General features: G+C 37.5%; 1 long non-coding RNA gene and 1 pseudogene across 1 annotated transcript; one reads left to right on the top strand and one right to left on the bottom strand.

The window, feature by feature from the left end:
• Window positions 1-20,152: 20,152 nt before the first annotated feature.
• LOC149250622 (uncharacterized) lies at window positions 20,153-38,680 on the bottom strand. Its single transcript, XR_016265954.1, has 3 exons — window positions 38,636-38,680; window positions 38,327-38,526; window positions 20,153-20,577 (listed from the first exon to the last, which is right to left on the bottom strand). It is a non-coding gene; the product is annotated as an uncharacterized LOC149250622 (long non-coding RNA).
• Window positions 37,168-37,748, top strand: LOC149250623 (rac-like GTP-binding protein RAC2 pseudogene; annotated as a pseudogene).
• Window positions 38,681-72,089: the final 33,409 nt, after the last annotated feature.

Consider the following 72,089-nt stretch of genomic DNA (forward strand, 5'->3'; position numbering starts at 1 on the left):
TTAATGCATGATTTGAAAACACCATTAAATACATAAGCATGAATAACTGTTAAAAAATTTTGCAGCATATTAGAACAACAAACCATAAGGAAAAAACTGATGCAAGAGATTATTAACAGAGTTCAGCTATCTCAAAGCCTAGATCTCTAGGCCCTGGTCTTCAACGAGGAGACCTTTATATTAGAAATTCAAAGCCAAATAAAATACATCAAAACTACATCAACAAGATCCCTGGCTGGTCTAGTTGTGTTCTGCTCGACCTCAAAAATCTGATGCAACTGATGCCTCAGAAAAAGACCTCTTACAACTCTCGAAATAAACCTGCAAAGTTCTGCCTCCAAATCTCCAAAGCTGCACTAAAAGTCTTCTATGCTGCACAAAATGTCACAACTCCTCCATCTTTTTCATAGATTTACATTACATGTATATGTAGTGTTAGTGACTAACCACATATCGCAAACATAACAATGTATATAAATAACATATCGCATTGTTATAACCAACTCCATATATAACATATTCGTTATAAATCAAACCCATATAAAATAATACATATAGTTTTCGATGCAATCAAAACTATACACATTGCATAACATTCTTGGCGGTGGTGATATAACATTAGAAATTGTAGCATGTGAACACGGTGATGTCAAACTATGCCTTATCCCTTTGCGGTCACGGTGGAGCGGTGAATCCCGTAGCTTGTCGTTGAACTGTATTTTCGATGAATCTTGTGCCATGTGACACCTAACGTGGTGGAACCGTGGCATATAATCGTTACAACCATATAGCATGTGATAATTCTGGCGGTTTCGGAGTATGAATGTTACCATTATATATTGTTAACCATAAACTCCGCACCATATAAATACGTTCAACCATAATGGTTTGTAATATATGTTTTGGATTATTTTTCATTGCCTTAGTTTTAATCGTAGGTTTATAACCCATTTAATATGCGTTTCAACATTTTGAAATATGTGCTCACCATTTATTTGCACCACTACATATTTAATATATATAGTTTTGAAACTTTAATAACATTAACCCCCACTTGGGTTTGAATTTTTGAATTGAATTTGGAATAGAGGGGAGAGGATGGCGAGGGTTTCTACGGACGAGTGCCGAGATGATGCAGGCTCGAACAATATCGGAGAGAGGGCTCGCATGAAGCAGTCAGTCTGGAAGCCGAATGGCGAGGAGGATCCGTGGGAGCAGCGTGCAACGAAGGCTGCGACGAAGTCCGTCACAGCGATGGTAGGAGCAAGGAAGGCCCACAGATTCAGGCTCAGCACCGTGGCCCTTCGTGAGATCCGAAAGCACCAGAAAAATTCTGAGCTATCCCCCTTCCAGCGTCTGGTGAGGGTGACTGCCCAGGATCTCAAGATCAATCTGGGGTTTCTAAATGCTGCCGTCTTCATGCAATCGAAGGAGAGGAGCATCCGAGGGATAGATCGAAGTTTTCTCGCAGCAGGGCGATTAGATCTTGGACCTCGGGCAGTGCTAAAGCCCAGATCCGGAAACAAATCTATCTTTTGTGCCGCAGACTCCTCTTGCCATGGATCAGATGCAGATGGTTTTCTCAAGGGAAGGCAGATCCACAGCTATTTTCATAAGATCAAGGTTCTACACAGATCTAATGCAGATCTGGATGGGCCGGATTCGGAAAGTACCAAAGCCATTTCAGTGGGAAGGGAAGACCACAAAACTGGCCCCTGGACGCAGATCGTCAACTATGATGAGATAACCCCCAAGCGTTTTCAAATTTTTATTAGAACACCCACGGGGAATACAAAACTGACTTGGGTTTATGCTACAGACAGCGTAATAGATCTGAAAAACCACATTGCCGATCAGATCGGCTACCCCGTTGACAAGCAACACTTATTAGCAGGGGGCAGATCGCTACAGGATTCCAGATCCATAAAAGACTACAAAGTCAAACCAGGATCCACAATCATTCTCAATATGAGACTAAGAGGAGGTGCAGCAACAAGCAAATCAACAGAAGGAGGAAGCGGATCCAAATCAAATCACAACCCTGATCTACACCAGCAGCACAGAAGTGAAGGAACATCTTACAAGAATATTCTACAAGGAGGGAAAGCTTCTCCAGCAACTCCAAAGCAAGTTGGATCAGAACCAAGTCCATACATAGTGGAGCAAATGCAGCAAACTCCAGAACTAACAATCGATGCAGCAGAAGCAGAAAAGGTATGTTGTAGCTATGAGAAGCTAGCCATCATATGCCGTTTTAACGGATTTTGGCCCAAACCCTTGGATCTGTTTCACTGGATATTCACAAAATGGTCTATGGACTGTGAGATCCACCTTTGTTCCAAAGGGTTTTTTATAGTAAAATTCCAATCATCAGAAGTTAGAGATCTTGTGATTCAGGAAGGACCTTGGTTCTGGGGATCTTCGGGCCTCTTTATAACTCCATGGTTCCCGGAATTTGATGCAAATACTTTCGTTGTATCTAAAATGCCTGTATGGGTACGTCTTCATAATCTCCCTATCCATTTCTGGGACCAAAAAATACTTGCAAGCATAGGGAACGCCATAGGCAGATACATCAAAATGGATACACAAAGAATAGATGAAAGAATTTTTACTTTTGCACGCATATGTGTAGAAGTAGATCTCAGTAAAGGATTACCGGGAAACATTAAACTAAAACACAAAGATCGCAGCTGGATGCAGTCATTAGATTATGAAAATACAGCTTTCAGGTGCAGAAAATGTCGGCAAACCGGACATCTCCAAAACGCATGTCCTGAATACAAAAAGAACAGTCGCAAAAAGAAGAAAACCGGCAATCAACAAAAGGGATGGAAAATTATACATTCAGATTCGGACGAGGAGGAAGAATATGAAGAGGAAGAACCAGTTCCAAATGAAACAGAAACTCAGAAGACTTCTACACAAGAGCCCATGGAATCACAATCCGGAAAGAATTCAAATCCAATGGAAATAAGTGGAACCAAAAGGCAGCATTCACCAGACACCTCTGATTCAGACAAGGAAAACCCCCGACCCGCCGATGAAAATCCACTTCAAATTGTTCCCATTATTCCGGCCCAAGGAGAATGGCGAAAGGTCGAGAAGAAAAAGGGGAGGAAGTCATGATCCCCCCAAATGTCAGCACTTTTGTTTTCTCCTTGTGGTCTTTTTCACTTACAGTTTTGTCTTTATTTTTCTTTTTTCTGTGTTAATCACTTTTGGCAGACACTGGCCGAAATTTCCTCATATGAGGAGGCCGTGTACCTTCTGTGTTAAGCACTCGAGCCCAATGGGCAACTTATGGAAATGCTTCAATGCATCTGCTAGTGTAACTTTTCATTTTTTAAATAAAAGGTTACCGATTTTTCCACTGGAAAAAAAAACATTAACCCCCACTTTTATATGTTATGTGTGCATTTTAATGTATGGTTTTTGTTTTTAAAAATGACATTTTAATATATACCTGTCATCACCATGTATATAATAAGAAATCACCTTTTTAATCCATTCAACCCATTATTTCACTTTGCAATCAAACTAAAGACATTACCACTGTAATGAAGTTGGAGATCTGCCACTGAGCTGAACTTGTACTTTTGCCATGTGTCGAGTAGTAAAACACTATTTCGTCACAAACATCCACAAGCAATTCCTCATTCATCTGGAGTCCAAGTGCACCCGTTCAAGTTGTGTTGGAGTTGTTTCTACGAGCTCTACGTGATGGCGTTGCTTCCACTCGAATCCAATAACTTTGAATTTTAGGCTTTTTCTAGATCCTTGATCATCCATTAATCAATTTCGGATCAAGATAACTCCAGGGGGGTTCATTTTTTGTTTGTTTTTAACGATTCCGAGAAAGAGATAAAACAAAAAACTTGTTGAATTAGTAAAAAATGAACTGATGCAAATAAAACTTGTTTTTGGAATCTTTTCAAGTTTTATGAGTTTTTTTTGTTAAAGTGTATTTGAGAGTTTATTTGTGATAAATGTGCAGATGTGGGACCAAAAAGGCCTCCTGGCATGTCGCCAATAACACAGCGAGTAGCACATAAGATAGAAGATGCTCCATATGAGGAAAGAGCAAACCCTACGGTAGAGATGGAACGAAATCTAGAAGTGATTACCCAAGGGATTCTAGAATATGTGACTATAGATGACGTGCCACTGTAATACCTGAGGCACACAGTAGGAGTGTCTGCGAGACTGCGTCCACTGTTGGACTAAGTGATCAGAGCGGTCTCATGCTATCACAAGCATCATCTAGATGAATAGCCTTTTCTAGTCGTGTTTTTCGCACTATTGTAAGCTTTGAAAGCCATGTTTCCCAGAACACTTATTTTTTTATGTTTTGATGAACAAACTTTGACAGATGCAATATATATATATACATATGCATGTTTCTATCTTCTACTTATGTGTTCATGTATCATGATGATGTGATTAGTTTTATAAGTTACGCAAATGTCTATCAAGAACATAATTTTCTAATGCATCTGTTAGTGTATTCAAATTCTGTGGAATGTGCCGATATGTGATATAATAAAAAATTCTTTCCGGTAATCGAACACGTAGATACATACGCAAAAATTGTGGATTTCCTACTGAGTAATGACCATTCAATTATATCACAATGAGTTGTGAATCTAACTTAACAATTAAATTTCTAATGCCAAGAGCAATTGCTTCGAATAATGGTTCAATAACTACACTATACTCGAAAATATTATTAGTTGTTCATCCTAGGAAAATACCTTTTAAATCAATCAACTTGCCATCAGGGGTGAAGAGTGCCCAAGCTGTGCGGGATAAGTTTCGTGCTACGACAAGCACCATTAGCAAAACCAACATAATGGTTTCATGAAATCTACAAATCGAGTGAAACACAAGGTAAGCAAAGGAAACATGTCTGCAAAGAAAAATAATCACACCAAAAAATCAAAATTGCACACCAATGAATTCATTCACTAATGTAGAAAAGTATATTTACATGGACGATCACACCTAAAATGTTCAAATGGAACCCATTTTTGGACTCGATTACTTCATTAACAGAGAATGAAACCAAAGTTTCACTGTTGCATGACATAAGAATCGACTCAACCAAAAAGTGGAAAAACAGTCATAAATGGATATGCCCCCATGCCCCCCAGGAGAGTGAGGATTACGAGTCATAGGATGAATATCACATTGCAATAATGGGAAAACAGTAAAAACTCGGTGAGAAAATATCATGAAAGGAGGCGAGAAAATATTAAAGTCGTGATGAGGAAAATATGCCCCCAGTTGAAAGATTTTGACAATTTCAAGCTAGACCAAAATGTCAATGGGCAAGATTGTAGTAATATTTCCCATATTACCTTCAGACAAAATTTAGTGCACCAAAACAGGTGTTTGAAGTGGATGCGTCAGGTTATGAGAAACAAAAGCCTCAAGACACAAGGGAATCTCACTTAGACTTGGAAGAAACGAGGAACGATGATGGGATCATTCCAAGGAGTTTCGTCAAGAGGCATAACTTTAACAATACTCTCATTGACGGGGAATATCTTGTTCAAGGGATTTGGAGAATCCCAAGAACCAAGCTAAGGAGATTGCGAATAAGTATCCAGGTGCATAATGAGAACATCATGACTTCCTGAAGTGGCCACTAAAGCCGAGACAATTTCTTGATAATCTTGTTATAAAGGACTTAGCGGCATAGCGTCACCAAATGAATCAACCTAATCTAGAGAGGGAACAATCCACGGGTCAATAGAGATAGAGATCATGTTGATCAAAGTGACATGCGGAGGTGGGAAATTTTTTCCCATTAAGGCAGAATCTTTGAAAATACCTGCCCCCACTCTCTCGTATGGAATGTCGATATTTCCCACATATGGGACGTTGCCATTTGAAGCACCAGAAGAGAAAAAGGACAATTGATCGACAGTAACAATTTTCCCTTCATGGGAAAATGGAGCACTTAGAACAAAGAGGAAACCACACAAAACATGGCATGGGTCCAACTTCGCCCAAGTAGAAGGTTGTAATTCAAATTTTCATCTACAACTTCTACTTCTAACTCGACAGTCTTCCCTTCCAAAGTGATGGGAAAACTTGTGAGAATACCATAAGGACGGGAGCCTTTGCCATCAAAGGCCTCCAATGTGTTTGAGGACTGGTTGAGAGATGGAGAACCAATGGATTTCCAACATGAAATAGACATGATGTAGGTGGAAGCACCTTCATCAATGACAGTCTGATGGATGTCTTTCCTTTTATAATGACTTGAATCAAAAATGCATTTTGATGAGGAAGACAAGGAACATGGTTTTAAAGATCGAAAGTAATCAAGTTCGAATTAGAAGGATTCATGCCTCCTCTAGAAGATAATAATTATTTTCGTTGTGTTGGACAAGTTTGGAGAACTTCCAAAGAAGACATTGTTGAAGGTGCTTGGGCTAAATCTTCAACAATACTATAATGTTGAGAAGCTCTAGCGTTCGGATTATAGGATGACTTACAAAGCACACCTTTGGGAGGCAGTCGGTTGACAAATTAATTATTAGGTATCTCGATATGGAGAGGACCAAAACTAGGTGGAGTGGAAGTGGAAGGTATATCAGTGGCTTCCTTTTCCACAGTTTGCTTTTGAGGGGTTTGATAATCTTTCGATCGAGTGGCTAGAGAGATAGGTAATGAACCCATCATCATGTAAACCCGAGAACCAGAAGAGGCAGAGGATTATGGTTGGTCTACCAATTGAGTCTGCTAAGATGGAAATGGCTCTTTCAAAATAGTCAAGGTCCCTTTTAGTAAACGACTAACTTCTGCACGTCAGGGACAATCCTTGGTGCAATGATCTTCCTCACAAATAAGGTAAGGATATTTCAGTTTTCGTTTGGAGGTATCATCAACAGATGACTTAGGAGGATATTGTTTTGGGGTATCAGATTTTGGCTTACCTTTACCCTTCTTCTTACCCTTCGAGGCTTTGTCTCTTGTGGTAGACTGGACGACATTGACCTTGGAGGTTTTACCAGGATTTCATGGGTTTTTCAAAGGATGACTAAAACCAATATTCGAAAAAGATTTTTTCTTTGAATAAGCTTTAGTAGAAATTTGAGATACTGATCCACTTATACCATCAACAAGTGGCACATCTGGAGAGTTCAAAGATGTGGGATCTAAAGATGGCCTTGGAGCATCAGGTAAAATTTCATATAGCATGCCAGATTGGGAATAAACCAAATCCTACTGGACACGGGCAATAACTTGATCATCGATAACACAACCTCTCATTGCTATATCCTCAACGATTTTGTTTACGAATGACTTGGTGAACCATTCGGTCAAAAACTCATCAGGGATTTCGAATTTGATGAGGTGACACTGACGTCTTCATTCATGGATATGATTGGAGATGTGGGTCGCGGTATCTTGTTTAAGAGAGGTGAGCAAGTGGGTACCATTTCATAGTGAACTGGTAACTGGAAGTGGGTGAGGAAGGCCAGGGCCAATGAATTGAAGTCTGCATAGGTACCTCGAGGCAACTCAATGTACCACTTTGTTGCAACACCTGTCAAGGTTCACTGAAAGAGGCGGAGATGAACATAATCGTCAATGTAGAAATTGGAAGAACACCATAAGTGATATGTCATCACATAGGCCTGAGGGTCCTCTTTAACATTTCCTTCAAATTTGGGGCAATAACTCGGAATTTTAGTGGGAACTGGAGGCCAATACAGCGAATGAAGAATTGGATCATTAGTAAGCCTTGAGACATCAAGCAGTTCCAACGTCACTAAAAATGGCAATTGTGGTTTAAAATGCATATAAGGCCTTTGATGAGGCCCAGTGTATGGGTTCCAACCTTGTTGGTAAGGATTTTACCCCCAAAGTGGAGCATTTTGTCCATAAGGGGCTTCATTTTCCCCCACTAAGGGGTACCTTGACCCTAAGGTGGATTTTGTCCAGGGCATGGTTGATATTGTCCTGCCATAGGTCGTTGATAACCATAAGGAAGATAAAAATTATGTGCGGCATATGGATTGTAAGGTTGTTGCACCTGCTGACCCTGGTAATAAAGCTGTTGGCCCTGCTGCTACAGGGGTTGACCTTGTGTCTCCAAGGTTTGACCTTGTTGATATACAGGTTGGGCTCGTTGCTGCAAGGGTTGACCTTGCTACTACAATGGTTGACCTTGCGAATACAAGGGTTGGTTGGGTTGTTGGACAAACTGCATTTGTTGTTGCAAAGGCTGTTGAAACTGCTGCAAAGTTTTCCCCTGCTACTGCAAAGGTTGCCCTTGTTGCTGTAAAGGTTTCCCTTGTTGTTGTAAAGGTTGCCCTTGTTGCAATAAAGGTTGTTGAATAGTTCCTTGAGGAATTCCTAGTTAGTATTGATAAGTCCCAATTGGGATTTGACCCTATGCACAGAGAATAGGATTTTGACCAGGTTGCAGATGAGAACCAGCTTGTGGAATATAAGGCGGATTTTGCAGTGCTTGTGAACCATATGGAATATAAGACTATTGGAGAGGTACCTGGGCCGTGTAAGGCTATTGATACTAGATATTACTTGCCCCAGATGGATCAACATGATTATGAATACCACTAGGATTAGGTTAATTCACTCTAACCATGTGAGGTTGTGATCCAATCACATGGGTTCCACCTGATACAAGAGGAGAATTTAAATTTTTCCCCCAGGCTATGAATGAGGTGGTGGTACATTTTGTCCACCTGAATGAGGGACTGAGGAAATTACATACGTATAAGCCGAAACTATCAGTTGCACCGGAATGGAAGGTTGAAACAATGGTAATGGTTGTGAGGGAATCATCGGTTGAATCAAAACTGAAGCAACGACAATTTGCATAGGAATCTGAGAGGTCATGTTAGGAATAAATGGACCAGAAGTAGGCATAGCATTTAATGACCAAATCGGATTTTGGTACAATGAAGAAGCACTAGGAGTTACTGAAACTAATTGAGTCAAGGTCGTATAACCATGTGGAATCATAGGCCCATTGTTTTTAGGAGGCGGTTGAGATGGAACTCTTTCTACATAAGGAAAACCTTCCGGGGGAAAGTTGTATTCGGATTCATTATCAACACTGGGAACGTGATTAGTGGAAACTTCAGGGGGACCTCGAGGCGAGGTTCGAATCTCACCTTCTGAAGCCATAGGTGGAAACAACTGGCGATGAGGAATCTGAGACAGGTGAGGAGATAACTCCAAAGGAACACCTCATTGATCGTATGGACTATAAGGATGTTGAGGAGATATCACAAACAGATCAAATAACAGATTCAAAGGATATAAAACAAACCTTTGTGGACTCTCATAGGTTTCTGGATCATACTCCTGAGATCACGATGAGTCTCGAGGTGGAAGATGAGAAGAAAGGGGTTGGATCCTTGGGACAATTCCAAGTTCAAAGCCTTGAGCTTCAAGTGACTGTGAAAGTTCAGGATGAACTCCTTGTGAAGACCCTTCAGTATCAGATGAAGAAGGGGAACTGTGAGGTGAACATGATGGTTTACCCACGATGATTTTCTCTCAAGAGAAGAAGGAGAAGAGATGATTTGTTGAGGGTTGATTAAAATTAAAATTTACAAGGAATTACTCAATGTGAGACCAAGAAGAAACTACATGGGTTCGACATGTTATCGTTGACAGTTAATTTTATGACACAGAACAAAAAATAAATCAAAAAGGGTAATGCTAAGCAAGAGGGTTTACCAAGTATCCGTGAACCGTTATATACACCTTAGCCGAAACCAAGGACTTGACATACGACGACCGATCTCCCCGAATGTTGTGTTCGTGTATCACATTTACAAGGCGAATGACTCGGTTACCTGTGGCTAAAAGATAGCAACCTAGTGGGGTCTCCCAATATATACTCAATGGTATGGGGATCACAAGTCCATGTTAGCACTATCTAATGCATAATCGTTCAATGAGAGCATCCCTATATACTTTCCATACTGAAGTGCCTCCTATATACCCGAAAGTACTGGAGAACCTTCGATATACTTTCGTACTGGGACGAGATTTCACCCCCATGGATACAATGCAGGCAGTTAAAGACAACTGCTATGTTTAAATACGTCAAAACACGTCTCTAGCCTAGACCTCTAGATATTTGTGTTAAGTTACAAATGCTCCTTATAGGTTGATTGAGGTAAATTTTATTTGTATATTTTATTACGTTTCAATTTGTTGGCTTAACGATGTCACCTGAATTCTTATGATGCAACTAAATGATAAAAATGAAATCTTTTCATTCGATGAAGGCTAAACTAATGAAGGAAGAGAGACAACCAAATAATTGATCAATTAAGCAAAATGCATCAAATCACAACTCTTTATCTTTCCAATGCAAATGTAAAAAAATGAAATCTAATCTTTCACTTTCACTAAGAAATGCAATGCTGACATGTAATCCTATGAGAAACAAAAAATCACTTTCCTTTCACTAAGATGCACTAATTTTTTGTTCTTTTCCTTTCACTTTGATTCAACAATGCAAACTAATCCAGTGGGCAAAGGAAAATTCAATCTAAAACAACTAAAATGAAACTTTGAATGCAAATCGTTTCAAAAATACTTAAATGAAGAAATATTTCACTTTTCTTTCCAAAAAAAAGAAATCAAAACAAGCATTCACTTTCAGTCCTACCAAAGCAAACACTTGTAATCTATGTTTGACAATGGAACAAAAGCGATTTTCAAAGTATTAATATGACTAAATACCAATTAGAAGTGAAAGTTTGAAGACATTTATAACCTGTAAACGACCTATAATTATCAAATATAAAATTTGAAATTACACCAAAGATTGATTTCTCATCATGTGAATCATGTAAATATGTTGTGACAACATAAAAATTTGTCTCTAAATTACTGATTTGCATGCCAAAAAGTAAAAATCAGTGAGTATATATGATGCAATTATGAATAATGAGCTACATGCCTGAATCCTACTAGTTATGGGTTCTAGAAAACTAATTGAGAGTGCTTCTCATTATTAGTTAATTCAAGATGTCAAAATACAATGATCAATAACAATGATTCTGAAATGTAACCACTAAACAGATGTTAAAAATGTAAGCACAAAGTTTGGTTAATATCCATTACACCAATAAAATATCCAATGGGAATTCAAACACTTCTAAATCCACACCAAGCACAAGTATCCAAAGATGCAATTTCATGGATACAAGGAAAGCACTCACTACCTCTCAATGATAACTATTTCCTCCCACAACTACTTCAACTAGAAAAGGGGTGTGAAGAAAAGAACCTCATAGCAAAAAGAACTACATCATACAAAAATACACTACATTCCCCCCACTACCTTTATAAAATAGATCTAGGAGAATAACAAAAAGATCTATGGAGAAAAGGATTAGAGTGGGAAATTTAAAGAATGTTTTTGCACTCCCATGTGAGGTGACCAAATGCATGCCTAAGCAAGAACAAGAAACATCTTAAGGAAAGGAAAAATGATAAGAAAATAATTCCCTTCATTCCCCTCTTGTTGCCTCATTGCCCCATGTTGCTCCTAGGAGGTTGTTGACCCCAAGTGCACTTTAATTATTAACATTATAATAGATCCAATTTAATTCAAGTGGTAATATGGTTACCATACTTAACAGGTGACTACCATACCTGCTTTGTTAGTTGTCTTTCATCCTGTGATGGCCTTGGTCATTCCTTGTGCAGTTGAAAAACTGATTTTAACATAATTTCCAGGGGTCCATATTAGGGTAATACAACGACATGACCCTTGTGCGCTCACAAGGCATGCAGAGCAACCTAATGATAAAAAAAGCAACATTAAATACATAAATCATATTAAGGATAAATTGACAAAGACCTGTTTGTACATATATCTACAAGACCCACCCAACCTTCCTTCCATGTGGCCCTGTATACAAGATCTGAGACATTGACAGGGAGATAATTTTGTGTTAGGTCCCTATAATACTAGTGATTCTCCCATTACTATTGTCATCGTAACCCTTATTATTATTTTTGCGCCCCTATTGTCCTCATATTGTTATTGGTGTGCCCCATAAAATCCCACTACTGTTATTGTTGTGCCCCTATATTATTATTGTTGTGTCAGCTTTGATTATATTGTGACTCCTTTAGAAAGGATGTTTTGTCATTTGTATCATCCAAGAATTGTTCATTTGTGTAGTGTAAAAGAGGTTTCCCCCTCGAAGAGGCTGATTTTTAATTCGTTGATCTATCTTTTCTTCTATTTTATTCGCTGGTTGCATAACATTTGGTATTAGAGGTTTGGATTCTAGGGTTTCGATGCTCCAAACAAGTCATCCTGGAATTTTCGCTATAACGTTTTTCTACGACATTTCAGAAGCTGAAATTAAAACCCATTTGAGCTGAAATCTGGATGAACCTTGGGTCTGAATTTTAGAACTTTTCGCACAATATTGTCGGAGATATGATCCAAGGAATTTAGGGTTTTAGCAGGCTCCCAAATTACATCACAAACAGGTGACCTTCAAAAAATCATCATAACCTTCTCTCTGAGCATCAAATTTAAATTTCGTAAGAATTTACAGAAAGAGGAGGGACTGCAGTTTTCTTTTTATTGTTTTCAGGTCTAAACGTTGAAACAATGACACGTGGCACTTCGTACAAGTTCGCTCTACTGAAAAAAGTATATAATCTGATCATCTTCGGAGATTGGGAATAACTCTTTCTTGGAGAATCCAATTTCGATATGACTGGTGGCGTTGGTAAGACAACACAAAGGGCTACCATAGGCCGCAATTTCAGACTTTGAAGATCCAAAATTTCAGAGATACAACAAATTCAATATCGATCTCCTACAAAGTAAAAAAATAGGTGTGTAGTTTTGTTTTTTAAATTTGCATAAGTTTGGTTTGGAAAATTAGTTTGAAGTGATTCAAAGGGCATAGTGAGGCATAATTAGCATTAATTGATGCCCTAAAGAAAGAAAATGGAAACACCTAGTAAAAAACCGGAAAGCTCTACCATGACTCATGAAGAAGAAGAAGAAATGCAACATGATATATCAAAATTACGAGATCAAATACAACAACTTTCACTCTCACAAAAACTAACAGAAGCTAAGATGGATGGATTAAAGAAAGGCATGGAAGGTAAGATGAATGGCACGGAAGCTAAAATGAATGGCATAGAATCTAAGATAAATGACGTGGAAGCTAAGATGGATGGCGAGGAAGCTAACATGGATGGTATAGAAGCAAATCTTAAGGGAAACACGGAAGATTTGAAGATAGATTTGACAAAGTTGCTACAAGAAATGCTTACTAATTGTGAAAGGCTAGTAAAGGAAACTCACGATGAGAACAAAATAAATGTTAATCATGATTTCATAGACTCTAACGTTGGATTGAAGACCCACCATGTTCCAAAGATCGAAATGAAGAAGTTTGATGGCAAGGATCCTGTAACATGGATATTACAAATGGAGCAATATTTCGATCTCCATAATGTGAAAAACACACAAAAGGTACGCATTGAAACTTTATATTTGGAACCAAATCAGTTTGTATGGTATCGATGGCTTTGCTCTGGTAAACAAATTGTCACTTGGGCATTTTTTACGAAAGAAATGATAGCACATTATGAGGATACAAAAAGAAACACCTTTTTTAAGAAATTGATAAATCTCAAACAAAAGGGGTCAATGATGGAGCACATTGAGGACTTCCAAAAATTGAATATAAGGGTAAGAGATATTCCAGAGGAGCATATGAATGATGCGTTTATATGGACTTTAAAGAATAATATCCAAAAGAAGGTTCGCCTTTGGGAACCTCATTCATTGGATAAGACATTCAGGTTGGCAAGAAAAATTGAAAGAAAAATTATGGCAACAAAGAAGCCTACCACTCACAACTATAAAGATGTAAGTGTTGTTGCTCCTAACCTTCCACAACCTACAAAGTTGACACCACAACAATTGAAAGAAAATAGAGCAAAAGGGCTTTGTTACAGTGGTGATAGCAAATACACTAAAGGTCATAAGTGTGCTGAGAATAAATTATTTTACATAAATTGTGAAGAGGATGAAGAAAAGGAACAAGAAACATCAAAAGAAGAGGATATAAACCAGGAACAAACCCTAGAGAAAGAAGAAATGAATCTAACCATATCTTGTAATGCATTGGTCGGAATTACCACTCCTCAAACTCTTAAGATAGAAGGACATATCAAGAAGAAAAAAGTAATAGTTTTGATTGATTCAGATAGTACCCATAATTTTATTCATTGTATGATAGCCAAGGAATTGAATTGCTTCCTATATCCAACAACAGAGTGTCAAGTGATGGTTGCAAATGGAGGAACCATAAATTTCTTTGGAAAGTGCCATAATATCAAGTTATCCATGGGAGAATATGTATTGAAGAGCCCACAACTTTCCATTCCAATGGGTGGTGCTAATGTTGTACTAGGAGTCCAATGGCTACAATCTTTGGGTACGATAACTTTTAATTTTCAAAAAATTTTCTTGAAATTTTTTTGGAAGGAAAGGAAGTTGAATTAAGGGGTATCACAGGGAAACCGGGAAAGATAATTAGCTCTAGCGGCATGACAAAGCTTCTAAAAAATAACAAAAAAGCGTAATTGCACAATTACGTTCGCTAGAGGTTCCCACATCGAAATCGTTTATTTCTCCAGATCTCCAAAAAGTCTTGGGCCTTCATTCCAAGGTATTTGAGACTCCCAAAGGCCTCCCACCTATTCGTGATCATGATCATGCTATTCATTTGATTCCAGGAAGTGTTCCTCCAAACATCAGGCCTTACAAATATCCATATTCCTGGAAGAGTGAAATTGAACATATGGTTGCAGAAATGCTAGAGTATGGTATAATTCAACCTAGTCAAAGTTCTTTCTCTGCTCCAATAGTATTGGTGCACAAGAAGGATGGATCATGGTGCATGTGTCCGGATTATAGGGAGCCCAACAAGCTCACTATTAAAATTAAATTTCCCATTCCTATCATTGATGAATTATTGGATGAATTGCATGGATCAATTTACTTCACCAAGTTGATCTTCGTTCAGGATATCATCAAATCAGAATGAAGACTGAAGACATTCTGAAAACAATATTTAGAACTCATGAGGGTCATTATGAATTTTTGGTCATGCCTTTTGGCCTAATCAATGCACCTTCTACATTTGAAGGTTTGATGAATTCCATTTTCAAAACCTTCCGTAGAAAATTTTTGTTAGTATTTTTTTGATGATATACTAATCTACAACAAGTCTTGGAAGGATCATGTTCAACATGTTGATAGGGTACTCAAACTATTGGAGGAGAAACAATTAAATGAAAAAAGTTCCAAATGTTTCTTCGGAGTACAAGAGGTCGAATATTTGGGTCATTTTGTATCTCATGAATGTATTAAGGTAGACCCTAGCAAAATTAAAGCCATTAAAGAATGGAAAATCCCCACATCCATAAAGCATCTGCGAGGATTTCTCAGGTTAACCAGGTATTATCGGAAGTTTTTTAAGAATTACGGGAGAATAGCAGCACCTTTAACAACATTATTGAAGAAAGATGCATTTGCATGGACTCTAGAAGCAACAAAGGCCTTTGAACATCTTAAAGAGGCAATGTGCCAAGCACCAGTGTTAGCTACGCCCAACTTCACAAAAACCTTTATTCTGGATTGTGATGCCTCAGAAAATGGAATTGGTGTTGATTTAATGCAAGAAGAAAGACCCATTGCTTCCTAAAGTCGTCCAATCAAAAGAAAGTATTTACACAAAGCTATTTATGAGAAGGAAACGTTGGCAATACTACATGCACTTAAGAAATGGTGAGCCTACCTAATGGGAAGACACTTCAAGGTAAAAACAGATCATGATAGTCTTAAATACTTTTTAGAATAAAGATTATCTTTAGAAGAGAAGCAAAAATGGGTCACAAAGATGTTGGGTTATGACTTTGAAATCATCTACAAAAAAAGGCAGCAAAATGTTGTTGTAGATGCACTCTCAAGAAAGGATGAGGATGTGGAAGCATTGTTTTGCGCCATTTCTATTATCCAACCAGATTGGATAAACGAAGCAAGGGATGAATGGAAGAATGAAGAAGAAGTGTGGGCACTCAATTAAAAGTTACAACAAGATCCTAATACATCTGATATATTTAGCTGGAAAAATGATTCGTTATGGTACAAAGATCGCTTATACCTCTGTAAGAATTCCCAACTCAAACAAAAGATTCTTATGGAATTGCACACCTCTCCCTTAAGAGGGGAACTCAGGATTTTTAAAAGCTTACCACAGGGTTAAGAAAGAATTCTTTTGGGATGGCCTTAAATCTGATATTCAAAAGTTGGTGGCAGAATGTTTGGTTTGCCAACAAAATAAAGTTGAAACAATTAAGACCCCAGGTCTATTACAACCTTTATTGATTCCAAGTCAACGTTGGGAGGAGGTTTGAATGGATTTTATCACAAGTTTACCCAAGTACGAAGGAAAGAGTGTCATCATGGTGGTACTACCCACCCACTATACTACCCGACCTGGTTGCCCTATACCACTTGAAAATGAATCCTTAGTGGGGACAACTATTAACCCCCTTCCTTCTATTCTAAGGACCGGATCAACCAATAACCGTGTATTGGCTAGCGGTAATTGGGACCTCCTTCCTGGGGAGAAACACTTGGCATTGAGTCCACCCGATAAAGAGAAGGTCTGTAGCAGTAAGTACTGACATGATTAATAAATCAAGTGATATAGGGCTATAAGGTCTAGGTCTATAGGTGGGTGGGTAGCAGGTACTTACATTCAAGGTAAGGTAGGTATCTCCTCTGGTGTCTGGCTGGGCATCTTCTCTTCAACCTCTCAATGCTGACTGAGATCCCATCCATTCATATCCTGGCAATGCTAGTTGTCTAGGCATCTCCTAGCAATGTCTGAAGGCCCATCCAAAGAGGCTCTATGTTGTCCTTACATCCAATCATCCAATGCTAGTAAGCGTAAAGTCAATACCAATTCAGTGCCTACCTAAGCTCGGCTCGCTCATTCATACAATATCTGGCTAGAGTCAGTCTTCTGGCCAAGTCTGTACACTTTTGTGCATTATCTCATCCATTTAAAGCCAATACAGTTGCTACTGCATTTATGGAAACAATTCAAAAACTACAAGGAAACCCAAAGATTATTGTACGCAACAGAGATCCCATTTTCACTGGAAATTTTTGGACATAATTATTTTCTTGTCTGGGTACTCAGTTAGCTCATAGCTCATCTTACCATTCTCGATCTAATGGGCAAACTGAGATAGTAAACAAATGTTTGGGTGGATATCTTCGTTGCTTTGTATCTGATAAACAGAGACAATGGGTCAAATGGTTGCCTCTAGCTGAATGGTGGTTTAACACTTCCTTTCATATTGCAGCAAAAATGACCCCATTTATGGTACTTTATGGATATCATCCATTGTCCATCACATCATATTTAAGAGGAAATTCTAAGGTTCAAGTAGTGGAATATCACATCGAGCATCAACAACAAGTTCTCCAACTCTTAAAGTATAACCTCACTTTAGCGCACAATAGAATGAAACAACAGGCATATCAACATCGTAGCGAAATAAGTTTTGATGTAGGTGACTCGATATTTCTACGGCTACAACCATATAAATAAATATCCCTCAAGCAAGCTAAAAGGGATAATAAATTATCACCAAAGTATTATGGTCCATACAAGGTGTTGCAAAAGATTAGTATTATGGAATACAAATTGGATCTTCCTGCAGCTTCCCGAGTGCACCCAATTTTCCATGTTTCATGCTTAAAGAAGGTTATAGGTGACAATCTCCCAGTTAAAACAATATTGCCAGAACTTGACGAGGAAGAGAAAATAATATTGGAACCTGATGTAGTCACAAAAACAAGAACTCGACAGCTATGAAATCGAACAATTTCAGAGTATCTCATCAAGTGGAAGAACTTACCCGTTGAAGATTCCACATGGAAGGATGAGAATTTTATACAGAAACATCCAAAACTACTAAAGCGTCGAGGACAACACCTTTTTTAAGGAGAGGGGCATGTTAGGTCCCTATAATACTAGTGATTCCCCCATTACTATTGTCATTGTAGCCCTTATTATTATTATTGTACGCCTATTGTCCCCATATTGTCATTAGTGTGCCCCATAGAAGCCCACTATTGTTATTGTTGTGCTCTTATATTATTATTGTTATGTCGGCTTTGATTATATTGTGACCCCTTAGACTCCTATATATAAAAAGGAGGTTTTGTCATTTGTATCATCCAAGAAATTTTCATTCTTGTAATTTAAAGGAGGTTGCCCCCTCAAATAGGTTGATTTTGAAGACGTTGATCTATCTTTTCTTCTATTTTATGTGTTGGTTGCATAACATTCTGAAACATATTATATACATAAATATTTGTCCCCAAGAAAAGCACCATCTGGGAAGATGAACCAGTTTCATTGATCCTACAATATGGTATAAGTATATTCTTAATGCCTCATTAAGGTGTGGCATTTTTAAAAATGTCTCCAACATGGGGGTTTAGAAACCACAAAATGCACTATGGGGAAGACAATTTATTAATAATGATCTTTGTGAATCAAAGAGCCTTTCCCCAAAGGATCCTTCCGCAGGACACAAGGATGTTCAAACAACCCTAATTGTATAATGACTTGTATATAATAAGTACCATATTGTCTCACCTCAAAAGGAAGGAAACATATTGTCTCAATTATTTTTCATGCACCCTTAGTTTGTCTCTATTATGAAGAAATATACTAGTATTTGAGTGGAAATAATAAAATCATAAAATGTTACATGACCATGATATTATCTATGTTAGAATTTGTGAAGAGTTTTCACTTTCATCACTCAATGGCAGTTCAATCTCTTAAGTCACATGTGAGCACACCCAAGTATGAGTTGTGCATGTAAATATTGTGATCATTTTTCACCTTCCCCAACATAAAAGTAGTTAAAATCTCTTGGGTGGAAAACGAATGAAAAAAATAAACCTAAATAAATATAAACCACTAAAATGAAACTAAAACACCTAAATCCCCTGGAATACCAAAGAATGTGTATAGGAAAAACATAAAAATTTAAGTAGGCCAACAGGCTTAAAAGAGAATAGACCAATCCAAAAATCATTGAGCATGATCGCTCACAAAAATCTTGATGAAGAAATGGAAAATTTCAAATGGTTGGCATGAGGAACTGGGATAAATGATAAAACCAGAGATTCCCTTCTTCTGATCCATCCTTCTGAGGGTCTAGTTTGTAGCCGCATAGCAAAATATGAAACACCAAATGAAAGAGGTTACCAACGCTTTAGATTTGATAATGACTTCGAAAATTGACAAGATCAACCAAACCGTGAGCCACCATGTCATTTTTCAAAGGGAACTCAAGAAGGGGGACTAACAATCTTGCAAAGTTGTTGGCATTAAAAGCTCTACTGAGAAAAGTGTTTGATAGAGGGATAAGAGAACTTCAGGTCTTTGGAGATTCTTCCTTGGTAGTGAAATGGATGCAATATTCCTAAGATGTAAAACATCGACTTGTTGGCAACTACAAATCACCTGAAGAAGATGTTTCACCAGGTTCGCTATAGCTCATGTCTTCCCAGAGATGAATGAGAAGGTTGATAGCTTGTCTAAGGAGAGTCTCCTTTTATAACATAGCAAGCTGCATTCCCTGGGGACAGTTAGGGACACTTCCAATAAAACTTAGTCATCCATACAATATCTTTGCTATCATATTTTCATATGTATAAATCATTGTATTTGTAAAGCAAGCACATATGTATGAACAATGATAAATTTTTGTTTTTGAGTTAATTTTCTTGATCAACCATGGGATGGAATAGTCAAAATTTTATTTACAAGTGTCATAATTCAATATTTAGCATGAGAATTGGAGAACATTTAGTTGAAAAAGGTGAAGATTTTTAGCTCTGGTGCTTCTGCCCATGAAGAAAGTATTTTTGTTCCAGCTTGGCAATTATGATGCAATATTTTTTTCCAAGTACTGTTCAAAGACCAAGTGAATCACTTAAACCTGAACCATTTTTCCAATTCTAATATTTCATCTTTACTTTGGGATGACTAGGTTATTTTATTTAGAGTTGCATCGGATCTCTTGAAAAGTGTTTAGTATAATGGTAAGACATGTTGCCATATTATAGAAGGCTACAAATAGCATTCTATAAGGACCAGTAATTTATGCGGCAGAGTCTATGTTGAAGAAACCATTAGATCGCTACAAGTCTGTGAAATAGAGCATGCAAATGACATATCAATAGATCAAGCTTCTAATCAACCCTTGAGGAATACTCACGTGATACTTCTCATCAAATATGGATAGAAAATGTAAAATTAATTTCCATACAAGAACACTACATAAAAAGAAGGATAAGAGATGATTGTGGAAATTGAGAAGCAGAGAAATACATAACTAGAGATAACAGGTTGCAAAGCAGCAGCACATGTAAGTCCTTTTGGAAGATATGTTATAGGCCTTGTAAAGTCTTTTGTATACCTAATTTTCATAAACAAAAAACTCCTCTTATAAGGATCTCACTTATAAGAAATGATTTTTAGGCACCAAAAATTTTCAATGGCAACCGATGAATCCATTTCATTTAGCTTTCAAAACATGAACAGGGCCTAAACTTATCCATAATATAAGACAACAACTGTAATATACAATAAAGAATATGAACTAAATAAGCCTGTCCTCAAAATGAATATAATAACACTTCTAATTTCCAAGGAATAAAAGTTAAAGGGCCATATCTAAACAATATGAACATTAAAATAATTGAACTCACACTACTTGGCACTATAACATGTGTCACCAAGCATGTGAAAAGCCCAGAATAAAAGAAATAGTTCATTATAAAGGAAACACTTCTACAGCCAAGAACTATCATCATCTACTATGAAACGTACGAGCCATAAATTTCCCATAAATTATGGGGATTTGTGGTGCTGGACATGATATTTCCAAAGGAAAACCATAGTTTTTGTTTCAAAGTTGCATTGGGGGAAGGTACCAACCTCTAGGTAGAGTTTAAGTGCATATACTTCATCGGAAACTATTAACAAGCCTAACTTGTTTTCCATCTCTACAACCTTGGCTAAATTCTCATGGCTGAAAACAACACTCCAAGGATTAATGGGATTGACACGAACCATTACTACTATGTTCTTTTCAGCTACTGTTTCAAGGTGTTCTAAACTAACTTCCCAATTCCTTTCTATAATTAAAATTATATTGCCTGGCTTCAATGCCATTGTATGCTAGCACTGCTTCATAAAGAGGATACCCTAGACTTGGAAACAAAATGTTTGCATCTTTACATCCCAAGACTACAATAGTTACACCCACAACTTGTCTACAACCACAAGTTAAGTAGACATCATCTACATCTAGCTAGTAAGGAAGGCCAGGAGATAGATACCCTGCCAGTGCCACTTTTCCTCACTCTAGACGCATTTTGTAATAGCCTGTTCTAAACAATCTTTGAATTTCTTGCACATATTTCATGGGGATCCACTCTTTGTGGATGTTGTTAACATTTTTTGAGCAACTCTTCCCTAAGAAGTTTATGACAATCAACATAGAGGTTTTCTACATTACTTGGCACTATAACATGTGCCACCAAGCATGTGAAAAGCCCGGAATAAAAGAAATAGCTCATTATAAAGGAAACATTTCTACTGCCAAGAGCTATCATCATCTACTATGAAACGTATGAGCTATAAATTTCCCATAAATTATGGGGATTTTTGGTTCTAGGCATGATATTTCCAAAGGAAAACCATAGTTTATGTTTCAAAGCTGCATTGGGGGAAGGTACCAACCTCTGGGTAGAGTTTAAGTGCATATACTTCATCAGAAACTATTAACAAGCCTAGCTTGTTTTTCACCTCTGCAACCTTGGCTAAATACTCATGGCTAAAAACAACACTCCAAGGATTATTGGGATTTACAAGAACCATTACTACTATGTTCTTGTTAGCCACTCTTTCAAGGTGTTCTAAACTAACTTCCCAATTCCTTTCTGTAATTAAAATTATATTGACTGGCTTCAAATGCCATTGTATGCCAGCAATGCTTCATAAATTGGATACCCTGGACTTGGCAAAAAAATGTTTTCATCTTTACAACCCAAGACTACAATAGTTACATCAACAGCGTTTCTACAACCACAAGTTAAGTAGACATCATCTACAGCTAGCTAGTAAGGAAGGTCGGGCGATAGATACCCTTCCACTGCCACTTTTCCTCATTCTATACCCATTTTGTAATAGTCTATTCTAGACAATATTTGAATTTCTTGCACATATTTCATGGGGATCCACTCATTGTGGATGTTGTTAACTTTTTTTTAAAAACTCTTCCCTAACAAGTGTATGACAGTAAGCATAGATGATTGCTACATTAGAAAAGGGTCCATTTTGGGCAATTTTCTTGGCAGCAGAGGAAAGCCTGGAGGTGAAGCTATTTGTCAAGGTATCCCCTTTATTATATTCACAAGTATGGGAACATAAAGAAGTATCAAGACCTTGAGTATGGAGTACCTACCTCTCTTTAAGGGCATTCATCATTTTTCATGTTAGAAAAAATGATAATTGGAAGCACTTTGGCGAAGGATCATAGAACCAATATTGCTCTCTAAGAGTATGTTTGGATTGTTATGTAGAAAAAACACTTGAATTGAAACATGGTTCAATTCATGTCTTTGGCTAGGGATAAACTGAATATGCTTTTGAAAGCCACGGGAGAAACTTCAACCCTTGCACTAGTCCAACTCCTTTGTACCAAATAAGAATAACTGAATACTGAAGGATAATATAATCTGAGAGCAAAGGAAATCAACAATATAATTTCTGGAGCAATAAGGACATATGCACAAAAATATATACTTTCCACATCTCCAATGGAAAAATAAATTCTACTCAAATCATTTCTTTTGGTAATCATCTTGTGATCAACCGTGTGATGGAATAGTCAAAACTTTATTTGCAAGTATGATAATTCAATATTTAGCATGAGGATTGGAGAACATTTAGCTGAAAAAGGTGAAGATTTTTAGCTCTGGAGCTATTACTCATGAAGAAAGTATTTTTGTTCCATCTTGGCAATTACAATGCAATCATTTTTTCCAAGTATTGTTCAAAGACCAAGTGAATCACTTAAACCTAAACAATTTTTCCAATTCTAATATTCTATCTTTACTTTGGGATGACTAGGTTATTTTATTTAGATTTGTGTCGGATCTCTTGACAAGTGTTTAGTAAAATGGTAAGACATGTTGCCATATTATAGAAGGCTACAAATAACATTCAATAAGGACCAGTAGTTTATGCAACAGAATCTATGTTGGGGAAATCATTAGATCACTACAAGTCTGTTAAATAGAGCATGCAACTTATATATCAAGAGATCAAGCTTGCAATCAGCCCTTGAGGAACACTCACATGACACTTCTCATCAAATTTGGATAGAAAATGAAAAATTAATTGCCAGACAAGAACACTACATAAAAATAAGGATAAGAGACAACTGTGGAAATTGAGAAGTGGAGCAATACATAACCATAGATAACAGGCTGAAGCTCAACAACACATGTAAGCCCTTTTGGAAGATATGTTTTAGGCCTTGTAAAGGCTCTTGTATACCTAATTTTCATAAACATAAAACTCCTCTTATAAGGATCTCACTTATAAGAAATTTTCTTCAGGCACCAAAAATTTTCAATGGCAACCAATGACTCCATTTCATTTACCTTTCAAAATATGAGCAGGGCCTAAACTTATCCATAATATAAGCCAACAACTATAATATATATAAATAATATCAACTAAACAAACATGTCCTCAAAATGAAGATGATAGCACTTCTAATTTCCAAGGAGTAAAAGTCCAAGGGCCATATCTAAACAATACAAACACTAAAATAACTGAACTCACACTATTTGGCACTATAACATGTGTCACCAAGCATGTGAAAAGACCATAATAAAAGAAATAGTTCATTATAAAGGAAACACTTCTACTGCCACAAACTATCATCATCTACTATGAAACATATGAGCCATAAATTTCCAATGAATTATGGGGATTTGTGTTGTTGGACATGATATTTCCAAAGGAAAACCATAGTTTCTATTTCAAAGCTGCACTAGGGGAAGGTACCAACCACTAGGTAGAGTTTAAGTGCATATACTTTATCAGAAACTATTAACAAGCCTAACTTGTTTTCCATCTATGCAACCTTGGCTAAATGCTTATGGCTAAAAACAACACTCGAAGTATTATTGAGATTGAAAAGAACCATTACTACTGTGTTCTTGTCAACTACTATTTCAAGGTGTTCTAAACTAACTTCCCAACTCCTTTATGTAATTAAAATTATATTGTATAATTGCTTGGCTTCAAGGCCATTGTATGCCAACATGCTTCATAAAGTGGATACCCTAGAATGGCAAACAATGTTTGCATCTTTACAGCCCATGATTACAATAGTTACATCCACAACTTGTCTACAACCACAAGTTAAGTAGACATCATCTAAAACTAGCTAGTAAGGAAGGCTAGGAGAGAGATACCATGCCACTACGACTTTTCCTCACTCTAGACCCATTTTGTAATAATCTGTTCTAGAAAATATTTGAATTTATTGCACATATTTCATGGGCATCCACTCTTTGTGGATGTTGTTAACTTTGTTTGAGCAGTTCTTCCCTAAGAACTGTATGACAGTCAACATAGAGGTTTGCCACATTAGAAAAGGGTCCATTCTGGACACTTTTCTTGGAAGCAGAGGGCAACCTAGAGGTGAAGTTATTTGTCAAGGTATCCCCTTTATTATATTGACAAGTATGAGAACATAAAGAAGTATCAAGAACTTGAGTATGGAGCACCTACCTCCTTTAGGGTATTCATCATTTTTCATGTTAGAAAAAATGATAATTGGGAGCACTTTAGCAAAGGATCATTAAACCAAAACAGCTCTCTGAGAGTATGAATGGATTGTTATGGAGCGAAAACACTTGAATTGCAACACATTACAATTGTTGTCTTTGGCTAGGGATCAACTGCATATGCTTTTGAAAGCCATTGGAGCAACTTCAACCCTTACACTAGTCCAACTCCTTTGTACCAAATAAGAATAACTGAACACAGAAGGAAAATATAATCTGAGAACAAAGGAAATCAACAATATAATTTCTGGAGTAATCTGGACATATGCACACAAAGATATACTTCCCACATATCCAATGGAAAATGAACTTCTACTCAAATCATTTCTTTTTGTAATCATCTCCAATGATGCCCCTATATGTGGAGAACCTAAATTCGACAGATTAGGAATGCTAGAATAATTTATAGAAGTTGGGCATGATTTTTGTAAGGATAATAAACAGATACCAGGCTTTCATAGTCTTGACAAATACAAGTAGAACCACAGTGTAAGCTATTATTATTAAGTTATAAAATCATTCTCCTAAAAAAAAGGATGTCCTTCAATCTAGCATTCTCTTTGGCATTGGAGAATGTGCCAATGGATCCTTTGTTTCCATGGGTTCTCATCTCCTTAGAGCTCCTAAAATTGTGTATGCTGACCATGACAAAGGGCTCCAACCTCCACACACTACTTGTCTTCATAGGGGTGCACTACAAATAAGGCTAACAAACTCCATCAAACTTGTAATAGATACACAACTCAAAGTGGGAGTGATGCCAAAAGATCCTTGTGTAGATATGTGCAAGGTAGATCAAGGGTTGTTAAGACAACTCCATTTTTTGCTAGGGTGTTTCCACAAAGTATGGGCTTATCTTCCAAACTCTTTAAACCACACAAAGATTTTACAAAACATGCCTTAATAATGGACATTGACCATTCCAAATGTTATGTCAGTTATTCAAATTTTCAGCCGCTCCAAATGTGTCACGTTGGGCTTCAAGGGTGAGACACCCCACTAAAATAGTGATAAAGTCATCTAGGTATGGTCTCTAATCTATAACTACCGGTTTATAGAGGTCCCAGTGGTCATATTCACTAGATTGAAGGGTAAAACCATCCATGAAACATAGATATATGTGCAAGGAAAGCCAACAATATCATGAGTAAAGGGAAGGACCCCATGAAATATAGCAAAATATCTTATGAGATATGGTACATACCTCAACACATGTCCCAGAGGTAGTGCTCCACTTAGGATGATGTTTCATCCCCTGACAAACCAAAATACGAGTGCAAAAGTCCTTAAAAAGGCTAGGCGTTGTTATCACTCCGTAATTTCCAAGGTTGCAAAAAAAGATCACAGAGGTAACTACCAACCATTTTGGAAGCTAGGATCTCTTCAAGTTGTTGCATTAGATTCTTTTTTACCAAAACTTTCTTAACTTCCAAATTTGTCTTTGTTCTGTCTTCAATCTAAAATTCTTCCAACTCATGTTTATTCTTTGAATTGAGGAATTTTATAATCTTATCTGCTTCTTTCAACCTATCACCTAATTCCTCCTTAGTCTATGCAATGGATTCCATTGCCTTCTGAATTAGTTCTTTTTTTTCAAAAATGATCTAGATGTTGGGCCACATTTCATTTATTGATTGTTGAATATCCTTCCATATCCTTTCTTTGGCTTCACCCAAAGTCTTTCCAATCTGATTCTGTTGCTCTAATCTCTATAACTGGGCAGTCAACCTATTTGACTTCTACACTTCTGCTGTGAGATAATCATCTAATTTTCTTTGTTGTTCCTGTAGAAGTTGTACATGTTCTCTCAAAATTTCAATCTCCTTGTCTCTTATTGTCATGTCTTCCATAGCTCTAACCATCTTTTCTGATGCATCTGTGGATCCAGTTGTAGGGACAGTTGATGAAGATGTTGTAGTTGGCATTGAGACTATGATGGGTATAGCCTCCAAAGGCTGTGCTGCCCCAGCTGCATTTTGCTCCTTTTCCTTGATTTTTTTATCCATATCTGCGTCCATCTCTTTAATCTATGCACTCTGTTCCACTAGTAGCTTCAACATTTCCTCTTTTTGTATCTTTGTTTCTCCTAATTCCTTTGCCTGAGGATCTTCAGTGGTAGGCAACTTCAACTGCTTCCTCAAGGATTCTATATCATTATTCTTCTTCTTAATGATCTCTTCAATAGCCTTTGAATTACTTGGATCAAAGCTTGCTTTAATCACCATCTCCTCTAAATATTTGATTCTATTATCTTTGGCCAAAGAGGAAATTTTTTCCAATTTGAGTTGTGATTGAACATTGTTCAAAGATAGCTACAGCTTGGAAGTAGTAATGGCAGTCTATGTGAAAGTTGAATACACCATCTCTCCTGTTTTCCTCTGCATGTCCATCTGGTCCAGGGGATGGACATCTTTTGCCTCAAATTCAAAGGTGGTTTTCTTGAAATCAGTTGCTGATTTAGGTTGAGGTACTTGGGCCTGCAAGAATGCCATGTGCATTCTCCCTTTCTCTATATCATAGGCTGAAATGAGCCTGTGTTGAATTAAGGAAGATTGCTTCCTGAATTGAGTATAAATGTTGTCATGGAGGGCTTCATTCCTTTGTTTGATTTCTTTGTACCTTTGAAATATGTCCAGCTTCCTCTGTTCTGTAAATGACCCTGTTGTATGAGGTGTTGTGGCTAGATTATCTTTAGTGGTTGAGGATGATGGAGAATCAGTGGTACTGATACCAACTTGTAAAGTATGAAGGCCAAAGAGTACAATAGTACCCAATGTTTCCTCCCTTGGTGTGAAATCTACCTTGGAGATTGTCTTTGTTTTCTTCGTGTAAATATTGAATTCCTTTGATGAGACTTCTGTTACTAGAGAAGAATTATCTTCTCTTTTCCTTTTCTCAGTTTTATCTCTAGGGGTAGGAGTCTCTGAAGCGGTCCTGGACAACACCTGCTCCTCAACCTCCTGCAATGTGTTCTCTACCCAATCCTATTGATTCATATATTTCCCAATTTATGGTCTTTGGGTATGTACATAAGGGGTTGTCTTCTGCTCCAGCCTTAGCCTAGAAATTACCCCAATAGGGTCATAAGACCATGTGAAGATGAGGGGAAAATTCATTTGTTTTAGAAGGAGGTCTGCTTCCTCTCATGTTGCTCTACTATTACAGATAAATGGCCCTATCTGTGTTTTGATTCTGAACTGTGACTTCTTCTTGGCTTCCACAAAGTGAATGTTATATGATTGGATTATTTGCCTAATGTATTCTAAGGAAAATATCCTCATAGGAAGGTATTTTGGTAGTTTATAGGGTGGCAACTCGGAGCCATAAACCCTGATCTCTATATAATTTTGGTATAAATACCAATCACCTATTTTCACCTACTCACTGAGATGCAACACCTTTTGAATGTCTTCACTGATCCTGGGAATTTGTTGGTTGCTCAACAAACAAGTTGCTGGATATATGAACTAGTCAATAAAGTCTTTAAACCTGTACTCCTGTGAATTCTTTCTAATAATTGAAGTCCAAAATATTATGGACCGAGGCTCGCCCTGCTGACTGAGTTTCTAGACTGCAAAAGGAAACCTATTTGTCTGGAAAAAAAGAACATATGCATGAGAATAGAAGAATATCTAAACATTCATTCAGTTAAAAACTGAAGGAATTGTTCATGTATGATATCAGCAAGAAAGAGACTATAGTCAAAGATGACTGAAGCTCCTTCTTTTGAATAAATTATGGATAGAAAACCTAAAAGAGGCTCATCTACCCATTCATCTGAGAAATATCCAAGTAGAAAAGACAAGACAGAGATGATATTTCTAGTCCTTTGGGGGAAATACAAGAGGGATAAGGGGGGTTTTCTTAGGCAATTGAGAATCTTCTGGGATAAAGACTTCAAAAATATTAGCTCTCTGGAGAAAAGTAAGCTTTAGGTAGATATTTTTAAGAGCTTCAATGGCGAAGGGGAGCAGGGATTCACTGTGTGGGATTTGTAGCATCTAGCTTACACTCTTAGGGGTAATGGTGAAAAGAATTTCACCACTAGGTGATAGAATGGCTCTTTTACTTGGGAGGTAAGAGGCTTGGAATTCCAGGAAAAAATCAAGGAAATAATAAGATTGGGGAAAAACGAAGAGGGGTAATCTGGATTGCCAAAGCCCAATTTCATCTGACTGTTCTAGATGGTTGTCTCGAAACCAACAGTGTAATTCAAAGAGGTCGAATTCACACTGTGTTTCGGCAATTTTGTAGTCTCTGTCAGCTAAGGGAATGTGGTCTAAATCCACAAAGGGAGAAAGCATAGGGTTTATCATAGTGGCATCAATTTTGGTTTTGGGGACCATTGTGATAACAAGATAAAATCTCAAAGGATGACAGTGCTAATTGCCCGAGAAAAACAACTTGCAGGTTATTACTCTATCAGCAATGGATTGTGGACGAGGGAAAGCAAATATCAGATTAATACTGCTGAGAGAATGTGAGAATAAGGAAAGGAAGTGATCGAGGGCGAGTGAAGGGATTTATAAGTTAGCAATGGAGCGGGGCCATTAGATGAAATGATTGTTTATGGGAGCAATTAATTTGCAACGGAAAGAAATGGCAACGAGAGGAAGTGGCAACAGGAATGTTGTAACGGTCAGTCAACGTGGAGCCGAGCGATAGGTGGAAAAGGGCGCGGGCCCGGGACTATTGGCGAGAGCAGGCGTAACACTGAGCTGTTTTCGGAGGTAGGTATGAGTGGTAAGTGGAAAGTGGGGGGGTGCGAAATAGTGTGAGAGAGACACGTAGTGGTGGGGCCCGGTGGGGAAACCGCTTTTTCGGACCCCCCCCCGCCCCCTGCCAATAAAGGGAGACATGGCAAGGGGGCCGAAAAGGTGCAGGAGTTGTCCGATGAATAAGACGATGTGATTGCGAGTGGTGAGATGTGCGCCGTTTAGATACCAATGACAAAATATCTTATCATGCGCATAATTTTCACAATAAGGTTTCGGAGTTTGGAAAAATCATACCAAATGTTGACAATTTAGCCATCTCTAAGTAACTTGAATTTCGTCAACTTCAATCTTATGCCTAAACTAACCTAACTAAAACCAACAGGGGTGCATTTAGGAGTGGAAACCCTTATTTATTTTTGCAATTTAAAGGACTAAACACCTATTCAAAATGTAAAACTATTCTAACATTTGTATTAATCCATATTAAACTGTTGGATTAATTTCTTCATCTAACTTACCTAACCTAATCTTAGCCAAGATTACAATGTTTGGATAAGTTATTCATTCTAACATAATTAACATAAATTGAAATTTGTTTGAACATGATTAAGCAGTATGTTTCAAACAAGAGGAAGTGTTGTGACATTTTGAACAAGCTGCACACAATTTCATGAATTTCTTTTTCACAAATTATTATACTATCGGTGGCACTTCAACTAGCATCACGTTCACATTTTTTTTTGTGGGGTTCTTTTATAATCATTTTTTATTCTATTTTTTATACCTTCTTTTCATATATATATATATATATAGAAATCATTTGTAAATGCAATATTATTTACATACTGAAATAAAAGGGAAAATATTGAATCACCTAGTGATCCTATAAATTATAGGACCCTAACAAGTGCTTTGAGATAGGTCCCCTCAATTATCCAGCTGCATAAAAATATGTAGAAAATGGAGGGCAGTCCATAAAAGGGTGTGTCATGATTTTCATGTGTCAAAAACATGCAAAATAATGCCCAAAGTGCTAGATAACTCATCACCTAAGCCAACATGTGACACACATATATAGACTCATGCTTACCACTAAAGGAAAAGTGTCCTCTAAGTGCATCACCTTTAGAACAACATAACACAACTATTACAAAGAGCTAATGTCAAAAAAACTATTAAAACTCAAATTATGTGTTCTAATAGACCCATCCCAAGACCCTCACACACCCACCTTGACCATACATGATCGTAATGAGATAGTTAGACTGAGCCATAAGGGGAGGACTTTCCTTGAGATGGAACCCTAAGGGAAGTGCCATGAGAAACCACAAGGGTCTAGAGAACCACCTAAGTAAAAAAAAAAAAAAACCTTTGCATAGTTCAATAAGCACGATGTAGTAAAATATACAATTGATACATTGTCACAACATTTTGCACATCATGGTAAACCAAAAAGTCATTTGAAATCATGAAGGCACAACTGATCATGGATCAATAGACTCGGATATCTACTAAAAAACGACATCGAATTGGATCCGTTTGAGGATGGGACAACTGCGCAAATGGATTACCCTTATGCAATCTGAGGGGTGACAAGTTCTATAATGCACATGCACACACCCACTTCTAGTGTCTTCCTTGGTTACAACTTTGGGACTATTCTTGGTGAATTGCAAATGCTTAACTATTTCAAACCATACTATTTCAATTTGCAATGGGAAATATCATTTAAAGTGGAATGGAAAGCAGTCATAGTTGAATTTTCTTTCTTTGCATCAATGAAATCCCAAGGTTTCAAAAATATACCTTTCCTTCTTCATTCTTCCATGCTCTTATGTGATTTGAGGCTATACATATGCTACTGACGTTTGCGTAGTTCAATAAGCACGGTGTAGTAAAATATACAATTGATACATTGTCACAACATTTTGCACATCATGGTAAACCAAAAAGTCCTTTGAAATCATGAAGGCACAACTGATCATGGATCAATAGACTCGGATATCTACTAAAAAAACGACATCGAATTGGATCCGTTTGAGGATGGGACAACTGCGCAAATGGATTACCCTTATGCAATCTGAGGGGTGACAAGTTCTATAATGCACATGCACACACCCACTTCTAGTGTCTTCCTTGGTTACAACTTTGGGACTATTCTTGGTGAATTGTAAATGCTTAACTATTTCAAACCATACTATTTCAATTTGCAATGGGAAATATCATTTAAAGTGGAATGGAAAGCAGTCATAGTTGAATTTTCTTTCTTTGCATCAATGAAATCCCAAGGGTTCAAAAATATACCTTTCCTTCTTCATTCTTCCATGCTCTTATGTGATTTGAGGCTATACATATGCTACTCACATTTGGGAATGACCTGAGCTGTTATGATACAAAACAATTGATAGAAAACAGATGGGGACAGAAACTGAAAACCTTCATTATTATTCAATATGCTTTTATTATAACCTTGTAGGGGGTTGACAATTGATAGTTGTCTCTCAGCAAACTAATTAGCTAACATATGTGCTAACTAACCACTAATTAGTTTTTATTACACTTTCTTATCACTACATTTGGAAGGCTTTCAAGTGTTTGGGTCAACACAACTAATCATAGTAAGACCATGCCCCAGTCTTAGCAGTTGACACCTTCGTCAAACACTAAATATTCATTAGTGGAGATTGGGCTTGCCAAGGAAAGGTTGGTCCTACCCTTGAAGTTGCCAGCATTGACTTGGTTCCTATCTAATTTCAGACTGTCATACATTGCCCAAGAAACTTTTGATTTTATGCTTCAAAGAAGTCAATCATAATTTACACTATATATGCCTTACGTGATGTGTGTAGATTGATCTGGAGCAGGGCATGATTTGCATAGAAAATTTATAGTAGAACCTCAACACTTGTGTTATGAATTTCGATCTATCAAACATATCCCATAGTGGTTCATAGAAACTCTTATAGTTTTTGTTTTTGTAGCATTTCAATGAGTTATCATACTGAATAACTCCCTTAGTTCAGTGTTATCATAAACACAACTAGTGGCGGTAGGTGATTTACCTCGACTTTCAACAAATTTTGTCGCCTAATTCCCACAATAGTTTGGAAGTGATTTTCTTCCAATGAACGAGATATAATCACCCGAGAAAATGAGGCCAGGGAGATGATATTGTATGGCTACAACCAAGAGAAATCACCTAGGTGTTGTAAGTGAGCTTTCCCATCTCAAGCTTTAGATTATCAATATTGCAAAGGTGTAGAAGCTCTTATGTACAGAAAAGAAATCAGCTAGGAAATATTGTGGAGTTATAAAATAAAGTAAAAACAACCTAGCTCTAATACCATTAATGTATCAATTACAAGTTGCTTCACCTCCTTGATGACTTGTGTTAGAAGAAGATTCTGGCTGGGACCAAAAGGGTTGTATCCTTAACATATTTTCAACTTTGCAATTGAAAAAAACCATGATAATGATAATGATAATGACCATGAACAAAAGGGACATTATAGATTGAAACCCCATTCAGTGGTCAAAGAACCCTAAAGGAGGTGCTAAAAGTAAATTTTATTTTCTTCAAGAAATTTAAAGAGGCCTAGTCAGAGTTACAAAAAAACCAAAAAAAATGTGTGGTTATTATATCTTGATTTGGCTCCAAAAATAAAATTTAAAATAACTTTTGGCTCCATCGTTGAAATTTGAAATTGCAAATTTTTGAAAGGTTGGCTCCAAGGTGATTAGGCCATGTCAACCCCTCCTAGAAGCCTCCACGGCCACTATAAAAATAATATTATCTGCTCTCCAAAAGACAGTTGACAAACACGTTTTTTTATCTGAATTTCGTAAGTCTGGGAGTAGAATAGAAGAAAGAGGCCAATATTCTTGTGATTTTGGGTTTCATTTTTATGTTTTTTTGTGTATGGAGATTTGATAGAGAAGAGGATGAATTCATGTTAAGTCTAAGGTAATATTCTGTGTTTTTCTGAGCCTCACATCTATGTCATCTGAGGAAACCTCAGAGGATGACTTTCGTCCCCTTCTCAATCTAATCTGAGCTCAGTTATACATTGTTCCAAGGTCTACCACATGCACATTTGAGGAATGTTGACTAAGGATTCGTTTGGACATTTCTTTGGAACTATTAACTTAAGCATTGTGGCTATTTGAGTCTTGGCCTGAAGGGCAATTCTTTGGCTTCTTTGAGACAGAAGACCAGCCTTTGTCTAATATTATTTTATACCTATAATAAGAGGGTATTCAGGTCACCTGAGGCATAAGCCTTGATTTTTTATGTGGCTGAACTCATCCACATTCTTCGCTGGATTATTTTCCTCTACCTGAATGGCTAATTATTGACCTCTATGGAATTTTTCTAAGGCAGCTTGCACTTCTTCCTCATGCCCATCTCGGTCCTTTTATGAAAGATCACCACTGTGACATAGATGTGGTTTTTTGATCTCATAATACTCCTACATCCTTGAGACTGAGCATCACTTGAACCAAGACCAGAGTAAAACTCTCTCAAGTGTCATTTCAAGGATTAATCTAGTATTATTTCATTGCAAAGTTTTAGGACTGTTCTGAAGCATTTCTGAAAGATTATTCGCACAAGATTTATCTAAAATATTATGGGTGATGCAAGATTTCTGATGGACTTAGGCATGGAAGTCAATGAATTCTTTCAAATCTTGGTAGAGCCCCCAGCTTCGCCTAGCCAAGGAAAATCTTCACAAGAAGATACTAACAAGGAACAACAGCTAAACATTGGCACACCTTCAATGGGTTTAGACTCATCCAACTTCCATATCAATTATGATCCCTATTTGCACAAAGAGCACTGTGTCCAAGGGGCTGGTTAGATTCTTCTATCTAAAATGGCAGATATCTTCCTATGGGAGAGCCCAAATCTAAATTGATGTGAGAGCATACAATCAGAACAACTAAGCGGAACTACCCCAAGTTCATCATCAAATATTTTTCAGGAGTTGAAAAGTGTGTCAGGCCTTGATGAGTTGGGAACTATGTATGTATCCTGTCGACTCTGAAAGGCCCCAAAAAAGAGATGGCTCAATTTTGGCATCAGACTGGATGCCCCCAACAAACATCGGAAACAATGTTGTAACTTGTCACACATATTTCCTATGTGTAAAATTCAAATTAATATTGTCCTAGACCTTCTAAGATATTCAACTCCCTCTCAACAGGAACGTAATCTCAACTACACAAGTTCTATTGGCATGTAGAAATTTCATGAACAAGGCAATCTTCACAACAAAAATATGCATTTTAAAAAATTCAAAAAATTCACCCACTTCAGTGAGGCTATGAATTTATCACATAGTTGTATGGATGAACAAATTTGAGCAAACAACTCCTGCAAATAAACAACATACACCTGAAAGAGTGTCTTTAAGCCTAAGGTAGTACCCTGAAGGGGAAACAAGTCTAATAAAGTATATTTAATACATTAATGACTTAGACTGGGTTTAATCTCAACCATACAGCTCAACATGAGATTAGGATTTTCGAAAATTAGGGTTTCAACAAAAGTATAAATATAGAAAAAATAGAGAGGTCAAGACATGTTCATAGTTGAAGAGTTGAACAGATAAGCAACTAGAGGGGCGAAAGCAGTGACAGGAATAAGAGGATTGATTAGCAGCCAAGTCAGTTGAAGTGCCGTACAAGAAGATGTACAATAGGTCCATACATAACAATACAGTGTCATGCAGAAATCTGTACAGGTCATACAATTGTTGTTGCAGTTGTCTATAACGCGACTTTTTGAAAGTCTTTCCGGCGGATTTTTCCGGTCGAAATCCGGCAGGAATTATTGGAATCGCAAGTTTGATAGCTAGTTTTTGCACAATGAAAGCGTCACAGGGGTTTTTCAGGGTGCTGAATCCAAATATGCAGTTAAAAAACCATTTTAACTGCAAGAAATCAAGATTTGACCTCAATTCTTCCGCCGGATTCCGTCACCGGAATCTTCAAAAAGTCGCATTATAGACAACTCCATTGTTGTTCATTATTTTCTGTGCAATATGTACCCTCTTTGAAAGCCATACCACTCAATTCCTGGGTGATTGGCCCATGCCACAAGGCTCCTGGGTTTAAGAAGACTGATAAGGTTTCCTTGTGAGTTTTGATTACGGAATGAAAATTTGATTTAAAACGAGAAATCATACGTGCATGTGAGTATTAATTTATGCTTCCACGATCTACTGTTTTCTTGCTAGTGAGTTAAATATACTATGGAAGATTGTATTTTAGCACTCCAGTAATGGAAGCGAGAAATGCTCGCATAAGCATTTAGGGAGGATGGAGTTGGTGGTCGTCAAATATGCCTTACAGAGGAAGACTTGATATATCTATTTATGGTTTGAGAACATTGGTATTAGTTCATGAAAGGAAAAGTGACAGGGAAGTTACAGAAAAAGAAGCAAAGATACAAGTTTTGAGATAGTTTTGGGATTTCATGGGAGCAAGTTATACATGAAAGTGAATTTCCATTGCGTTGCTAAGACTGTACTTTTCGAAGACCACTGGACATGTATGGATTTTTCCCACAATTTTTTTTGAGCCGTCAGGAAGGAGCCACCCTTCAAGTAGCTTCCTACATGTTCTAACAGTGTTGGATTCCATTTTCTAGATCCAGTTGTAGATTCTGAGATGTGTTTGGCTCTATTTCAGCATTTTGTGAGCCTCAAGTTTTAGCTTCCCTTCCCTCCTTTTAGAAACATCTTGTGCTCATTCATGTTCGCTCTTCCCCTGACACTTTATACTCCTAACCTCAATTAAACCTAAGCGCAGGAGTAGCCCTCCTACCGAAGCAACCAAAGCGTGCATAGTCTCTGTCTTTGCTTTCCTAGATCCAGGCCCCACACGAGAAGTAGTCCCAGGCCCCCCTCGGGCCATTGCGTCGCTCATAGGTGCTTAACACAAGACTTGTTGCAATGATAACAATTTGTTCCTTGTCCATTAGACAGCTTCCCACAGAAGAACTTGGAAATAACATCATGGACTGTGACAATATCTTACAATTGCCTTTAACTATCAAAATTGATTTTTTCCTGTAGGAACTCAGTGGGCCCTCGCACTGTGTGAGAAAGAATGAACAGACCATAGAGTATTTGGTTTTTGTGAGTACAGATCCCAACTGTGATGTTCTGGATTGAGATGTTTGTTTGTTTCTTTTCAAAATGTTCTCCATTTTCTAATGGTTGTTAATCTCTCTGGGACATCTTTTTAAATATTAATTTGAGAAACATTTTTCTTTCTAGTTTGTAATCGCTCTAGGTGATTTAAAATTTTTGATGATCAGCTATTAGCTAAGCTAATCAGCCTTTGTGAATTCAGCCACTAGACAGAAAATGTTCCAACAAATATAGTTAGTTTTTCTGAAGAGTAAGAGCAATCATGAATACTGCCAGATTTATTAAGTTTGTGACTGTGCGGGATGGTGTTGTGGGAAATACTCGCATGTTTATTTCCTACAAAAGCAACACATTTCCAACGGACTATGTACCAACAGTGTTTGATAACTTCAGTGCAAATGTAGTGGTAGACGGAAGTACAGAGAATCTTGGCCTCTGGGACACTGCGGGGCAAGAGGATTACAGCAAGCTCAGGCCCCTAAGTTACAGAGGGGGAATATGTCTTCCTCTTGGATTTCTCCTTAATCAACAAGGCCAATTATGAAAGCATTTCCAAAAGGTGGATTCCAGAATTTAGACACTACCCACCATCTGTGCCTATCATTTTGGTGGGGGACAAAATTAGGTTTACGAGAAGACAAATAGTTTTTTTCTAATCATCCCGGAGTAGCCCCAATCTTGACAGCGCAAGGTGAAGATTTGAAGAGGAAAATCAGGGCTGCAACATACATTGAAATCAGTTCTAAAACACAACATAATGTTAAGGCTGTTTTTGATGCCGCAATCAAAGTGGTTCTTCAACCACCAAAACAAAACAAACGCTGAAAGAAGAAAAGAACATGATTTATTCTTTAAGGGCTTTATCTATATTTGGCATATGCAAAATTTTAAAGTGCATTATTTAATCAAAGTTGGGCATAATATTTCCCACTTACTTAAGATTTGTTACTCTGTGTTTCGTATGTTGAATTTATGCCTGGTTTTTTTCAATTTATATCATTTCCTGTTGTGGTTATGGAGGACGGTTTTGAAATGTAAATGAAAGTTGGGTGTACATGCATAGGATACTATGATGAGAGTGGTTAAATATTTTTTTTTACCATGTGAGTTCTCAATTGCAGTTGAAGTCATACTGCTAAGAATCATGTTCAAGGCATGGAGGTGCTCTGCGCTTTTCCCTATCAGAAAACCATGTAATTTTTTATTACTGAGTTTAGTTGTATTGTCTCAATGTGCAAGATTTACTTTAGCATATAAAATATCATAGAGTATTTGGTTATTTCACTCCTTGCAAAATATCTACATAATTTTTTAAAGTAATTTTTACTTATAATTCATAGGTTTTTGAAGTAAAGTCAACTTCTTTTAATGGGTTTCATTGATCCAAAAATAAAAAACGATTAAATGGAATAGGAGCTTACTCAGGGTGACATCACCTTTGGGCTCTAGAGCATCTTTCCTATTCCCTTGGGGCCGAGTGAGGTGTAGAGGATTCTCGCGATGGCCATGGGAGCCGCAATGTTGGCCTTCGGATTATCTAAGTCTCTCATTCAGGTCTTCTGCTCTTGCTCCTTTGCTATGATAAATGGCCTTTCAAACTCATCAAATGCCAACACCATGCCTGTAAACAGCAACAAAATGCAACACAAAGATTAAATCCTGAACATACAAGTGACTAAAACTTAAACAAGTGTGGGTGAAAAAAAAATAGTGGGTGTTGAACCAGAGACATGAGATGTGTGTACTTCGTCAAAAACTGAAAAAGGGGAAATGAAGTTAAGTTAAAAATGAAACATGCCTTGTCACCGTCAATGGACTGATGATTGGATGGGGTTCAATATTTGGTTTTCTACTCATTCATAACTTTCTTCAATCTAGTTTCTCTCCCACCAGTGAAAAGTGAACAGACACTACCTGTTCTAGAACGTTAAACGAAGATTGGGGTTGGGAGGGGTTTCATAAAGAGGGGTTTCATAAATCAAAATTAACTTTGAATGCTTAATTTTTTAAATATTCTAAAATTTATCTTCTTGAGAATTAATAAATACATTATTTTATTTTCACTTTCATACTAAGTTTTTCTTGAGAATTAATAAATACATTATTTTATTTTCACTTTCATACTAAGTTTTTAGTTTCATTTGAGAAACTAGCGCCCTCATGCATGGGTGTTTTTGGTTGGTTTGAAATATGATAATAATAATCTAATTTTACATCTAATTTCAAGATTATTTTTTTTTATGTAATAATTTTATTGTTAAAGTTTATGGAAGTAGATATATTGTATTTTTGGAATTTGAATATTATTTTATTGTTAAAGTTTATGGAGGTGGACATATTGTATTTTTAGAATTTTAATGTTATTGTAAGGAAACAAGTTCCTTGTATAAAACATTTAAGTGTAAGAAGGAAGCATGTACACTTAAGTTGTTTGTATTGAAAATAATTAAGTGTTCTTGCATATTAGGTGGGCACAAACAAAAGAGAGTGTATAGTAAGGATTTAATAATTAAAAACATGTATTAGTTTCATAAAAGTCATATGACAAATTTGGAAGGAGTAGGGTATGTACCCCTCTTTAAGTTAAATATATTCAAATTGTTTTGTGAATGGGTTTGTAAGACCCTATGTTTTTATCTTCAGAAAAACAAGTTCTCTCCAAGTTAGTCTCATAGTTTAGGTTGTCATATGAAAAGTAGACGTTTTGTCTTAAGATGTAAACATTTCATTTTAAGCAATGTGATAATGTGGTTTCAGCGAGGCATTAAAAGATGGAACAATAATGCACATTTGGGATGCTAGTGTTATGTTCTACATAAGACATGGGTGCATGTCCAAAAAGAATCTAACAAGGGTTGAAGAGTTGGAATAGTCAGAGGGATTGGGCATTGTGGTATCACTTAGAGGTGTAAGTTATGCACCATGAGAAGTTGTGAAGCTAACTTAAGGAATTTGACAAGTTGTGGGAAGGCAACTTGGTAGTGGTACTAAGTGAACATTCCTTGATTGAACTTGATACCCTCTCCATCCACTACCACTTTGCAAGGCGAAGAAGAAATGTCAAATATATTTGCAACCCACTAAAGAAGTTGGCAAGGTTTTTGCAACATATATAGGGTTTTTTTTCATTTTACAAAAGGAGGTGTTGGAACTTGGAAGGTGACCATTCAAGTAGATTTCTCATGGAGTGTTAAGGAGGTGCAAAGGATTTGATAAAGAGTGAATTACAAAAATCTAAAAAATAGGCCATATTGGGTTAGGATATTACTTTTTTTGGACATCCAAAGTTGAAGGTGCATTTTATGAAGGTGTAGTCTAAGCACTTAGGCGTGGGCCACATCTTACGTGTATCTTGGACTTTTGGTGTGTGTTAGTGGTGTTAGTGAATTATGTTTGATGAGCACTAGCTAGAATGTGTTCCATGAAGGCAAAAATCCAAGAAGTTTTATATGGCTTGACCATTTTGCATTGTAAGGTGTCTTATGCCCTAGCTTTGAGGAGACAATTAGAACCACCTTAGAGAGTGACGGGTTATACCATGGAATTAGGTCCACTTGCATGGGTTGAGGTGTAAAGGTACCCCATGAGTTCAAAAAAGAGGTTTGCTCATTATGTCCCTCTTGATCATATCCTTACACTCGTGCATTGGTCGTGCATGATACATCCCAGAATTTGTTTTGTAATGTTTCATAACATAGATGTAAATTTCTTTTGTCGCTTCTATATTTTGTCATGATAGTCGTGCTTGAATTATTGTTGAATGTAATTGTGGACATTGTATTATGAACAGTATGAATGAAAAGATATATGGAGACTTTGTGACAACTAAATATGAAAAGGTAGGATAAAAATGATGCATGTTATGATTTGCACTTGATTATGTCACATTATGATTGTTCATTGTGCTTAGAATTTTGAAAGTTTATTATCTCACAATTTTTTCAGTTTCAATTTTATCTTGAAACATCACTAATAAATTTTCATATCTTTGGTTACATGACTATGGCTCATTTTGAGACCTAAATTTCATCTTGCTTGAACAAGAAGTTAGATAAAACTTTTGTAATTAGTACTTAGTAGATAGGTAACACCATAGTTGCAGGAATCACCCCCAAGGATCAGGAGGTGGAACCGCATCCCGTACAAATCTGCCACTGATCCTCCAATGGAACCACTGATCCGATTTTTTGATCCGCGGTTCCGTCAGCTTTTGGTGATTCAGGGAAAATCAGATCCATGTGGACTCGATCCGCAATTCCAGCTGCCCGACCTGAGAATTCAGAAAGGATTGGTTATAGATTCATTGAGGTTTGGGCATGTATCCACCGTGGATCGTGAGCGGATCCAAGAGAAGGTGGATGGTTCACATGGTTCCACGGGGATTTTTTTTATTTATTTTTTTGGAAATTTCGAACTAATATATGAGGAACTATGATTTATGAATACTCCCAAGGAGCCCCTTGATGCTCCTTAATGGTAATGTTAAATTCTTAAAGTAAAAGTATCCTTTTACTTAATTTTTTAACATTACCATTAAAAGACTCAGGATGTTTTAGAGTGGTTCCAACCTCATCATACTTCATATGGAGAAAATAGAATTTCATATCCCAAAATTCAGTAGAGTTAACAATTTTCAGGATCAGTGAGATTGTGGCATTTTATTGGATTATATCATGTATGAGGGCATGTGATTTGCATTTAATCAAGAGAACTAAGCCCTATATGTACCCTAGTGTTGGTGTTGTTGATTGTTGAACTCCTTTGTCATGACCTTAGCAAAAATGTACCCTTCACTCAAGTCAAAATCCTTGATCAGGCATGTTAAGCTTTCTCTACCATATTATAAGGATTGAATTAGGTCATTTGATCAAAATTGGCAATGTTGACTAGATGCTAGAGTAATAATCTTCATAGAAGATGCAATGTTTTTCTGCTGCAAAATATGGCCTAGAAAGAGCTAAGAGTGTCCAAGTAGTACAATTACTATCCATGCCTTTTATGTTGCCCAACATTTACAACAACTAGAGTCCTCCCTAGTGGAAATAAGTATGCAATAGATGGTACTATAGAAACAGGAGATATGGATCTAAGAAGGGATAAATTTCTGCCACATGTTCCACAAGAATGAGGGTCTACCCACTGTACCTCCTATCCAAATTCCATGGAAAATATTTGACAGTCATTACAAACTCAGTCAAACCATAATGTTTCTAGAGCTAATTCCTATTGATGCTTTCTCAATAATCAGATAAGGATGAGAAAATTAGCCACATATCATTAGATTCCACTGATGTGCAGCTGGTATGGGCACCTTTTGAGAGTCGGGATCCATCGCATAGATATTGCATTTTCATATTTTTTTGCAATAGTAGAGTATGATTCAAACCTCTCTAATGATATCTTTCAGCACAAAGTCAATTACAATACCAACATACAGAGGTGTAGGTAAGGCATTGAAGGTTTATGAATATGATGCAATGGAAGGATGTAAAAACACCAATTAGCAAATGTATATTCTCAGGCTTCAACCATCATTTTGATCTATGCACCCATATTATAATGGGTGTCCACAAAATCTGTTGATTTGTGCTAATCGATTGCTTCTATAGCCAAAACGCTTATCTGGGGCCCACAAACACAAACAATATTTTTTTACTCTGTGATAACATCATTGACAAGGAAAATACGCTCATGCAAATTGTCTTAATCCAACCTGGGATTTCATAACAACATCTTTTTAGAATGGATTAAAAAAAAAATAAAAAAAAAATTGAAGGTATATATTATTTTATTCAAAAACATTATGGAGCATGCTAGCTTCTGATTGCTAATTTGGTCCTCCTAACTAGCACACCAATCTTCCTTTTGCTTCCTTGATATGAGATTAGATTAACTGATTGAAATAATATGCTTAAAATGCAAATATTCTTTATGCTTACCTATATAATGTGTTTATGATATAAGATTAATGATTTTTTTGTTGGAGAATGGAATAGGAAGATAAGAAAGGAGAGGCATTGAGGTTTGTTGTAAATCAATGAAACGGAAGGAAAAATGTCTCCTATTAGCAAGCTTTTTCAAGATGCCTCTTCAATAGGACTAACGTTTAGTTGGAGCTAGGGAGTTGACCTCAAAATCATTGATTGGGTACTTGAGAAATCCAAGACCTGACATATCCAAGCTAGTCCATTAGATATATTCGTCTTGGGAAAAGGTTTCAAAGGCTAAGGTGTAAATGTCCCCTTTTTAATGTGGGTTTTAAACCTTCCATTTTAGAATGCTAAAAACAAGGTCATGATCTTGAAAGGAGGTCCTTGATTTTACCAAAACTCAATGCTAATGTTTAATCCATGGTGTGATTCTTTCTATTTCAGTTTGGCCTTGAACATTGCGATCTATATTTGGGTCTAGTTATCAATCTGTCATTTCATTTATGTGTTGAGAAGTTCTTAAGGGTTGTATGGGATAAGATGGCTATTTTCCAATACCCTGCCCTTGAAATCTTATAAAAAGATAGTGTGCCCCATCTTGTTGTCGTAATATTTCAACCATGAGCTCTTCTTATGAGGATGCCCTTAAAGGGAGGGTATGTAAAGGAAGTGAAAAAAAAAAAAAAATTCATGTTACATCAAAGGAGGGCTATAGATTACAGGTGTCTCTAGTGGCCTTGAAAAAGGTGAGGGGGAATGAAGTTTACCTCCTACTGCAACACCTTTTATTCCACCATTTGAGTTACTAAAGGGAACTAAATTTAAAAGGGTCATAGATGAGATCTCACGAAGATCTTAAAAATAAGAAGGTAGGTGTGATTTAGCATAGGATTTATTCTTCAATGGTTGACTTTTTGGGTGAGATTTCCCAGTAAATGGAAAAAATTGAAACCCTACCACTTATAGATTAAGTAGAGTATGAGAAAATGTTTCCTAAGATTCAAAAAGTCTCACCATATTTTGTCCATGAGATCCATGGCAATTATGTTTAAGTGTTCATAACTTGTATTATGATATCATCTTTGATTCAGGGCACGTATGCTTCTTTAACTAGTGGAAGAGATTCCAACCACTTAGTAGGAAAGGTTGTTCATTTACAAGGTGGGCATCAATCAAGTATTCTCCCTCTCTGCCCAACTCTTAGAGGAGAAGTGTGCATAATGTACTTATTATTGTAAATAATTGTAAATATTGGGTTATCTTGAAGTTCAGGGGATTGAAGTGGTTGCCTCAACCTACAAATATTTAAAGGAACTATGTGTTTTTCAATTAGACCCTTATGGTCAAGGATCTGCAAAAGAGGAAGGCCTTATGACTATTTTTAAAGGGTTCACCTAGGCTCACCTATGTGTTAGCTTCTTTTGTCAAATGATAAATGAAACTTTGGTTATTGTTGCAAGAATAGGACTCGTAGGAGGCAAGGCTATGGTTACAATAAGGGGTTGGAAGAAGCCATTTTAGACAAAGGGAGATATTGGGTTGGGCACAAATTGATTTTCCAATGACTTGGTTGGGTTCCCAAGTTGCAAAAAAAGTAAGGTTATTCATGAGGGCATGACAACTAGGGAGTACCAAGGTGTGTTAAGGAATGCCATGACGAAATAACACATGCTAGACAATTCCAAGGCATGATAGGCATGCAAAGACAAGCCAAATGCTAAGGAATACCAAGATGTGCCAGGTGCCAAGGTGTGGTGTGAATGCTTGATAGGGAGTGTGAGGGCCAAGTGTTAGGGAAACACAAGGGAGAAATATTTTCAAATGAATGGAAATGAAGTGTCAGTGGGTTCAAGGTGTGATAAGGAGGGAGTGACAAGGTATGTTAGGTAGTGTCAAGGCATGTTAGAGTGCTAGGGAAACATACCAAGACGTGCCAAGTGCCAAGGTGTTCCAATGCATGATCAGGAGTGTTAGGGAGTGTCAAGGAAACACAAGGGAGCACAAGGTCAAAATGCATGAATAAGAGTGTTTGAAAGGGAGTGACAGTGAGTTACAAGTGTGTTAAGGAGGGAGTTACATGGTATGCTAGGCAGTTTTAATTCATGCTAGAATGTTGGGGCAGAATGCGTCCAAGATGTGCTAGGTGCCAGGGTGTGCCAACATGTGCTGGGAAGTGTTAGGGAGTGTTAAGGAAACACAAGGGAGTACTAGGTAAAAATTCATGGAAATGAATGAATAAGAGTGTGTGATAGGGAGTGTCAACAAGTTCTATGTGTGTTAAGGAGGGAGTGACATGGTATGCTAGGCAGTGCTAAGTCATGCAAGAGTTTCAGGGTGACATGTGACCAAGATGTGCCAAGTGCCACGGTGTGCCAACATGTGTTAGGAAGTGTTAGGGAGTGTCAAGGAAACACAAGGGAGCACTAGGTCAAATTAATGCATGCAAATGAACGAATAAGAGTTTGTGACAGGAAGTGTCAATGAATTCTAGGTGTGTTAAGGAGGGAGTGATAAGGTATGCTAGGAAGTGTTAAGGCATGCTAGAGGCTAAAGAAACATGCCAAGATGTGCCAAGTTCTAGGATGTGCTAATACATACCAGTGAGTTTTATGGAGTGTCAGGGAAACACAATGGAGTGCTAAATTCAAATACATGGAAATGAATAAATAAGAGTGTGTGATTAGTAGTGTCAATGAGTTTTAGGTGTGCTAAGGAGGGAGTGACAAGGTATGCTAGGTAGTGCTAAGGAATGCTAGAGTGCCAAGGTGACATGATAAGATGTACCAGGTGCTTGGGCTGGCCAATGCGTGCCAGGGAGTGGGAGTGCCACGAAAACACAAGGGATAGCTAGTTGAAAATTCATGGAAACAAATGGATAAGAGTGTGTGATAGGGAGTGTTAACGAGTTCCAAGTGTGCTAAGGAGGGAGTGACAAGGTTATATGCTAGGTAATGTCAAGGCATGCTAGAGTGCCAAATCATGTCAGGGAGTGTTAGGGCATGTTAGGGAGTGTCGAATCATGCAAAGGAATGTAGGGGATTCTAACACGCACCACATAGTGCTAAGATATTGTTAGATGTGCCAGGTGTTATGGCATGTCAAGATGTAAATTATGTTGCTTAGTTTTTTTATGGCCATGGTTGAACATAAGCCTTGACTTGGTAACATGTCAAGTGGGATGAGTTGATATTGGGCCTAAGTAGCCTAAGAGGAGTCATAGGTATTTCTTATGTGAACAAGGCATAATCTAGTTGTAGTAACTATAACTTGGTCAAGTTGTTGTAGTCGAGGTAGGACTTGGTTGGGTTCCCAAGTCTAAAAAAAGGTAAAGGTAGTTGTGAGGGAATGATATCTAAGGAGTGTTATGGCATGCCAAGGAATGAAAAAGCATGCTAACACATGCCGAATAGTGTTAATGCATGTTGAGGAGTATTAGGGAGTGTTAGGGGAACACAAGGGAGAACTAGGTCAAAATGTGTGGAAATGAATGAATAGGAGTGTGTGCCAAGGACTGTCAAGGAATTCCAGGTGTCCCATGGATGAAGTGTTTTAGGCGAAGTTCAAAATAGGACTTCTAGGAGGCAAGCCTGTGGTTTTGATAAGGCATGGACATGATATGCTAAGTAGTTCTAAGGCATGCTAGAGTGCTAGGGAAACATGTGGCCAAAATGTGTCACAAGCCAGTGTGTGTGAACACATGCTAGGAAGTGTTAGGGAGTGCCTTAGACATATTTTATCTAATGAAGTAAATGGCATAAGGAAACTTGTCATCTATCTAGCCTATAGTTGCTCCTACAGCTTTGTCATATGCATCAACATGGATGTGGAAAGGAAGATCCCAATTTGGGCCTCTAAGTATGGGTGAAGTAGTCAACTTGTCCTTCAAGATTTCTAGGGCCTCCTGGAAACTATCTGACCAACAAAATTCAGAGTCCTTGGCCAACAGTCTAAACAATGGTAAGGCTAGTTTGTTGAAGTCCTTGATAAACCTCCTCTAATATCTAGCTAAGCCCAAGAAAATCCTACCATCCCTCTACTTTTGAGTAGGGACCCTTTTTATGATGGAAATTTTATTTGGTTCCACTTGTATTCATTCCTGGGATATTGAATGACACAAAACAGTCCCTGGATTCATCAAGAATTCACACTGCTCAGAACTAAGTGATAGGTTCATTTCAATGCACCCCTTTATTACTTTCCCCATGTTAGAGAGAGCCTCTAGGAAGTCACACCCATAGGGAGTGAATCATCCATGTCGATCTCTACAGAGTTATGGACTAGCTCAGCAAAGATGCTCAGAACCGCCCTTTGAAAAGTGGCATGGGCATTACATAATCCAAAAGAAATGACCCTATAGGAAAAGGTACCCCAAGGAAAAGTGAATGTGGTTTTAGCTTTGTGCTTTGAGCTGATATGGATCTGATTATAACCACTAAGTCCATCTAGGAAAGAGAAGAACTTCTTCCCTTCAAGGCCATCTAGTATTTGATCAATGAACGGTAGAGGAAAATGGTATTTCTTAGTGGATTTGTTTACATCTCTGTAATCCACAAAAATCCTCCACTTTCCATTCTTCTTTGGGACCAAAACTAGAGGGGACACCTACTCACTATCTGAGATGGGGTAACTGAACCTTGCATCCAACAACTTCTACAACTCTTCTTTGAGTATGTCTTTGAGGGTTGGTTTAATTCTCCTCTGAGGTTAGGGAACTGGTTTCATCCTTCCTTGATGTAGATGTGGTGAGTGCACACTAAAGGATGCACTTCCTTCATTTCCTTATAGCTTCAGGAAAAGACATCCAAGTGCTCTCTCAACATGTTGCAAAACTTCTTTCGCTGATGTGTGGAGAGAGGGGTTTATTTTCAATGTTTTAGATGGACAAAATTCTACCATTTTTTACATGATAACCAATGACATTGATGGTAGAGGTGTCTTTCTTTCTCCTCCCGTGATGTTTTAAGAATTTCTTATTTATCAACTTGTCGTAGATGGGGACATCCTTGATGGTTTGAAGGAGTGGGATTTTAACACACAAAATTTTCAATTCTCCTAGAAGTTCAGTGTCTTCTGGGGTGTGCTGACTAGGATGGTTCAATATTTCATGAAAAGGAGGTGGATTGGATTTAGGAACTCTCTCTTCATTTTCCTCTTCAATCTCCTCAGGTGGCGATGGAGGTTGGTTATCTGGAAGCACTCTTCGAGACCTGAGGTTGATTTCTTGAATTTTCACAACATAGACAGGGTAGGATGTCTCCCCACTATAGACCTATTGTGCCTGTTTATTGTTCAGGTTTGGATTTGGTTGAGCATGCATCTGAGGTTGCTTAGGTGGAGAAGAATGGAGGAGCTATGGTTGAGATGGAGGTGGAGGTAGTAAAGCTGGAGGTTGTTTGAATGGAGGCTTCCAACCATGTGATGGGGTATTCCACTGACGATATGGAGGAGAAAATGGATGAAATGATTGATTGGCGGGTTGGGAAGGATACTAAGGTGTGTAAGACCAAGGAGAAGGTGTGAACCATGAAGGATGAGTAGGAGAACACCAAGGGGGAAGGGGTTCATTCTGATTAGGATTGTAATAGGAATATGATGCACCTTCCATTCCCTACTAGTATGGTCGAGGTCCTTGAGGACTCCTTTAGTTGATATAATAAAGTTTTTCAACCCCACCTTCATCCCCTTAGTATACAACCTTCAATCCAGGCAGAGAAGGACACTTATCTCTGGAATGGTTTTCCTCACAGACCAAGCAGACCTCTATAACATTTAATGGACATTCATTTTTGGGGTGTCTTCTAGTGCATTTAGGGAAAAAGTGTAGAAATTACCACTGTAGATCACCAGATAATGCAATATACTAAAGAAAAATATTAGATCTACTTCTACAATCAAACTTTACAGAAGCTTAATCAATTTGAGCTAGATCAATCAGAACACATATAATAGAGAAGAAGAAATCATACACATGAAACACAAAAGAATACTCTAGGGAAAGCCTCAACTAAAAATCTCGATCTCTGTATTATCATACAAGTGGAAATATGTCCGGATTACACAAAGCTTTAGCTCACAAGCTATCCAGCTCTCAGTACAATCCCTCTGCTGCTCATAGACAGTCAAATGCTTCTCACAAACCTTCTCCTCTACCCTCTAAGCCTCCTATTTCCTTGCGCAGTTTCTCCTGGGGTCCAATGCTACCACCTGTGTGAATTCACCTCTCGCACAACTCACTAAACTCTGAAATAACTACGAAATCCTAAAGGAGATAATTCTTTCTACATGGATGAGTTTCCTATATAGGAAAATTCCTCCAACTGATAGTACATTGTCCCTTCCTCTTATTTCAATTGGGTCTCTGATTGAACTGACATGCATGAGTTATTTATGAGAGAATATTCAGCTATCTGAAGTGCAACAGTTACATGCATGCATGCATTAACTAACTGAACTCACAATCAGTTCCACAAACTGTTGGAACTAATCTAACTGGACTTAACTCAGTTAATTGAGCTAACTAATTACAACTCAAAGTACAACTCATCCTGATCTCCTTAATCAAGGGATAACTTCATCAATCAAAGGGAGAATTGTTGCATGTCTTCACATAGACTTCATGTTTGATTTTCTCCAACTAATTAACTCAAGATGAATTAATTAATTATTTTTCAAATAGCTGCTAAGATCAAATTCGAATTTTAATTCACAATTTTAATTCAGGGACTAATTAAAATTGGAACTATCCTGAAATGCTATTTATAGCAATGTTATTTTTATCATTTCTATTTTATCATTCCTTGTTGCTATTTCCAACGTTGGTACCTGAAATGATATTTATAGCATTTCTATTTTATCATTCCTTGTTTTTATTTCCAACACTGGTACCTGAAATGCTATTTATAGCAATGTTATTTATAACATTTCTATTTTTAGCATTTCTTGTTGCTATTTTCAACACTCCCTCTCAACAAGAAAGGCATTCAACTCGAACCCGATCCTCAACCATTGGAATTTTCTACATGCAACACTTCTCCCTAGTGTTGTTGCTCCAACAACTCTAGAAACAAAAAAATATCCAACCTGAATCAGAATGATGCCTCTGTCATCAAAGTCTCTAACTACTATTGCCTCTATCGACTGAAAACTATGCACCTCTGTGCTCTTCATCATCTGACTGCTCTAGCCTCTGTCACTTTGATCTCTGACTGTATCAATCACATTGATTCCTCCTGCTGCATCCGTGCTGCTGCTGGTCCTATCTCCTAGCACTACATCTGCACTTCACCTCCTCTCATCATGTTGCATCGTGCTGCCCATTACTGCACTGCAACTCAGTTACTGAGAAGTAAGTAATTGATCTCCCAACTGACCTCCCTAATAGGCTAGAAACACACTCTGATGTTGAAGCTCCCTCTGTTGCTCCATCCACATCTGTCTCTACCCACTCAGCCAGTCCTGCTACTCCTCGTCGGGGCTCCCATAGAAAGTTCTAATCAAAGAGGGTAGGTACCTCAAAGATCCTACCCCTATTTCAACCTTCTTGGGACTGTCACTCCACATCACCCCACCTCCTACCTCGAGGTATGGATGCATGCGATCCCTCTGCCCACTTGGCTCAAAATTTCCCCCTACTGGAGGTCTCTGCATGAGTGGATGCCTCCATTTGATCTTCTCTTGGCTTCTCCAGTTGTGGCTACTCCACAACCTCCTGAAGCTGCTTCACCAATTGTAGCTCTTCCACAATTGTCTGAGACTTCTTCTGGCGCTGCATGTTGAGAGGTAATGTACTCTCCCTCTCAACCACCAAGTCTCCAACAGTTGCCTTGCTCCTCAAGGCTTTTCATGCATCTTGAACCTCAAGAGCATATAGGTTCTTGACTCGTGAATCAATCTGCTTCACCTGTCTCATGGTGATGTGTCTAAGGAAAACCTTTCCCTTACTGAAGACTACACCATAGCCTTTTTCTTCCAGCATCGTGATCAATACCAAGTTCTTCTTTAGTCCTGGCACATGCTTCACATCTGTCAAGGTAATGCAAGCTCCATGCTCCCACTGAAAATAAATCATGCCCACACCTGAAACACTATACTTTTCATCCTTACCCATCACTATGAGTATCTTAAGGTCTTTCTCCTCCAAGGTACTGAACAAACTCTTATCACCGGTCATGTGGAATGAGGCTCCACTGTCAAGAAACCAACCACAACCCTTCATCGATGAAACCATGCATGCAATGAAGGTAAAATCCAATTTGAACTGTGAGTCCAATGCCTCACCTTCAGATCCTTCCTTGGATCTCGTCTTGGATTTCTTCAATGGACAATTTGTTGCATAATGGCCCACCTCATGACAATGAAAGCATCTCACTTTCGATTTGTCAAACTTCTTCCCACCATGGGAAGAACTCAATTTGGGACGAGAATCCTTCTCCTTCCCTTTCTTTGCCTTACTCGCTAAGGCGCAATTTTCTTCATCCTTCTTGGATGAAGAACTGTCTCTGGTGCTTCTTCTTATCTCCTCCTGCATGAGATCCGACCAAAGTCGTTCCCAATCTGGCAGTTTCTCTCTTCCATTTACCGAGTCTTGGTAGCTATTCCAACTCTTAGGAAGACCGAGGAAAGCAAGACTCACCATGTCATCATCAATTGTCGTGATCCCTACACTTCTAAGCTCATCCCTGCAGGTGGTGAGCTTGTTCAGATATGTAGAGATCGTGTCACCCTTTTCACACTTGATTTTCCGAAGCTTGTCTTTCTGCGCCAGCTTCCTTTGATTGTTATTGTTCTGATATAGATCCTTCAATGTTTTCCACATTAAAAACAATGTCTCCTTCCCATGGAGACTCGAGACTATGTGGTCTTGAACTCCCTCCAGAAGGATTCTCCTCGCTCTAGCCACACATTTCTTCCATTCCGCCAATTCTTGGGCATTAGCTGCTGCTGGCTTGGGGACTTCTTAATCAATGAAGTCCTTTAGACCGTTGTCCTCTAATATCGCTTCCATGCGATCCTTCCAGGCTATATAATTCAAGCTGCCATCAAGGGCATACTCGAGTCTCAAACCATTGAACGCCATTGGTGAAATTTGAGATGTGATAAGAATTCGAATTCTATAATCCGGAACTTCAAACTTTGAACTTCTCCATTCTTTGTATACTGTTCTTTGCTTTGATCACCTTTGCTCTGATACCATGTAGAAATTCCCATTGTAGATCACTAGATAATGCAAAGTACTAAAGCAAAATACTAGATCTACTTCTATAATCAAACTTTGTGGAAGCTTAATCAATTTGAGCTAGATCAATCAGAACACATATAACAGAGAAGAAGAAATCATACACATGAAACACAAAAGAATACTCTGGGGAAAGCCTCAGCTAAAAATCCCAATCTCTATATTATCATATAAGTGGAAATATGTCTGAATTACACAAAGATTTAGTTCACAAGCTATCCAGCTCTCAGTACAATCCCTCTGCTGCTCATAGAAAGTCAAAGGCTTCTCAGAAACCTTCTCCTCTGCCCTCCAAGCCTCCTATTTCCTTGCGCAGTTTCTCTTGGGGTCCAATGCTGCCACCTGTGTGAATTCACCTCTCACACAAAACTCACTAAACTTTGAAATAACTATGAAATCCTGAAGGAGATAATTCCTTCTACATGGATGAGTTTCCTATATAGGAGAATTCCTCCAACTGATAGTACACTGTCCCTTCCTCTGATCTCAACTGGGTCTCTGATTGAACTGACATGCATGAGTTATTTATGAGAGAATATTCAGTTATCTGAAGTGCATTAGTTACATGCATGCATGCATTAACTAACTGAACTCACAATCAGTTCCACAAACTGTTGGAACTAATCTAACTGGACTTAACTCAGTTAACTGAGCTAACTAATTACAACTCAAAGTACAACTCATCCTGATCTCCTTAATCAAGGGATAACTTCCTCAATCAAAGGGAAAATTGTTGCATGTCTTCACATAGACTTCATGTTTGATTTTCTCCAACTAATTAACTCAAGATGAATTAATTAATTATTTTTCAAACAACTACTAAGATCAAATTCGAATTTTAATTCAGGGACTAATTAAAATTGGAATCTATCCCGAAATGCTATTTATAGCAATGTTATTTTTAACATTTCTATTTTATCATTCCTTATTGCTATTTCCAACACTGGTACCTGAAATGCTATTTATAACATTTCTATTTTATCATTCCTTGTTGCTATTTCCAACATTGGTACCTGAAATGCTATTTATAGCATTTCTTGTTGCTATTTTCAACAAAAAGATAGTTAAGGCTCTCTCTGATTCCTCTTATTTCCTCTTATCTACATGGTGTTCATTTTTAGTGAAAAGGTGTGCAATATTTCACTTTTAAAGTCCTCCAACATGTTTTCAATTTCACTCTTTATAGATGTGATGGAGGAAGAGGAACAGGGGAAAGCTTGACTAGCCCTACCCTTCTTTCTAGTAGTCCTAGAATGGTTTTTGAATACTGTCTTGATATCATCACAGGGTAGCTAATAAATGTCCCCTCCAAACAACATGTTTAGGGTTTCCATAATGTCTTCCCTGGCTCCTCTAAGAAGGACTAACTTGAGTGATTCATGATCAAGGGTGTATCTGGCCCTTTTGTAACTGATTTGGAACCTTTCCTAATCTTCCAAGGATTCATCATGTCCAAAGGTCATTCTAAATATTTCCTCTTTGGTGTCTTTGGACCTAAAATAGTCCCAGTACTTGTTGTTGAAGGATTGTTGCATTTGAGCCCAGGTAGTGATGTTATCCCCAGGTAGACCAATGAACCAATGCAAGGCTGCATCCTTAAGGGTGGATGGGAGCAACTTCAACTTCTATTCATCAGAGGTATAGTCATAAGTTCTTTAGATGTCAACAAACTCAAACAAAAAGGTATTAGGGTCCTCTGATGTTAAGCCATGGAAGTGAGGAAGGGTAGAGGGGCTTATATTTTTCATCCTAGCATCTCCATTAGTCTCTCTAATGGGACAAGCACCCTCATTTATGTTTTCAGCCATGGTGTAAGTGTGTGCAATGGTTTCTTCTTCTTCTTCCCTAACAGGCCCTTCAAATATCCCAGTTTGTTGACCTAATACATCCTCCAACTCCCCAGCAATTAGAGAGGGAAGTTGACAGTCACCAAAGAAGAGGGAAGGTTGACTATTTGATGGTGTGGGGGTATTTGGAAAGAATTTCCCTAAAGTGCCTCTGCTCCTATGAGGCATGAAATGATTTTGTCTTTTTATGTGATTTTGAGAATCAATTACAAAACAGAATAACCTATACCTACTAAATGCAAAACAAAAAGAAAAACAGGAATTACATCTACCTAGACACCTCCCTAGCAATGACGCTAAAAAGTGATGAGCCCCAGTATTGTAGCAAGAATGCTGCAACTCCCAGAGCTACCAACTTTACTTTATCAACTTAGGGTTTCATACAAACTTGGAGGTGACAGTGATCTATACACATTAGATGCATCATTCTACTCATGTCACTTCTAAACTGGGTCACTTGATCATTAGGGTTCCAGACCATTCCTCTATTGAACAAAAAGGAGTCTGACTACTAAAAGTGGAATGTAAAGTCTAGTTCTAGTGCAAAGAAAGTGAATGTTTTTTACTAAAAAAATGAAACCTGCAAACTTGTAAATGCTATGAAATTACACACAAATCTTATGCTTACTTGCAGAAAGGAAACTATGCTAATTCACACTTGATCATCTAACTACTAGGTTTGCTTAAAAAGAGAAGATTATTCTACCATTTCTTAATTCAAACATGCATGCATTGGTTGTCTAATTCACACTTGCTGAGTAGATAAAGTTCTAATTGCTAATTTTAGAAATAAAACAATTAATGCTATCTAATATTGCAGGAGGGAAAGGAGTGGAAGGATTGGTCTAAGTTTCACTTCTGGTCATGGGATCTAAGATGAGGTGTTAAACTACTCCTAAACTATGCTAGGCTATCATTTTAGGTCAAAACAGGGTCAAAATGGGATGGTACAGGTTTGCTATAGGATGTTGCTACAAGATGTCTTGAATTGCTACAGGAAGTTGGCTCAGAGGTTTTGGAGGACAATAATGGTGAGATGAAGTATTGGAAGGTTGTATGACAGTTGTGAAAGGTGTAGGGAAGGTTAACATCACCCAAGGCCAATCCCAACACTCCAAGAAGGGTGGAATGGACTAAGGAAGCTTGCTCATGGTGGCTGGAAAATAGAGGTTCAGAATATGGGCTGACATGCATCAATAGAAGGTAGAGAAGACCTAGATGGAGTTGGTAGGAGGGGTCCCTGCTTGCAGATCAACAACTCTGCAATCAAACATGTTTCTCTTTTCATTTACAAATCATTACATATCAATGTGGAAAAGATGAGTTGAATTTGGGAAAATATAATCTAACTATTGCTAAGAACTAGATCTATGAAATGCACTACCTTCTAAGCTACAACAATCTTAAGGAGTAGAATAACAACTCTAAATATTTCCATGAAATCATAATCAACTATCCAACTAAGACTGGAACTTAATTTATTCAATGAACAAAAGACAAACTCTGTTTTTGGGTTGTGAGAGTGGGGTCCTCTAATCATCATCCCATGAGGGAGATGAGATAGGGCCACTGTCACAAGATTTTTGATGTATTTTTCCTCCACTGGATTGAAACACTAATATGGTCTTTAAGATAATGGAAGCATGGATAAGCAACAAATTAATCAACTTTCTAAGCTAAAAAGGAACATGAATAAAATTCAGTTATTAATCAACATTCTAGACTAAGAATACAAATACAAGAGAGGAACTTTTGTTGCTAGGGTTGGGCCCTAAGCCAAGAGCTTTAGCCCTCTGAGTCAAATCAGTATTGGATCAAAACAAAATTTCTCATTATCAATAAAAAAAACTCAAATACATAATAATAATAACAATGGAATGTGCTTCAAATTAATGGCCTCTTCACTACAATAAAACTTTGAATCCTAATGAGTCCCTTAGCTTGCTTATTTATACAAAATTGGAGCTACTGACATCTCCCTAGAAAATAGGGATACTTGGCTCCCTAACTCGAGAATAAATCTTCCTTGTCTTGCACTGGCTTGACTGCCAACGAACTCGGCTTGCTTGGATGCTAATGACACTGAGATAATGAGATAGAGAGGGGGAATCTTCGATTGATTTGAGGAGTTAAGGAGGGAGACCACCTCCTAGAATCTCTCTTGCTTTCCTACTCTGAGTTCCTGTACTCAAGTCAACTCAAAACTACTCCAATTCTTGTGTTTAACACACATTAGGCCACATGACATAGTAACTCACCTTTACTCTTCCCACTAAGAAAAATATAACAAAATCTGTAAATAAATGTGAGAAAAGACAATTTAATAAGCTGGAGAGTGGCATTGTGACCCATATAGTTTACCTATTGATGAGCGTCATCACAAGGCATATGTTGAATTTCCATGACACATGAGAATTTGGGTTTGGTCTTAGAATATTTGATGTAAACACACTCAAGTGCCACAAAACATCTACTTTAATGCACAATGAAATATACACATATCAGGGAATCAACTAGTGCACATGACAATTTTTAACTTTTTCAAACCCTTTTTCATTATATTACAAACTATAATACAATAGGCTAGAGATCTCGTACCAGGGATCGTGACCCTTTAAAATCACATTAATACAAGGAATATAACTAGGGCTTGGTATTAGTACTTTGACAACCAATCTATCCTGAACAAGAAAATACTTGACCTACTTAATGATGGTGGCCACACACAACCCTTTTAGTCCATGTGTCCTGAGCACATCTAGAAGGCCCTCTTTCCTCCCATTATGTAATTTCTTAATCTGCCTCTATCAATGAGTTCAACTCCTTTAGGTTACTAAACTCGGATCAACAAACTTTTCCCTCTAGTTTCCTCCTTTGTCCTTAAAGTTCTGCAACACTTAGGGTCTTCAATTAGCTTTCACAACTCTGTTTGTGAACACTCTTTTGGCTTCCAAATTTTTCGATACTACTGATCCAAGATGACAAGTCTAGGGCTATGGAGGCTTCCCTTCTTCTCATTGAATCAATCCTCTGCAATATAGTGAACTAGGGCTAGTTGGTTGTCCCACTTGACTGCTACTTTATTCCTTCAAAGTTTGCACATCCTTAGGCCCAATACACCTTCCCTTCTACCAGTCCTGTTGTCCTTCACAAGTACGTGAGTTCGGGATATTCTTTGACAATCACCTAACAACCCAATTATACTTGGACTACTATCAGTTTATCCAACCACAATCAATTCTTTTATTGATCTAGGGCCCATAACTCTACCCTCATCTAAGGCTCTTCAAATCTGCCACCTAAAAATGATTTGAGTCCTCTCAAAATCATTGTTCTTATGTGCCAATTTATTTGTTGTCCAATCTATGAATAGATCTGAACTACTCCTCTTATCATCCTTATAACAATTTGTAAATGATTGAACTAGGGTCACAGATCAACCATAACATTCCATTTACTAATTTTTATAGGTTGCTTCAAATATCTATCTAAAACGCTATGGATAGTCCACCAAAATCAAATTCTCTTCATTTCAATCTGTTCTTCATATGACACATTTATTCTACTCAGGTTCTACCCTCCTTTGGATCTTCTATCTCCACAAATACTTCTTCAAACCATCTTTCAGATATACAGTTTATATTATAGAGATAAACCTCACTCTAAGGGTCAAAACCCCTCTTCTTCTACGCAAATTTGTCACAACCTTAAGGGCATGCATTATGGACTAAATATGTTAGGAAACTGCCCTAACTAGGGCATTATACTTCTATTCTTATTTCTTTAAAACAAATCCTTTCCACCCATAGCAAAAAAAACAACTCTTTCCTCCATAAGGGACTCGACCTATCTCATATGGATCCATAGATTTTGGGCATTTCTTTAACTGAATGTTGACACAAAATTCATATCTCTACGACCCTGAAACTAGGGTTACCTCACTCAATATTATGCTTGTGGCTACCTTTGTTCTGGCCCAAAATTCCAGTGCATATCCTCCTCTATTTGTGTTGGTCTTTATCACAGACCTTGTGTCCTACTAACCACCATAAGACAGGGTCTCAACCCTCTCTACTATTTCAGAATTTGATGTGGCCTTCACATAGAGACACCACTAAAATCACATGCCCAGATTCTCATGAGAAACCTATCTTGAGCTTGATCTTCCAAAAGAGAACCAATAATATGCCATCCTACTTCCTAGCTCGAACCCATTAAGGTATGTGACATTCTTGTGAACCCTCACATGATGATCTTGCTCTTGGTGGATGATCATGGCCTCCCTTTAGCAGCCCTTACTCGGCCCTCTAACTCGGCCTACTTTAGGACTACATCTCTCTTGGCCTCCTTGATCAAATGAGATCTTTCTCACTTGATGTTCTTGCCTTCATCCTAAGGCCTCCTTAAATAGCTTTTCCTAGGCCTCTTAGGAACCCTCTAGAACTTATGGGTTTTATCCACTTAGATCTTAGGAAATATTAATTTTCTTTTAGATTTTAAACCCCATCTTGGGTCCAAAACTCCTTTGCTTGGGTTCTTTTCCCACAAATCCTTTTGTGACTAAAATCACACAAATCCATGTCACTAGGCTTGTCACATAGTCTAGTCATAGTAACCATAACTTGGTCAAGCTCTTGTAGTTAAGAAAGGACTTGGTTGGATTCCCAAGTTGCAAATTAATTAAGGGTAGTTGTGAGGGAATCATATCTAAGGAGGGTTGGGGCATGCCAAGGAATGAAAAATTGTGCTAACACTTTCCAGACAATGTCAATGCATGTTGAGGAGTGTTAGGGAGTGTCGAGGCATCACAAGGAAGAACTATGTCAAAATTCATGGAAATGAATGAATAAGAGTGTGTGTTAGGGAGTGTCAGCAAATTCAATTGTGTCAAGGATGAAGTGTGTTAGGAGAAGTTCAGAATAGGATTTGCTAGGGGAAAGCCTACGGTTGTAATAAGGGGCTCAACATAGTAGTTTTAGACAAAAGGAGACTTTTTGTTGGGCACAACGTTGTTTTTCCTTTAGCTATTATTTTTATGTGAGATGTGGCACACTTTGGCTGCATTCTCATGTTCTAAACTATTCTAGGTAATTGCATATTGTACATTGTTGTGAATAAGTTTTGGGGCACTCGAGTTGTGTCGGCTTATATCTTGTGTGTCTTGTGCATCTTGTGGTCCTTACAAACTCTTAGTTAATGCTCTATTGTTTATATGAACTTGGCATACATGCAAAATATTCACGTGTAAGCTATGTTGCTTAGTTGTTTTATGGCCATGGCTAGACGTGATCCCTGTCTTGGTAACTAGATAAGTGGAACAAGTTGAGCTTGGACATGAGTGGCATAAGATGAGTGACAAGTAATTCTTAGGTGAACAAGGCACAATCTACTTGTAGTGGGTGCAATTTTCCAAGGTGTTGCGGCTAAAGCATGCTAATGTCACATAAAATGCAGTAGCCAAGGACTTGATTGGGTTCCCCAGTCATGAAAAAATGTAAGGCTAGTTGTGAGTGAATGATTTCCAAGGAATGCTTGGAATGGTAGGGCATGCTAACATGTGCCAAATAGTACAAAGGCATGTCAAATATGCTAATATGTGCCAATTTCTAAGGCATGCCAAGATGTTCAAGGGTGTGACAATGCGTACCAGAGATTATCAAGGCAACAAAAGGGAGAAACAATTTAAATTACAAGGAAATGAACACATAAGAGGTTAAATAAGTCATCAATTTACCTTTTCCAAGAGGGGTATGCTAGGCACACCAACACTAGTTGCCAATAGGTGCCACGTCTTAGTGCATTCTAAGTGCCAGATCTTCTTATGTTGCTTATAATCTACTTTCCAATAATTGATCTAAAATAAATTTAATATTAAACCATGCCAAAGCATACTAAGGCATCTCAACTCATGCTAGACATGCTAAGACTTGCTAAGTGCTAACACGTGCCAAGTGCCAATGTGTGTCAGGGAGTGTTATGCATGCTATGAAGTGGCAAGGCATGTCAAAGAGTGCTAAGGTGTTATAGAGAGTGTCAATGCATGTTGAGGAGTGTTAGGGAGTACTAGGACAACACAAGGGAGCACTAGGTAAAAATGCATGAATATGAGGGTGTGTCAGGGAGTGCCAATGAGTATTAGTTGTCATGCCAGGGAGAGAGTGACAAAGTATGCTAAGCATTAGTAAGGCATGCTAGGGAATATCAAGACATGTCAAGAAGTTCTAGAGTGTGCTATGGAGTTTTAGGGTGTGCTAACATGTTCCAAATAGTGCCAAGGCATGCTAAGACATGTTAGGTACTAATACATGCTAGGATGTGCAGGGTGCTAGGGTATGAAAATATGTGTCAAGGAGTTTTAAGGAAACAAAAAGAAGAACCAAGCTAAAATGCAAGGAAATGAAAACATAAGAGGGTTAATAAATAAGGACTTTATCTTTTTCAAAAGGGGCATGCTAGGCACACTAATAATATGTTCCAATACATGCCAAGCACCAATGTGTGCCAAGTGCTAATGTATTTCAATGCATGCCAGGGTGTTATAGGGCATGTTAGGGACTACAAGGCATGCCAACACATGCTAGGCGAGTTCTATACTGTGCTAGGGCATGCCAACACATGTTAAGAGAGTGCTATATTGTGTTAGGGAATGCCAACACGTGCTTGGGATTCCTAGTCATGGCAAGATGTTCTAGGTATAAATATGGTCCAAGACATGCAAGGTGCAAAAGGATGTTAGTGTGTGCCAAAGCATGTTAAGGTGTGTTGGGATTTTTGAGGAGTGCTAGGCCTCTCTCGTTAATATATTTGGCAAAGATTGATTATGTATCAAATAATATAGTTCCTGCACACACTAGTGGAACTTTATCTAAAGGGAATTTTCTAGATAATAAACCTAATAGAGATGAATCATGTGTTGACTCATAGGAAAATTATATTCTCATTACTTGAGGGAAATGATACACACTAATTACTTCTTAACAACTTGATTGACTCTAACCACTCTGGCCTTAGACACATAATGAAAAAGACTACACAACAATGGCCTTAAATCATTATCATTTAACAAAAAATCTAGTAATAGGCACATAGCGTCATCAAAAAATCATTGGAATGATCAATGATGACGAACATTTTTTTACCGTCACTAAAAGAAACCAAAAATAACAATGTGCGGGTCAATAAAAGATCATCACTAGAAGTGTCTATTGGCATTACGGTACATGTGTTGTCCTTGATGGCAACCCAGATAAAGGCCAGTTCAGAAATGATAAAGGGAAACTCACATTGTAACAGGTCTATTAAGAGGTAATAGAGTAATGGTATAGAAGAATAGGATGATGGGACAAAGGATTACATATCAGAATCAAGAAATTGAGGAAAGATAATGTTTTAAGTTGTATACGTTGTTTAACCTAGTCCAAGTTGTGTATACACGCAAATACACATAATAAAAGGAGTGTATACGTATGCACGCAGTTGCACATAAGGAAAAGTGCGTATGGGATGGAAAATTAAGGTTAAAGAATACCAAGGGTCCATACCATGGTATTAGCCCACAATATTGATCGAAATAATGGTTACTTGATCCCGTCTAAGAATACCATAGGTTCTAAGTATTGTTTTGGTGCATGGTATTGACAAAGGCTCTAAGTATATAAGGAGGAGAAAATCAAAGGGAAAAGTGTGCAAGTGAAAGGGCTTTTCATGAATACTTCTATCTGAAGTATATTTTGTGTTGTAAGGGTGATGGTTATGATAAAGATCAGAAACATCTTTTGCACCCTTGGATACAATGTTAGATCGGGATAATGAGACTTGAAAAGACTTATCATTGTATGATCTCATAATGGATAGGCTAGACCTAGTGCTAATGCATGTTTTATCATTTAAATGCTATGATTTGGGTATATTCGAAGTCTTTAAAAGTTGTGAAGTTATAAGTCATTATTTGTAGATATATACGCAGGTTCACCTCGGTGAAGGCACGTATACATGCAGTTTCGGCACTTCCAAGTAGCGTATGCAGAGGAAGGGCTTGTTGTTCATAAATAATTAATCTATTTTATTAGTGTTGTTATTTTACTACTGTTTGTCAATGATATCTTCATTAGATCTGAAGTAAAACTGATTGTTTAAGGAGATTGAGTCTAGATGTGTGATTGATTGAGTGAGAAGGGTGATATTTGCTGCTATTTGTTTACAACTCTGTAATATGATAGTAGATCTTCATAATGTCTTTGGATAGTATATTTTTTGGTTTATAAATTTTATAATTCAATATATTTAGAGGTATACGCAGGTTGGGTTACAGAAAGTAATGTACACACGCAAATTGTCCTCATTGAAGTAGCGTATACATTTTGACATATGATTTTTAAGGTTGCAGTTGGTTCTGATTGTTGATGAAGTGTTTTGGGTTCAGATCTGTGTTCTGGTGACAGTGATATGACTGTTCAGATTGATTTAGTGTGTTTTTCTTCAGAGTTGATGGGTTTCAGTGATTGGTTTATGCAGTTGTATTTGATGGTTGTATTAAAATTGTGGTGATTGATTTTGAGCTTCAATGTTACTGATGGGTCTAGTATGAAAATTTGATTAAATATGGCCTACATATTGTGTTGATGTGTACCAGGAGTATCTAGTCTGAAAATTTATGAAATTTGGTCCCTGCAGGAAGAGTGAAGGTGGTAACCTTCTGTAGTTCGATGCATGCATACTGGTACAAGTTTACGCTAGTACAAGAGCCAGGGGGTTGTAGCTCCCTTCCAGTAGGAGATGGATAATGAGTAAAGGTTGTAGCCTTTTGTAGGCCGACGTCTACGTATTGGTAAACATATCATCCAGTACAAGAGCTAGGGGGTTGGAGCTCCCTTCCATTAGAAGATGGAAAATGAGTGAAGGTTGTAGCCTTCAGCAGGTAGATAACTGAGTATTGGAAAAATTTTGCTCCAGTACAAAACTTGTAAACACTTTTTATAATAATAAGATTGAAGACTGAGATGACAACAACGGTGGTTTTTTTCCCACATTGGGTTTCCACCAGAAAAATCTTGGTGTTCATGTGTGCTGCTTATGTGTGTTGATTTATTCTTTTCTTACTACATCTGTTTACTACTTAGTAAATGCATCACACTTTGATTTAAGTTCAACAGACAATGAATTAGTTGTTTTACAAGTTTATTATCTATATGTTGGTTTCATTCATTATAGTCGCAGACATATGCTTTTTGGTTTTTGTAAAATCGCGTATACAATTTGAAAAGGAAAAATTATTATTGTGAAAGTTTAAATACTGATTCACCCCCCTCCCCCCTTTAGTATTTTTCCCAACAATTGGTATCAGAGCAAGTCCTTTAGAAGAAGCTTGATCGCTTGAAGGAAGATCTCTCAAGACGAGAAATCACGAAGGAATGGGATCTATCAGACCACCAATTTTCAATGGAAATAACTTAGCATGTTGGAAGATAAGAACCAAAGCCCATCTTTAGTCACTTGGAGCTGATGTTTGGGAAATTGTGGAAGGAGGATACCAATATCCAGCAGAAATCCCCATAGATCCAATAGAAAAGAAATCATATGAAACCAATGCCAAAACCGTAAATGCATTATTGGGAAGTCTATCAGAATCAAAATTCGTCAAATTCATGCATCTCAACACAACCAAAGCAATATGGGACAAAATCATTCAGAGCTACGAAGGAGACTCCTAGGTAAAACGTGCTAAGCTCCAAACTCTCATAATTCAATATGAAACTCTCAAGGTGCATAGTGATGAAAGTATTGCTAGTTACTTTTTACAAGTAGATGAGATTGTAAATCATATGAAGAATCTGGGTGAAGAAATAAAAGAGGCTACTATAGTAGAGAAAATTTAAGATCTCTATCTTCTAAATTTGAGTCAAAAGTATATGCCATTGAAGAGAAGCAGGATCTACAATCTGTTAATGTTGTTCAACTTCATGGAATTTTAACTGCCTTTGAAATGAGGAAAGGAGGTCCATCAAAAATCAAAGAAGTCGCTTTCAAAGCCTCTGCAAAGGGAAAAGAAAAGGAAGATCTAAAGGAATCAGGATATATATCAGAAGAAGATGAGGTAAACTTTGTGAAGAAACTTCAACTAGGTACCAGAAGATTCAAAGGTAAGCTTCCCTTCAAATGTTTTGCTTGTGGTAGAGTTGGTCATTATGCTGCTAAATGTCCTCATAAAGTTAACCATGACAAAGGAAATGATCTTGCAAAAGGTAATAAGAAATTTTTTGTTAATAGAAGAAGTTATTATATTCATGAAGATAGTGATGGTTTGTCTAATAGTGATGAAGATGAATCTGAGCAATATATTAAACTACTCATGGCTTATGAAAATGATAAGTTCATGGATGCCTTAGAAGAAGAATATTTTCTTGAAGAAATCACTCAACTCAAACTATGTTTGGAAGAAAATAATATAGTCATAGACACTTTGACACATCAACTCACGGAAAGGGAAAAGCACAATGAAAAATTAGAGTGCAAAGTAGTGGGTCTAAGAAAGGAACTTGAGAAGACAAAATCTTTGAATCTTAGATTTGCTAAAGGATCAGAAACCTTAGATGAAATCATCAAGTTTCAACATTCTCCTTTTATAAATACTTATCTTGGATACACTGGAGAAACATCCCAACTAGAAAAGTCTTCAACCATCACCATAAGCTATATTAATGCAACAAAAACAGTCAATAATGTGTCAATCCTCAACAAAAGCCTAAAGGTATTCCCTAGGTAAATCATGCTTATTTTACTCCAAGGGTGAACATCAATAGAAGCACTAACCAAAAGGTGAACAACACTAAAAGATTTTATGATCACAGAAATTTCTTCTTTAATGGACAATGCCTTTCATGCCATAAATTCGGTCATAAGCCTACTCAATGTGTTGCTTACAAAACTATCATGACTAGAGAAGCAAGAAAACAAAGGAGTGTGACAGGAATCAAGAAGAGATCTTATAACAACTTTTCACCTCTTGAAGATGAAATTAAATTTTCATTTTGCAATAAATTTGGTCATGAATAATCTGAATGCAGGAGAAAATTTCGACCAACATATCAAAAGGAGAAAACATCATCAAACTCCAAAGTATGGAAAAAGAAGGAATTATAGGCAGAAAGATGTGGCATAGCTTTGTTTGTAGAAGGACAAGAAAATCAGTGGTACATTGATAGCGGATGCTCAAAACACATGACAAGTGATAAAGATAAACTCATTTCATACAATTCTTTAGAAAAGGAAAAGAATGTCTCTTTTGGAAATGACACACCAACTGTCATTAAGGGTAAAGGTCATGTTTATCTAAAAGAAAAGGTTAAATATGGAAATGTTATGTATGTTGATGGTTTAAAGCATAACTTATTGAGTGTTAGTCAAATGTGTGATCAAGGAAATGAAGTTGTGTTTCGATCAAAAGAATGTGTGGTTCGTGAGCTTGACACAAGAAAGACCATAATCAAAGGTACAAGAACTCCAAGCAATCTATATATACTAAAAGGAGGTCAAGAACAATGCTATGTAAGAAAAATAGAAGAGAAATGGTTATGGCACAGAAGATTGGGGCATCTAAGCTTTTCTCAAATAAGAAAAGCATGCCAGCTCAAGGTTGTTCGTGATCTCCCAGATATCATCATCCTAGAAAATACCATCTCCAAACCATGTCAATTAGGTAAGCAAACCAGAGTTCAATTCAATTCCAAAGAAGGAGCAACAAGTAAGCCTCTTGAACTCATTCATAATGATTTGTGTGGACCAACAAGGAAAAAGTCACCTCATGGAGAATAATACTACATTTTATTCATTGATGATTTTTCTAGAATGTGTTGGATTGGTTTACTAAAACATAAAGATGAAGCATTTGAAAATTTTAAATTCTTGAAAGCTTTAGTTGAAAATGAATTAGAACTAAAAATCAAATGTCTCAGATCTGATCGGGGAGGAAAATTCGTATCAGATGAATTTTTTGAATTTGGTGAACAACATGGAATAAAGAGACAATTCTTTGCTGCCATAACACCTCAGCAAAATGGCATGGTGGAAAGAATGAATAGAACAGTTCAACAAATGGCTCGAGCTATGCTTGATGAGTCTGGAACTTCTAACACCTTTTGGGGTGAAGTTGCACATACTACAATAAATATTCTCAACAAAGCTCATGTACGTGTAAATAGTGATCAAACTCCATATGAACTTTGGTATGGTAAGCTTCCCACTGTAAAACACTTTAGAGTTTTTGGAAGAAAATGTTTCATCAAAAAGACTGATGAAAAACTTGGTAAGTTTGAACCCAGAGTAGATGAAGGAATATTTCTTGGTTATTCATCTAGAAGTAAAGGATACAAATGTTATAACAAGAGACTTCGAAAAATTGTTGAATGCATTGATGTTGTAATCGATGAAGCATGCAGAAATCCGAAACAGGTGACATCAGCAAAAGAAGATGATAATAATAAAGACGGTGAATTATTTTCTATATCAAATCGAAATATATAGAGGAAGAAACCAATGAAGCATCCGAAGAAGATACATCTGACAGGGAAAAGGCTCCATCTAGCTATGTTCAAAAGAATTGTCCATAATCTCAAATTCCAGGAGAAAAAGGGTTTAGAGTACAAACAAGAAGGACTCTTGTAGGATATTCTAGTTATGTAGCCTTATTATCCTCCATAGAATCAAAAAATGTAAATGAAGCTAGCAAATATGAATGTTGGGTTAAGGCCATGGATGAAGAACTTGACCAATTTAAAATAATGATACTTGGGAATTAGTTCCTAGACCTCATGATAAAAATGTTATAGGAACAAAATGGATATTCAAGAATAAGTTGAATGAAAATGGAGAGGTAATTAGGAATAAAGCAAGGCTTGTTTTTAAAGGGTATGCATGATCAGGTGATCATGTCCTAAGTGGAAAAAAAAGCTCAAACTTTGAATTGCTCAGAATTGGTTGAAACTAGAATGACCAGATAGGCCTCATCGAAATTATCCTGTAGCCGCGAATGACACTCAAATCCGACACCATATGGAGGAGTTATCGCATTTTGAAAATGCCCAATAAACTGCAAAATTTGAATTAAAAAATAAAAAATAAAAAGGAATATTCCGAGGAATATTCCCCAAAATATTCGCGGGAATATTTTGTTTTGGATGACCAATCAGGAGCTGACATGTGGCTTGCCTGGAGGCTGCCACGTGGCCCCTAGACTGCAAATTTGTTTTGGCAAAATTTTATGGAGCTCGCAAGAATCGACCCCGGGTCGGGTGGCTGCCAGCCCACAGGCCTGACCGGCCCACCTAACGTTGGTTCTTAACAACATATGGGCGTAGTTTATATTTAAAGTTGATTAAGGTTTCATTTGGGCGCAGAAAGGGGCCAGCCCCTAACCATATGACCCTGGCGTAGAACCAAAGGCTTAAACTCGGCGGCAACGGTAAACCCCGACGGTTAAGGGCACGTGGTCACATGCGCATGGTTACCACCGGAAGTTACGGTCCATTTGGCAGTCAATTTGGCAGAGTCCACCAATTTAGGTGCAGTTGCCAAAAATAGCAGGACTAACTACAGTTCATCCACATTTAGTGGAGTTTTTTTAGGCCAAACTGGAGAAAACTTCTGGAGGTCATAACTTTGGCTAGGGAGAACCTTTTTGGATGATTTTTTTTTTTATTTGTATCTTCTCATCATTCTAGAGCCATTGGTATAGGTTGCAGAGCCATTGGAGTTCATCTTCAGCCCTGTTTGCTTCAGGGAAGCCAAGAGAGCCATCAGGGCCAAGAGGGAGTTGGAGCTGTGTTAGGCTATGCTTAACCATTTGAAGTGAACCAATAGTCATTTTCAGCTATTTTCAGCATTCCAGAGCTATTGGGACAGGTTCTAGAGGTAGTAGAGGTGTTCTACAACCATTTTAGCTTCAGGGAAACTTTTTGAGCCATCAGGGCCATTTGGGAAATGGAGCTGTTTTGAGTTGTGCCTCTCTGTTTGAGGTGAACTAAATATCATTTCTTGCTATTTTCGACCTTTTGAAGCTATTGGAAGAGGTTTCAAATCTGTTTGAAGACTTTTAGAACCTGAAAAGCTTCAGGAGAGTTTTCAGAGCCTGTAGGGCCATTTGGAGAAGGCACTGTATTGGGTAATCTTTCACTATTTAGTGATTTTGGAAAGGCATTCTTAGCTTTTTCATGTCTTCTGAATCTGTTTTTGCATTCAGATTTGCCTATTGAGGCACTTTTACGCTTGTATTAGCATTTTGAAGCATTTTAATACAAGAGGACAAGCTCATTTTGGGAGGCTTGATCCAGCAGACGTAGCCCAGGAGGGGTGAACTGCTCATCAAACATCTGTGTCATTTTATGCTGAAGATATCTTGCTGAACAAATCTGATTTGATATGTTAAACAGTAAAAATACATATTTGCGCCTGTTTGCACCTGCAATTAAAAACACTGTTTAACCTCCTGAAACATATTGGTTTCTTTTGAAACTTCCAGCATATGTTATACACACTCCATATTTGCTGATGGGACATTTAGAACAACAAGCTAATTGACCTCACACATAAATTCATAACAGTTACCAAAAATCACCTTGTTTATTCCGCAAGACAAGAAGTATTTTGCACACATTTAAATTAATGAAGATGGATACCTTGCACACATTTTCAAGTACTTCCATTTTCAGATAAATGCATAACAAGAAGGTATAGACTTTGAAGAAATGTTTTCACCTATAGCTAGACTTGAAGCCATAAGAATTTTTCTTGCTCTTTCAAGTTTTCGAAAATTCAAAGTTGATCAAATGGATGTAAAGTCTGCATTTCTTAATGGAGATGTAGAAGAAGAAGTATATGTTGAACAACCAAAAGGATTCATTCTGGGAAATGATGCAAAGCTTGTTTGAAAACTCAAAAAGGCTTTATATGGACTAAAACAAGCTCCAAGGGCATGGTATTATCGTCTTGACAAATATCTTCAACAACAAGGCTTCACAAAAGTATATGCAGACAAATTATATACAAAAATTGAGAATGATAAACTCCTAATTATTGTTGTTTATGTTAATGATATCATCTTTGGCAGTAATGAAGAATCTATGAGTCAAAACTTTGCTTCTGTTATGCAAAAGAATTTGAAATGTCTTTACCTGGAGAACTAACCTGTTTTCTTGGTCTACAAGTGCAACAAACAAAAGATGGTAGCTTTCTCTCACAAACTAAATATCTCAAGCAGATTCTGAAGAGGTACGGAATGGAAGATTCCAAACTAGTATGTACTCCAATGGTAACAGGATGTAATCTCAGTTCTAATGATGATTCTCCTACAGTGAATCAACCAAAGTACAGATCTATGATTGGAAGTCTACTTTATCTAACAGGTACTAAATGAGATATCGTGCATGCAGTAGGAATTATTGGAAGATTCCAACCCAATCCGAAGGAATCACATCTTTAGGCAGTAAAAAGAATATTCAAATATCTCCAAGGAACTCAAGAATTTGGTCTATGGTATCCTAAAGATACATATCTCACTCTTCAAACATATACAAATGCAGATTGGTTCGGGAATGTTGATGATGAAAAAAGCATTAGTGGAGGTGCATTTTATATGGGATCATGATTAGTATCCTGGTTCAGCAAGAAAATAAAGTTTGATTGCCTCATCTATAGTGGAAGCAAAATATGTGGTTGTTGCATCTTGTTGCACACAACTACTCTGGATGATGCAAACATTACAAGATATTCAAATTAAAAGTTCTCCACCCATCTCCATATTATGTGATAATACAAGTGCTATTAGTATTTCGAAAAATCCTGTTATGCACTCCAAGACCAAGCACATAACCATTAAGTATCACTTTCTACGAGAACAAGTGCTTCAACAAAAGGTTAAATTAGAGTATGTTCCCTCCAAAGATCAGGTTGCTAATATATTTACCAAACCTCTTCCCAAAGAAGAATTTGAATATCTGAGACAAAAATTGGAAGTTGTTTCTGCCTCATCTTGCTATTAAAACCAGTTTGTACAGATTCAGAGGATTATTTTCTATACGCGGATTTCATGAAGTAGAGTCACGTATATACGTGAGTTTCTATGCCAACAGTAGAGTATATGTTTTTCTGATAGAGAAACAGTGGATCAGACTCAAAATCAATTTTTGACATGGTTGTTCAGTCTGATGTTGATGGATACAGTCTGTTGATATTCTTTTCTCATTAATGTTTATTTAATTGATGAAGATGCCTTGATGAATGAATTGTTGACAATGCACAAGTAGCATAGGTTTAGGGGGAGCATTAGCCTTCAAAATATTATGCATTGTTGGCATCATGGTTGTTGAATTCAACTATGGTCTTAGTTATTAATGTCATTTGATGAAAAGGTCATGTAAATACCTATGGTGTAATAATATGTCTCTTTCTGTCATAGTCTATTATGAATGAGTCCTTTTGGACATATGATGTAATTTGTACCCCCACTATGCATGGGAAGGATGATGTAATAATTGCAATTTTCAATCATGTATGAACATTTGATGTATCCCCACTTTCTTGGGTGATTGATGTATGTATGAGTCATTGATGATAGGAAGGTCATAATCACATAGTTGAGTTATAGATTCATGTTATTCTTTTGAAAAATATTTTTGCAGACTCTGCATATGCTCAGGGGGAGCATGGATAGTATAGTGCATCTCAGCATGTACTAAGGGGGAGAATATCTTGGTCCGCCCTTTGCCCTTGATTTCAAAGGGGGAGAGTATCCTGGTGGTGTTGCTTGATATATATATAACATGTTCTGTAGCTTGAAGTGATCAACACCAATATGGTTGCACTCAAGTCCAAAAGGGGGAGTGATCCAGATTTAAACAGGAATGCAACAAATTATAGATATAACCATACATACAGAGATGCAACAAAAATAATACTTCATTTAATTACTATAAAATATTGAAATATGCTTACAAACATAAATGGAAATAAACTAGCTAGGGCGATGGTAGCTTATCTATGAGAAGAGATGTGGCAGCTACATGCCTCTCAATTGTGTTACAACGAGGCTTGAAGGCCTATTTATTGTTGAGAAACAATGGAAAACCCTAAACATCCAAAAACCTAACCCAAGGAGATGAAATACCAAACTGTGGGCCCTATTTGGGTAAATTGGTACATCAACTTCCTGGGGTCATAACTTTGGCATATGATCTTCGTTTGACACACACAATAGCTCGTTAGAAAGATATATCCGAGGAATATAATTTTGGGAAGAGCAACATCAGTCCATGGACCCATGTTGCTCCCAGTTTTTCCAAAAAACGTCGTTTAGGGACTCAAAACATCTCTGGAAGTTCAGGACCCAAAAAAAAAACTAAAAATAGTACATTGTGCTACAATTAAGGAGGCTGAAAAATTGAAAGAAACAATGGTGGGGGTCCAAGTAGAATTGGGGGGTGGCCACCAATATCCACCTGGATCAGGGAGATTGTTGGCATTATGGTACATGTGTTGTCCTTAATGGCAATCGACATACAGCTCAGTTAAAAAATGATAAGGGGAAACTCACATTGTAACAGGTCTATTAAGAGGTAAAAAAGTAATGATATAGAATAACAGGATGGCGGGATAAAGGATTACAAATCATAATCAAGAAAATGAGGAAAGAGAATGTTTTAAGTTGTATACGTTGTTTAACCTAGTTCAAGTTGTGTATACACATGGGTACACATAATAAAAGGAGTGTATATGTATGCATGTAGTTGCATAGAAGGAAAAGTGCGCATGGGATGGAAAATTAAGGTTAAAGAATACCAAGGGTCCATACCATGGTATTAGCCCACAATATTGAGAAAAATAACGGTTACTTGATCTCGTCTAAGAATACCATAGGCTCTAAGTATTGTTTTGGTACATGGTGTTAACAAAGGATCTAAGTATATAAGGAGGAGGATATCAAAGGGAAAAGTGTGCAAGTTAAAGGGTTTTCATGAATACTTATATCTTAAGTATATTTTGTGTTGTAAGGGTTATGGTTATGATATAGATTAGAAACATCTTGTGCACCCTTGGATACAATGTTGGATCAAGATCATGAGACCTGAAATGACTTATCATTGTATGATTTGATAATGGATATGCTAGAGCTAAGTGCTAACGC

The sequence above is a fragment of the Pinus tabuliformis genome, chromosome 7 (genome assembly GCF_031772625.1).
Source record: "Pinus tabuliformis cultivar Carrire ecotype Pingquan chromosome 7, CPIR1, whole genome shotgun sequence".
Classification (NCBI taxonomy): domain Eukaryota; kingdom Viridiplantae; phylum Streptophyta; class Pinopsida; order Pinales; family Pinaceae; genus Pinus; species Pinus tabuliformis.